Source organism: Triticum aestivum, chromosome 1A (assembly GCF_018294505.1).
Source record: "Triticum aestivum cultivar Chinese Spring chromosome 1A, IWGSC CS RefSeq v2.1, whole genome shotgun sequence".
NCBI classification, from domain to species: domain Eukaryota; kingdom Viridiplantae; phylum Streptophyta; class Magnoliopsida; order Poales; family Poaceae; genus Triticum; species Triticum aestivum.
The window spans coordinates 187,752,794-187,824,882 of NC_057794.1; positions in this window are offsets into that span (position 1 = coordinate 187,752,794).

Sequence of the window (72,089 nt, forward strand, 5' to 3'; positions counted from 1 at the left end):
AGACGGGTGTGGGGGACGTCGTAGTCAACGAGCTCAGTGTGGTAGTTGTCATGCTGACCGAAGGTGATAGGGAGACGAACTTTCCCTATCGAGGTGGTGGAGCCGTCAGTTACTCCTAAGGAAGGCTTGGTGGGCTGAAGCTGATCGTATGGCACTTGAAGGCTATCGAACATCTCGACGGACATGACACTGAGCCCTGTGCCACCATCGATGAGGGTCTTGATGACTTGGACATTGCTGATGACGGGTGAATAGAGCATGGGGAGGACACCGGCGGTCGCCGCACATTTGAGCTGGTCTGCCGAGCTGAAAGTGATTGCGTACTTGGACCATGTGAGCGGGCGCGTGGACTCGAGACTGGGGAGGGCTGCACTCACCTCGCAAGAGAACTGCTTGAAGATGCGCTGGGAAGCCGGGGCCTGAGCACCACCCAAGATGCAAGTGATGGCGCGCAGCTCCTAGAGGCCCCCAGCCCCTTCGTCCTATTGGTGGTCATCGTTACTCCTTGGTGGTGGCGGAAGTGGAGGGAGACCAGGATTGCCCTGAGGACGGTCCTCGCGAGGCTGGTCCCTCCAAGCGCCCTCATGAGGCTGGTTGCACCAACGGTCCTCGCGAGGCTGGTCGCGCCACTCCTGGCGGGGGCCGTGGTCGTCCCAGCGTCCTCCGCCTCGTCCTCCTCCTTGGTCGTAGCCCCGGTCGTTGCCCTCGGGGCGTTGACCGAAGCATCCATCTCGAATGGCCGTGAGCTCTTAACAATCGCTGGTGTTGTTCCTGCGCACGTTGTGGAAGGCACAGAGTGTACGGCTGCCCTTGGACGACTTGGGGAGCTCCCGGCCGCACTTTGTGTCTGGCTCTGCCGCGAGTACGTCCACTCCCTTGCGCTTCATGTCCTTGACCTTGGCCTTCTTCTCCTCTGGGTCTGCAACAAGGAGCTCGAGGTGGGAGAGACACCCCTCATCAGCTCTTGCACACTTGGTTGCTATGTTGGACAGCTCCAGAGTCATGCATAGCTCTTCATGGATGACGAGCTCCTCCATCATCTTGATGTCACAGACGCCATCGGAAAACGCTGAGATGATGGCCTCGTTCGTCACCTTCGAGATCTTGAGATGCACGTTGTTGAAGCACTGGATGTACTTCTGCAGGGTATCTCCCGGCTGTTGCTTGATGCCGCATAGGTCACCCGCGGCCGGAGGGTGGTCGCGAGTGCCCTGGAAGTTGGCGACGAAACGGTCGCACATCTCACCCTAGGAGGAGATCGAGCCTGGGGGCAGGTTTAGGAGCCACGAGCGAGCTCCATCCTTGAGAGCCATGGGAAACCAGTTCGCCATGACTTTCTCGTCGCCGTTGGCCGCGATACATGTCCATCGTATCTACTTTTCCAAAAACTTTTGCCCTTGTTTTGGACTCTAACTTGTATGATTTGAATGGAACTAACCCGGACTGACGTTGTTTTCAGCAGAATTGCCATGATGTTGTTTTATGTGCAGAAAACAAAAGTTCTCGGAATGACCTGAAACTCCACGGAATATCTTACAATAAATAATAAAAATTCCTCGCCAAAGATGAAGACCAGGGGCCCCACACCCTTGCACTACAAAAAAAAGACACATCCGTGACATTTTGGGTGGAAAGAATTTTTTTTCTATCATACATATGACACTTCTATGACGATAATTGTGACAAAACCCGGTATCATCATAGATGTGGTGGGCTCCTACTTCTATGACAAAAAATCATGATAGAAAATGGGCTTTTCGTCCTGGGCGGGCCGGAGATGCAGCTGCATGACATTCGTTGGGCCGTCCATGACGAAAAAACTGTGGTAGAAGAGAGGGGGAGGAAAATTTCGGGGAGTTCCCGGTTACGGTGGGAGGTCGGGAGCCGAGCGATGTGCGTTTCTCTCGTACACGTACGCGCGTGTGTGCGAGGCATTGGCTCTAACTGAACCCGAGCGAGGCGTTAGTATCTAACTGAACCCAACCGATTGCACTGCAGGCTATGCGTTACTGAACCCGAGCGATCGATCGATGGCTGTTAACTGAACCCGATCGAGCGATTCCTTCGCTACTGCTGCTAACTGAAGCCGATCAATGGGATGAACAGTGAGCGTTGCGGGGGGGCGGGGGTTTGGATGAACAGTGAGCGGTGGTGTTGCCTCTGGATGAACAGGACCCCGTGATGTGGTGGAGGGTTGGATGAACAATAGATGGTGGAGGGGTGCCCGTGGAGGGGTGGATGAACAGGACCCCGTGGTGTGGAGGGCTGGATGAACAGTAGACGGTGGAGGGGTGGTTGAACAGGACCCCGTGGTGTGGAGGGCTGGATGAACAGTAGACGGTGGAGGGGTGCCCGTGGAGGGGTGGTTGAACAGGACCCCATGGTGTGGAGGGCTGGATGAACAGTAGACGGTGGAGGGGTGGTTGAACAGTAGCCGGTGGAGTAGCGCGCGGTGGAGGCTGGATGAACAGGAGCCCGTGGATGAACAATCGCAGGTGGAGGCTGGGGGAGGTCGACGGTGGATGAACAGTAGCTCGTGGAGGCTGGAGGGGGTCGATGGTGGAGATGAACAATATCCCGTGGAGTCCCGTTTTGTCGTACGCCACACCCCTCCCGATGAACAGGACCCCCGTTTCGACCGTAGCGCTCCAACACAAGTTCATTTCCTCCGTTTTGCGGTACGCCACACCCCTCCCGATCAACAGGACCCCCGTTTCGACTGTAGGAGGTCCGTTTCCTCCGTTTTGCGGTATGCCAGACCCCTCCCGATGAACAGGATCCCGTTTCGAATGTGGCCGGTCGAACACAAGGCCATTTCCTCCGTTCTGCGGTACGCCAGGCCTTGTTTCCATCGCATGTTCTGTCCAAGCCCTCCCGATGAACACAACGCATTATGTTGCCTCCCCATGAACACGACGCATTCCGTTGCCTCCCCCATGAACACGACGATGACGCTGTTTCTCCGTTCCGACCCAGCCATGTACATGAGCCCTGGCCGTACGTATGCGTGAGTAGGCATTCGAGACCCCGCCCGTATGTACACATATGTGGCCGTATTTTCTTTCTTGCACCCTGGCCAATGTACGTACGTGTAAATGCTACGTGCGCGCCTCTACTACGACACGTGCGCGCCTCTACTACGACACATGCGCGCCTCTACATCGACTAGTATGTACTACACATTCACGACCAGAATGACAACGCTACGTACGCTTCGACCAGGTGGGTCCCGACTGTCAGGCACTTCCTTGCCTGCGAAGATGTAGCTGGTGGGTCCCAACAGTCAGGGGGCGAATCATTTTTTTGCCCGGACGCACTTCCTTGCGTGCGAAGATGTAGCTGGTGGGTCCCAACAGTCAGGGGGGAAACGTTTTTTTGCGAAATATAGTGGCCCATCCGGTGGGTCCTAGCTGTCAGGTGGAGGAATCATTATTTTCCGCGTAATAAGGAGGCACTTCCTTGCTGCGGCCGTGGACCCAGCTGTCAGCCTCTCCACGTACAGTCCACGTCTGATGGAAGTCGTTTCTTGACCATGTTGACCACGCCGCACCGAGAGCACCAGGGTGGTGGACGACGGCGAGGCCTAGGAAGGGGACGACGCGGAGGCAGGGAAAACTCGATAGTTGTTTCCCATGCGGAGGGGAGTACGACTGTACGAGGGTTTACTGGTTCGTCTGCCGTCGCCGGAGAATAACAGCAGGTGTGGGTGAGTAGAGGGATGGCTAGGCCAGCGATGGGAGTACAGTCGGGCGGTGAGGCCTGCGCGGCAACACAGCCGGCCGCGAGGAGGAGGGAGCAGGCAGTCCCACCGGCGCTTGTTTGAGCGGCTGGAGCAGGAAGAGCAGAGATTGAAGAAGCACGACGCCGTTGGATGGACATCCAAAAGTCAGTGCTTGTGCGTCAACCTTTTTTTAGGAAAGCCTCAAATATGTGGAAAACAGCATACAACCCATCTGCCATTATTTCTAACAATTTACATCCCATTTGCTAATTCTTAAGGTTTTTTTTTGGAGTCCATATTCTTTTTGTTAGCATTACAACCCATATTGTGGCAATGGTTAAAAAATTATACAAAATTTTGCATATTTCGGTGCGGTCCGAACTGTTTTTAATCCCAAAATTTTGACTCACATTCAAACAGATTTTAAAAATAAATGTATATCAATATAAAATCAAACAAATTCTCCACGCATAAAAATTAATGTAATTTAAAATCTTGAAATGAAAAAAAAAGATATTTGAAACTAATTGCCGGTTTGATGTGTTTTAAAAATGTACAACCCATTGCTCACTACTGATGGGCCATTTTCTTGGCCAGCCGAATGAAAGCTCTCCTCGTCTTGAAAGATTTGCAGCCCAACAGGCCTGACAAAGCGACTTACTTGGCAAATCACAAAAAAACTGGGCTGTGGCCGTGGACCCAGCTGTCAGCCTCTCCATGTACAGTACTCTTCCGATGGAAGTCATTCCTTGACCACATTGACCATGCCGCACGGAGAGCACCATGGCGGTGGACGATGGCGAGGCCTAGGAAGGGGATGATGCGGCAGTGGAAGCCAGCGCGGAGAGGACTACGAGGGTTCACTGGTTCGGCTGCGGTGTGAGGCTACCGTCACCGCAGGGCCTGGCCAGCGGTGGGAATAGAGGGGGCGGTGAGGCCTCTGCGGCAGCACAGCCGGCCACGGGAGGCAGGAGCATGCGGCACGATCGGTGCTGCTTTGGGCGACTGGAGCAAGAAGATCAGAGGTTGAAGAAGCACTACGGCCGTTGGATGGACATCATACGGTCACTAGAGCTAGAATCGTTCATATTGACTAAGTTGACAAAGCCCTTCATCCCCGTCAACTTAGTAAGCCCACAAGTCAGTCTCCCAGCAAGGTGGGTCCCAGCTAGCCGGGGGAGTATTCATTTTTTTATGCGTAATAAGGAGGCACTTCCGGTGGGTCCGAGCTGACAGCGGGGGGAACATTTTTTTCGGGAAATACGGTGGCCCGTCCGGTGGATCCCAACAGTCAGGGGGAAACGATTTTTTTGCAAAATACTGGTGGCCCGTCCGGTGGGTCCCCGCTATCAGGTGGAGGAATAATTATTTTCCACGTAATAAGGAGGCACTTCCTTGCAGCTGCCGTGGACGCAGCTGTCAGCCTCTCCACGTACAGTACTCTTCCGATGGAAGTCGGTCGTTGACCACGTTGACCACGTCGCGCCGAGAGCACCAGGGCGGTGGACGACGGTGAGGACTAGGAAGGGGACGACTCGGAGCCGGGGAAGACGCAACAGTGGATGCCCACGCGAAGAGGAGTACGAGGGTTCACTGGTTCGGCTACGGTGTGAGGCTGCTGTCGCTGCAGAATAACAAGGGGTGTGGGTGACTAGAGGGATGGCCTGGCCAGCGGTGGGAGTAGTAGGGGGCGGTGAGGCCTCCGTGGCATCACAGCCGGCCACGGGAGGCAGGAGCACGCGGCACAACCGGCGCTGGTTTGGGCGGCTGGAGCAAGAAGACCAGAGGTTGCAGAAGCACTACGGCCATTGGATGAATATCGTACGGTAACAGGAGCTAGAATCGTTCATATTGACTAAGTTGACAAAGCCCTCCGTCCCCGTCAACTTGGTAGGCCCACAAGTCAGCCTCCCACTATGCTGGGTTCCAGCTGGCAGGGGGAATATTCATTTTTTTGTGTGTAATAAGGAGGCACTTCCTTGCGTGCGAAGATAGCTGGTGGGTCCGACATGTCAGCGGGGGGCACTTTATTTCGCGAAATACAGAGCCCCTTCCGGTGGGTCCCAGATGTCAGGTGGAGGAATCATTATTTTGCGCGCAATAAGGAGGCATTTCCTTGTGTGCGACCGTGGACCAAGATGTCAGCCTCTCCACGCACAGTCTACTTCCGATGGTGTCGTTCGTTGACCACGTTGACCACGCCGCGCCGAGCACATCCAAGGTGGTGGACAACGGCGAGGCCCCGGACAGCTGGGAAGACGCGGGAGTAGAGTCGCAGACAGAGAGGTGTACGAGGGTTAACTGGTTCTAGTGCAGTGTGGTTCGGCAGTCGGTGGAGAAGAACAGGAGGTGTGGAGGGGTGGAGGGATGGCCTGTCCAATGGTGGAGTAGCGCTTCATAGCGAAGTGTGCTAAGCAGAGCTGCTAGCAGCAGGAGGCGGGAGGTGGTCCCGGCGGCGCTGGAGGAAGAAGACGAGAGATTGAAGATGGATGCCGGTAGTTGGATGTAAATCCAACGGCTAACATGTCAGAATCATTTTTTGACTAAATTGACAACGACTTGCATTGGCTTCGACCTATTGGCCCACATTTCAGCCTCCAAAAATTTGGCACGTATTCAACCCATTTGTTCAAAATTTATAGTCTTTTTTTGCGCGGTAGAATTTACAGTCAATTTGATTGTTTTTTTGAATTACAGCCATTAGCTAGGCTGGATGAACAAATAATGTAGCGTCCATGCGGCCCATTTATTTTATTTCCTAAATATTACAGCCCATTTGCACTTTCTCGAAATACACGATTTTGCTGGGCTGATTCTAATTATAATGTTGGGTTGGGCCAGCAATGTTATCAAAAAATAAAAAGGGGCTGAGCATTTTGTTATAAATATATTTAAATATTAAGTGATATTATTACATTCGTCCTTAAATTTACAGTCTTACCAAGCTAATAGAAAAACAGGGAGCATCTCCCCGGTTCCATTGCTGAGAACGAAACCACAACATATTCTGATACAGCAGCTCAAAGAGCAGTTCGAAAGCAAAGGTAGAAAAGCTACAAACTAGGGGGGTGGATGAACAAGTTCTCTGAATAACACAAATCACCTAAGCGGTGCCAAAGGCAAAGCGGATAGAGCACTCAAATGACACAAGGAGGGTCCTACGAAGCCTTCATGGTCTTCAGCCGAGGGGCCGTGTCAGCCTGCGGCGATCGGTAAGCAAGCGGAGACACCGGGCTGGAAGGCGTAGCATGGTGGATGTCCCTCTTTTTCGGCGCCAGGTGCCCATCATCTTCATCAGAGATCTTGAGACGAGCCCACGGGTCCAGCCCCAAAGCAGGTCGAGCCTTGTTCAGCCACAAGTGATCGCCAATGGTTTCTACAGGGATCTTGTTAGGGTTTCCACAAAGCTCATCAACTTGTCCTTGTCCGATCCGGAGGAGAGAATCGCCCAGTTCCTCACCATGTTCCTGATCAACCTCAAGACCCGCGGAATGGAAATCTAGGAGGTGTTACTGAAAATCATAGCATTTCTATATCTCCAGAGGCACCAAATGACTGCTAAGCTAACAGTGTTTAAAACTGAGCAATTTTTGGTAGCAATCTAGAATCTGGCGACAGATTCGAAGGTTGAGCCAATCTGACTAGAGAAATATTCCTCAATGTGGGCCCGGAGATGTTTAGCAACTATACATTCAAAAATTAGGTGAGAACAAGACTCTTGTTCCAAGCAGTAAACACAATCAAGGGGTTTGATGATGTGTCTCTTCCTAAGGTTATCCCTAGTCATCAATTTGTTTTTGGAGAGAAGCCAGAGAAATACATGAATTTTAGGGGGGAACTCTCAATTTCCAGACAGCAGGGATAAACACGGGTTGAACCCCTCTAAAGTTGATAACATGATAGAGGGAGCTGGAGGAATACTTCCCCTTATTGTCCAGCTGCGAAATCAGGGCATTCGGCTCGGCAGTAAAGGTAATGCTTTTGGCAATTTCCTCCAACTGGAACCATTGTTCCATGAGACTATCACTAAAGTTCCTTCTAAAAGAGAGTTTTAGGCATTGACCGTCCCAAACTTCATTGACACTTTTGTTAAGCTCATTGCGGACAGAGTAAATAGGCCAAAATTGGACTGCTAGGGGGGATGTGCCAAACCAAGTATCTTCCCAGAACCTGGTTCTGCTCCCATCCCCTATGTTCCATCTGTAGCCAAATTTCACAGCATGCATAATAGATTTTAATCCTTTCCAGAATCTAGAGGTCTTAGGGTTGGAGGAAGGGACAAAAATATTAGGTTTATTTCCTAGGTATTTATGGGCAATAAGAAGCTTCCAGGGTTTCAGGTCTTCCTCATAGAATCTTTTAATCCAAGACCCTAGAAGACAGATGTTAATTTCTTGGAGGTTAGGTATGCCTAGGCCTCCAAAATCTTTTTTCATAGAGACTAGGGCCCAATTAGCAAGGTGTAGCTTCCTATTTCCCTCAAAATCATTCCACAAGCAATGAGACATCTGAGAATTGATGAGGTTCACTGCCCATTTAGGGAACTTGAAGAAGGAGAGGAGATACACTGGAATGCTAGCCAAACAAGCTTGTATGAGGATCAATCTACCTCTGTAAGAGAGAAGTTTGCCCCTCCACCCAGCAATCCTTTTAATGATTTTATCCAGAAGGGGTTGGATATCCTCTCTCCTCAGTTTATCATAGTGGAGAGGGATACCTAGGTACTTAATGGGGAAGTTACCTTTATTACAGACTAGAATAGAGAGGAAGTCAGCTAACTCCTGATCATCCATGTTGATAGGGATGAGTTCACTTTTAGAGTAGTTGATTCTCATGCCTGAGACTTGTTCAAACCAGGTTAGAACAGTTTTCAGATTGCTAGCATGTGTGGAGTCATTGTCTAAGAAAAGGATGGTATCATCTGCATATTGAAGGCAGATGATGCCACCAGGGCAGACCTCAGGACAGAGCCCTGCAATCAGACTATGATCAGCAGCTTTGCTCAGCATTTTAGTAAGAACGTCCACTACTAAATTAAACAAAAGCGGGGAGATGGGGTCACCTTGCCTAAGGCCTTTACCAGCAAGGAAAAAATCACTTTCACAGTTATTTAACTTGACCCCAACAGACCCCCCATGAGTAAGTTGCTGGATCCAACTCTCCTCTATGAAAGGCTTGGAAAAGATCTAAGAGATCATTTTTCACCAAGTCCCAAAAATGCTGGTAAAACAAGAAGGGAATCCCATCAGGACCAGGAGCCCCATCAGGATAAGAGCTAAAAATGGCTTCCTTCACCTCTGTCTCTGAAAAAGGGGCTTCTAGCAGCTCATTTTCAGCAGGAGAGACTTTTTCAGAAGCAGAGAAAAAATTGTTTTGTAGAGAGAACCCAGAAGGGTTTTCTTTCTTAAACAGGTCTTTGTAGAAGTCACTAGCCACTTTCAGCATCTCATCTACCTCAGTAACAGGGCCATTAGGGCCATCAAGGGAGTGAATGAGGGTTTTCCTCCTCCTCTGGTTAGCTACTGCATGGAAGTAAGCAGTATTTCTATCACCCTCCTTAATGTTCCTATCTCTAGACCTTTGTTTGGCTTTGATTTCTTCTTGAAGCCAAATTTTCTTGAGCTCTCCATGGACAAAGTTTAATCTATTAGTCTCAGCCTCAGAGAGGTCAGTGGTTTCTGCCTTAATATCTAGAGAATCAAACTCAAGGAGGAGAAGCCTTTTGTATCTTCTAAGATTAGCTTCCTCATTGGAGTTCCACCCTTTGGTAGTTCTTCTAAATCTCCTGATTTTGATCTGCCAATTTTCTAGGGGGCAGCTGCTCCCAGTAGGCTCATTCCAGATTTTCCTGACTAGCTCAGTAAAATCTTCTCTAAGCAACCACCACTTTTCAAATTTAAAACTATTGCTCTTTGGAGTTTGGTTAAGACCAGAGTCCCAGAGCAAAGGAGTGTGGTCACTACCACATCTGGGCAGAGCTCTACAACTAGAAAGGGGAAAAACTATCTAATTCTGTGTCACAGAAAATTCTGTCAATGGTGGACATAATCCTGGAGCAGCACTTCCAACATATCTAGCAGAACTGTGGGTTTTCCTTCTGACAGGGCAATTCTCAACTTTATGGGTAACCATTTTGCAGATAAAACAACTCTTGGGCTTGACACATTTATCCAAATGATGCCCTGGTTCCCCACAGTTGTAGCAGATCACCTCAGAGTATGCCATAAGGCCCGAAGCAGGGGCAGGAGCAGTTTTCTGGATGTCCTGTCTCTTCTTTTGCTGATTCTTGCCTTGAGATTTCCCACTGATCTGAGAGTCAGAACCACCAGCAGATTGATCTTGGGCAATTACAGGAGCCTGCCCAGATTGTGCCCCCATTTGGGGCGGAGGTGGGCCGTACCACTGCCCAACCGGCGCTCCCCCCCATTGTGATAGGGGAAATTCATCGGAGTTCCTGGTTCCTTCTCATCCTCCAGCCAGATGTTGTCTCTCAGGAAGCAGAAATAACCACCAGACAGCTCAATTGAAGCAGATTGCAAGCCTAATTTCAATCTTCTGCAGGTTTGGGGGAGAGGTAAGGTAGGGGATCCACCTGCTCCGGCTCCGGTGGCGTGCTGGTGGGCAGGAGTCCAGTCAAGCATTCCCATCTCGCAGCACGGCGTGGATCTCCTGAATTCACTTCTCCTTTCGCCCATCGAACGAACGCAATCGGCGGCTCACTGGGGTGGGGCATCCTGTGCTTCTCCGAGAAATCTCCTTCGAAGTAGATCCGCAGGGCTAGATTCAGCAGCTCCCAATCCACATGATCCTTGCACATCCGAGCATACCTGCGCGAGTGAGAGAACGGATTCGGTCCCTCCTTGGCTTCCTCCCTCGCAGCTTCCTCCTCTGCTTCCCTCCATTCGCGCGTGCACTGGGTCCAGGAGAGAGCGTCGTCGCGGATCCGCATCGCCCGCTCCCTCCATCTCCTCCCTCGAGTCTCCCGCAGCACCGCCGGCGCGACGGAGTCGAGCGGCTGGAGCATCCGCGGGAAGGCTTTGTAGACATGTGGGAGATGCATCTTGTACATCTGCCTGTCTTCCAGCCATTCCCCCGTGGATATGGCCGGCGACTCCATGGGGCGCGCGAGCGGACTTGCTGAGGGGGGCAGGCGCGCCCGGAGTCAGGAGGCGGGGGGTGGCGGCGAGATCTATGGCGGCGGCGAGGGTGGAGGTAGTGGCGGGGGCGGCGGCGAGGGTGGAGGTGGTGGCGGGGGCGAAGGGGATCGCGAGAGCGGTCATCTATTTGCCAATTATGTGAACTAAACAGTCAACATATAAAATAATTTAAATATATACAATATAGTTAGAAGGGAAACATAAGTTGGACCTGGCGTTCCTATTCTTATATAAAAATAGAACAGACCTCTGCGTTTTCTTCAAAAAAATACATAAATTGGGCTGCCAAAAATAAAACCTCGGATGGGAGGTCCATAGGCCGGTCGATACATGACGGCCCTAAGAAAATACAAACAGGCCTATGGACCTCCCATCCGAGGACGTGGGCTGCGCATGTTAAAAATGAAAGCCTAGACGGGGCAGCCCAAAACCACGTCCAACACTTGCCAAAACTTCGTCCCTCGTTTTCTCTGTGTTTCGCACACTCGACATTGTGTGGGCATTTTGACTGTGCATCATATGAAGATGTGCTATGCATGAATGTTGATCAGCATGATGTTAACTGGCTGGTAGTTCCATTTTCGACCATGAATAAAACTTCCAACATGATGTTAACCCTGTTTGAAAAGGCCGTGTTAATATAAATGCTCTGCCTCTGAAAGTTGCAGTTTCTTATCTGAAACTGAACTTGCAGTTTCTTATCTGAAACTGAAACTTGCAGTTTCTTCTCTGAGAATCACATTGTCTGCACTTTTATACTCCTATGAAACTACATTTTTTAAGTGCTAAAAATAGATATCTAGAATTCATAAAATACTTCATATGCTCAATACTGCAAATCTGAAATTCAAAAGACATTCATATCTGAAAGTACTCTCAAAATACACAACACAAAACACAATTCACAACCTGCAAATACTGACAACCCTAAGCTCCTCCTGACAATTCACAACCTGCCCGACTATTGGGCTGGGGGGCAGCCCCCTCCTATTCCTCGGCGGCAGACAGCCGCCCCGTGAGACGATGTGAACGGCGAGGGAGACGATGGCGGGGAAGCGTCGTCGGGCCAACTGCTTTTCTCCTCTTGCAGTTGGGTTCGGTCGACGAAGACTCCACCGGCTCGCTCTGGCAGGACACCCTCACAAACGGCACCCTGTAGATGCTCGATCCTTCAATCTCTGGTGGATGCTCCATCTGGGATCGATACTCCCACCACCGCTCCCTCACGATCGGATTCGGTGAATCTGTTTGCTCCATGGCCCAGAGGAGCAGCTCTATGTACTCCGGCGCGACTCCCTCCGGGAGTATCGCCGCCTTTTCGCTCTGTTGCAGATATTTGGCCATGGATGTCGCCGTCGCCGCTAGTTGGTCCTTGTTGTCAAACCAAGACTGTATCTCCAACATCCTAGCTAGCTTCACAGGGTCGCCGTCTGCGATCCTCACGTATCGGTTGTACTCCTCCATCGATCTACTTCTCCACAGCACCTTCACTCGCCGGCGGTGGTTTTTGAATGGAAGAGGAGAGGAGCAGCGCTGGTTTTGGATTAGAACGGGAGAGGAGCGACGCTGGTTTTGGACTGGAACAGGAGAGGAGGGGCGGTGGTTTTGAAATGGAAGAGGAGAGGAGCGGCGCTGCATTTAGATTGGAACAGGAGAGGAGCGGCGGTGGTTTAAGAGGAGAAGAGCGGAAGAGCGGCGCTGGTCTTGGAAGTATTTTTTTGTTGTTTCGCGTATTTTGGGTCAAAGTTTGACCACGTACTGTATTTGACAAGCAAAATGTGAATGCATGTCACCAAATTGATTTTGATTTTGATCCAGTCAGAGCGCGCCGGCCCTCTCGTCCAATCCTAAATCGCTGCCGCACGCTCCTCTCCCTCTTCTCCATTGCAAAACCACCTCCTCTCCTCTCCATCATCTCCATTCCAAAACCACCGTCTCGCCTCTCCCTCTTCTCTATTGCAAGACCACCGTCTCTCCTCCGTTTTCTAGACGCTTTGCTCCATGGCGCGGGCGCAATCCATGGATACAAAATTAGTATACTGTATACTATTTAAAAGTCGAGGGCGGGGCTTTTCCTGCGCGGTAGGCGGCGGGGCAGTTCCGCCTAGTCGGTTCGACAGAGACGCGAGAAGACGAGGGAGTAGGCTGCTGCAAACGTAGGGCTGTGTGATTTGACAGCGAGTTACTGCTGGACAGGTGGGGCCCCGTGATTTGACTTGCCATTATCATTTTAACTGCGGCGCTACGACCGGCGTGAGTCTCCCAGATTCCTGACCACCTCCATACAGGTGCCTCTCCCAATGCTCCACCATGTAGTAGAGGCTGGCTCTTGCATGAGAGCCCACTTCTCCACTTTTTCCTTGCCTCTCTTTCCTCCACATATGCAAAAATGCCATGTAAAGCGCACTATTGTACTTACTTTTACTTGCTCCTACAGGTGCTTAAGCTTGCCACATAAGCATAAAGTCTGATGTGGCAAGTTAATCAAGAAGAGAGAGACTAGTTTGGTGACCCAAGGAAGAAACGGTGCTAAGCGCGTGTACCTAGGTGAAAAGACAATTTTGAGTCTATAGCTAATTAAATGAAGCAAACTTAGCAACACCATTTCATTGGAAGAGGTCACTCCTTGGCAAATGCAATAAATACACGCGCTTAGCACCGTTTCTTCCTTGAGTACGAAGAAAGAGATAGAGAGGAGTAAAAAAATACACTTATAGCCAACCTTGTTGTAGTATGAGTGACTAAGTGATGACTATGTATGACATGCCAACATCAGATAGCCTAACGCACCGTGTTAAATCTCCAAGGGCGCGACCGCGCGAGCGACGCGACGGTCGTGGTAGGCGCGACCATGATACGGGCTGCTGGCAGCCCTTGGATCTGAGATCAAACGGTCGCATGCTAAGTTGCTGAAAATTTGCAGAATAACCCTCCAGGATAGGATATTCACCCATAGGTCTAGAATCACGCCATGCAACCGTTCGATCTCAGATCCAAGGGCTCTCGGAAGCCCGTATCATGGGAGAATGGAAAGCCACTACCCTGCCGTTCGCACGCTGGCAGTTCGCTCCTACTCGTCCCCGCACGTCCTTCAATACTATGGCGGTTCGCTCCTAGTCGTCCCGTCCATTCACATTACGGCAGTTCCACTAATCCTAACCCTCCTCCCAAATCCATGGCGTCCCAAATCTCCACGATCGGCGGTGAGTACAAGGTTAGAACCATCACCGGCGATGAGTTCGACGTCATCTACACCCGTTCTTCCGCGACGGTGAAAGGATGCCTTTCTCGCTTCAGACGCATGTTCGAAGACTCAGATGATGAGTGGGTCGCTGGGCTAGATGTTGAGTACACCACAGTCCTGGGACGAGAGAAGGATCTAAAGGACGAAGAGAGGAAGAAGCCCGCCGTGATCCAGGTTTGCGTGCATGACTTATGCTTGGTCTACCACATATGCCATGCCGACGTTGAGTGCCAGGATTTTAAGGACTTCCTCGAGAGCAACCTAGTCAAATTCGTTACTGTAGACTTTGGTAACGACAAAGAAGTCCTGCATCGGATAGGCCTCGTTGTAGGCAACACCTTCGACCTCCAGAAGAATCGGCTGGTGTCCTCTCGTCAGCCTTCAATGCTGACCCTGGCAGGAGCCATGGTTCATCCTTCGTACGGTAAACTGGAGAAACCTCCATACACGTTTCATCGTCATGCATGGCAGCGGAATGTACTAGATATAGACCACATCCACTACGCTGCAATGGATGGCTACCTTTGCTTCAATATCTACAAGGGTTGGATGAAGAGCAACAGCCAAGTGTGCGGTTCAAGCAAAGAAGTATCGGCCAAGAGGAAGAGGGACAAGGACGAAGTCGAGGACGTGGACGAGGACTCCGAGTAAGGTGGCAGTGTCGTTGCTCATGGTGGTTCTAATGCAGTGTCTACCGGAATAGTTGCAAAGTTTAATTTCAGGTGTGCTTAATTTAATTTGAGGGGTGTGTTGTGCTGAGCCCCCAGCAGAACTATGTTATGTTTCTTCTCGTTACTTTAACTCTTCAGTACGTACATACTAGTATTTCTTACATTTCATCTTTTAGTTGGTATAGTACTACCACTCGTTTCTTCACATTATATACGTACAATATATATGGCCAACATCATATAGCCAGCAGTTTAGTTGTCAAAGAATTTCAGGGTGCTTAGTTTTGTCAAAGAATTCCAGGATGCTTAGAGGGTGCTTGGATCCAAGGGACTTATTTTAGTCTGACTAAAAATAGTCTCTTTAAGAGGCTAAAGTTCCAAGCACCCCTGACTAAAGAGGGGCTAAAACTAGTCTTGAGACTAAAAATTTTTAGTCAGGGGTACCCCTACTAAAATGTGGATTAGTCCTCTCTCTACTCATTTAACTCCTCTCCTTTAACACAGGCGAGTTCTGGATTGGAGGGTTTGGAGGATAATAAATGCTCATTAACTTGATTTTAGCCTTTTTAGTATTTGGATCCAAGCATGGGTGAGGCTAGCATGTTTTAGTCCCACTACTTTTAGTCATGGGACTAAAACGTATCCAAGCACCCTCTTAGTTTTATTTGAGGGGTGGGTTGTGCTGGACACCATTATTGTGACTAGCCTTTTTAATAGTACTATATGCATAATTTGGCGACGAGCGCTCTCTATATGTACCACCTTTTTTTAATTTCAAGTTTTGCTCCATGGCGCAATCCATCGATACTACTGCTGTACAAAAGTATACATTTTTTAAAAGGCTAGAGGGCGGGGCAGTCTAGCTTGGTCGGTTTCACGAGAGGCGAGGGCCTTTGTGATTTGACGGCTCATTACTGCTGGAAGGCGGGGCCTTGTGATTTGACTGCTCGTATAAATGCGCGGACGACCTGATCGAGGAGGAGCAAAGAACCGTGCGGTATACTCAAGTTTTCCACTGGAGTAGTACTGCGACGGAGGAGCACGAAACACGGCAGCCCAGTGCCATATGGCGATAAAAATGATCTAATTTGCTAGTCATCTCATTGTTAGCATTGTTCTATTCATTCCCTCAAAAAAACATTGTTCTATTCATGCCTCGCAGAGAACGTGACACGTGCGGCGAAACACCCGAAGCAAAAGATGAAACACAGGAGCAAAAGAAGAAGGAAGATTATCACCCCAAATGATCTAATTCGCCGCGGAGTCGTAACTGCTTCTTCATCGCCTCCACGACCTCCATCTCCTTGCGCGTCTCCTCCGCCATCTTCATCATTGTGTCCATGACGCGGCATTTCTCGACGCGAGCCTTCATCATCTGTTCCACGGCCATATTACGTACCTTGACAGCAGCCGGGTGCTCGATGCGGAGCTTCGCCAACTCTTCCTTCTGTTCCATGGCGAGGGCCTGCAGCATCTTCATCGAGGAACTACTATTCTCATGCAGCTTCTTCCAGCCGGCGTTCTTCTCCTTCAACAGGTCGATCTCGTGGCAGAGCTTCGCATTGTCCTCCCGAAGTCGCAGGATTTCGCCGGTCGCCTTCTTCTCCGAGGCAATGCTCTTCTTCAGCAGCATCACCAAGCCGGCGGTCAACTCCCCCTGCTGATTGAGCTCAGCGGGCATGTCGTCGAGGCTCTCCTTCAGCAACTCCATCAAGCCTTGGATGAACTCCTTCTGCTTATTGAGCTGATCGGGCATGCCGTCGAGGGATAACGACTCCAGCTCCGCCGGCTCGGCATGTTCGCCTCCGCGGCTAGGGCGCTCCTGGGAGCCATCGCCTGCCCGTGAGAGATCTTTCGAGGTCTCTGCGTGGCGGCGAGCCCTCTCTTTTTTTCCGCAGCCTTGGTTGCCGCTCCCTTGTTACGAGTAGTTCTCGACCTAGAGCTCTGCTCACCGGCCATGGCAACGACGGACGAAGAAGAAGCACTTATGAGGAGGAAAGGTAGAGTGATTTTCGGTTAGGTAGTTCCCCTTTTTATAACCTAAGTACTAGCACTAGTACTAATACCTGCATAGTGGGAACACGTTCAGGTTTGGTACGTACTACTAGTAGGTGTGAGCAGGCTTTCGAATGTGATGGGAACAAGGTAAAGATTAATTGATGGCTTTGGTTTCGAGGCCCGAAACGGCTCCCGATGAGTTTAGCGGAACATAAATTTCAAGTACTACTACACTGCTCAAATGCGTAAATATTATGTTACTGTCAAAAATTGGCACAAAATACGAAGGAGACCAATGGAAGTACTACTAGCAACCCACGATTTAACTACTCGCATGCGCGCAGTGGAGTAATAATGTCTTTCTTCCGCCCTCACGTCCACTCAATTTGCATGCGCTGTATTAATTGACCATCAATGAAGTGAACGACTTTACACGCGTCAAATTATCACATGGGGTGGATCTTGGTACAAAATTGCGTCCGCCCGTGTACCCGCGTGTGCGTGCGAGGAATGAGTGCGTGCATGGCGTGCGTGCACATCTTCGCTTCGTGCATGTACCGCCAGTATGGCTCAGGGAGGACGAGTACATTCTTCTGGAACCAGCAGCACGTCACTGTGATCAATCCACGCAAGGAGGTCGCGACAACGCCTACACATGTGCCACGTGGCTTCATGAACTGTAAGAGAGACACTGTGTAGCGTGCCATTGGTATTCTAATTTACGTGTTTTGCACATACTCGAAGTACTAGTAAGGTACACGTGCATTGCACGCATCAGATTTTGCAACCAAATTATGAATAAATACCACACTATAGCATGTAAGCTCTGAGTCATATATGCCTGATGTAGCCCTTCGTTTAATTCTTATAGTTCATCTCATTCAAAATCAATTAGTTTTTATAAAAAAGCTAAGAACACGGGAACAGGAAAAACATGGGATTATAGTGGAATATCATCTTGAATCCTACAGGATTGTACGAGTGTTTGATTGTGCATAGAAAAAACGCAGAATTCTTTCAAAGAGGTTTGAGTGGATGGGATGTTTCCTATGAAATCTAGTGCAAATGAATCATATGGAAAAATTCCTATGGTTTACAATCCTACGAATCAAACAACCAAGATAGGAAAAATTCCTAATGATTAGAATCCTCCAAAATTCCTTTGAGAATCCTTTGAATCAAAGAAGCCCTTATTCTATTTTATGATTCATGGAATTGTGCATTGTAAAGCATAAAAGTAAAAACAAATAATGGCAATTCAACTAGAAAAAGTTTGGGCAATTATGATACGGAAGATTCTAGAACAAAAGAGATCCACTGTTGTTTTGAGGTTTGTGCATTATGCTTAATTTCAACCATGGAGTCTGCTAGATTGTACATGTGGCAAAATCCGGTGGGGGCTAGAAGATGGTGCGAGGGGCCGAGTGGAGGAGACTATGAAGGAATGCACACGTGCGAGATTGATATTTAGAGAGAGAGGGCGAACACGTGCGCTGATGCGCGCAGTGGCGGAGCCATGAAAAATAAATGAGCTAGGGGGCCAAGCATTGCTAATCCTTTATGAGGAGGGTCAATTCATGAACTTAAACCATTTTTAGCAGGAATTGTCTAATGATCACATTCATATTAGCCTTGATATATAGTGATGTTAGGGGGAGGGGGCAGGGCCCTTACTGCCCCCTGTCTTCGCCATTGTGCACGCGTCTGAGAGATGAAGCGGAAGGCATGGATGATGAGAGGGGGACGTTGGATACATAATTAATGTGGGTGTATTAGCTATATATGTTAATCCTATATAGAGAGGTATAGATTGATCGATGTGGATGTGGGAAAGAGGGTGAGACCTCACTGGATATATCGATTGATCAGTTTGTGTGCAAAACTATGAAAGACCTAGCTATATACACACATACATAGAAGAACATCGATCGTTGAACATGCACACGTGAGAGATAAAGAATGCCCGATATGATGGAGAGGGGGATGTGTGTTGGTGTGTGCCTTCATGGGAGACCGACCTAAAGAAAAAGATTGCATGCGTGCGATGGATAATGCCAACTGGTAGTGTGTGTGCATGCATGCACGAGAGAAGGTTAGTGGTACAATTATAAAGAGAAGACTACTATGTGGGTGTAAAAGAATTGCTGAACAAGTGAGGTCACAATCAATGTAAAGTTGAATTCAAATATTTGAATAAGAGATCCTGATGTTTGAAACCCATGCATGCATGAACATAACGGAGATCTGCGCGGTGTGGTTTGGAAACGAGCATGTTGTAATGTATACACATTGAACAAGGTCAGACTGATTTGAATTTGAGGTACCGATGGCAGACATCATTTGGCCACGTCGCATCCGTGCATGGACACACTATTCTAATTGGAGATGATGGGCGGCTTTTGCATCACATATCTATATCTATACCCCTATATATATAGTATTTTATAAATTTTTTATATTGTGTGCGGGTAACTTTAACTTTGAAAGACGGTCGTTGGATGAGGCGAATCCGATGGTCCAAAGATGGAAAATTTGAGCACTACTGGCCGTTGGATATCATCTTGTCGGTGGGGACGACACCTATGGGATCACAAGAATCCCTACTGTGGTTGGCAGGGCGCGGGGTCGTGAGAAGAGCGGATCTAACAAGTAGCACACGGTTCGTTTATCCAGGTTCGGGCCGCGAGGATGCGTAAAACCCTACTCCTTCTTTGGTGGATTGTATATCTGTGTTCTTGAGCTAGCTATGGGGCGTGAGGAGCCCCAAAAAGCCGAATCCTTCTCCTGGTCGCCTCGGGCCTCCTTTTATAGAAAAAGGGGTGGCCACAGTGGCATACAGGAGGTGGAAAGGGTACAATGATGTGAGGTTATCCCTCGCATTACATGACAAGGCGCATTTAATGCGTCTTGCTTAGGTGTCCTTGCTTTATCGGGGACGGGGGAGAGATCTGTCTCGTCCGTCGCCGCTCCTTCTTGTGTCGACACGCGCCCTCGCCAGCGACGCCTACGATGCCACATAGGTAGGCAGGCAGCTGAGGTGGCGCAGTGGTGGGTCTTCACGAAGATCTGCATGCCGCCACGTAGGTGCTTGCCCAGCTGGTTGGGTCGGTAGCTGCATGCATGCGGTGGTGGATGTTTAGTCGGCGTGGGCCTGATGGTGGCCCCGCGGGTGTCCTCGGTAAGGGCCTTGCCGGGGCCCCGACAAGGGTCTTGCCGGGGCACCTGCTGTCATCCCCGGCAAGGCGCTTGCCGGGGGCCTTGTGGTCTTCCTCGGCTGGTATCCCGCCAAGGGTTGTCGTCTCCTTAGTGCGTACCTGATATTGAATGTCTTCACAAAGATCTGCATGTCGCCACGGGGATGTCTTCCGAATCCTTGCCCTTTGGGGGCAGTGGACTCAAGGGTGATTTGCTCCGTAGGCGCGAGACGAGTCGCCGCGGTAAGGGTCTTGCCGGGGCTGCTAGAACTGTCTCCAAGCAAGGATCTTGCCGGGGGAGTCCGCTTCGTCCCCTTTGCTCTTCGTGGTCTTGGCCTTGGCATCATAGTTCCCTTGAGCTTCGTTCTTACCCTGGCTCACCTCCCTTGCCTTGCTTCGTGTGGTGGTGTCCGTGGCTCAGACTGCCCGTGCACAGTTATAGGGGTACAAAAAGTGTACCCCTCTTTTTGTACACCGACATGAGCCCCCGGGCCTGGGCCACACATAAGCGTAACGAGTTGTTGGGCTAGGCCCAAAAATGGTGCGCGGGCAGGCGGGGCGGTTTTTACCGGGGTAAGGTTCTTCGCGCGCTGCGCTTCCCACGACTCCCGCGTGTGGCGCGTCGTGGGGAGGCGCGTGTGACGTGGGCAGCATGCGTGGGTTGGTTCCCGCGGGCATGCGTCACACCACAGTTAATGTGAAAGGAGGCGGCCCGTGTTTTCCCCCATAAGAAAGGAATAACCGCGGGCGCGCTGCTCACTTTCTTCTCTTTCCTCGTGCCTTTTCCAATCTCAGAGCCGCTGTTTCCTCTCTTCCTTCCTTCCTAAGCTTCCGCCATCGCCCGCCGTCGTTGCTTCGCCATCCCCCTTCCTCAGCCCTCTAAACTTCTTGGTTGCCATGGCATCCAAATCCGTCAAGGGCAAGGGGGTAGCTAAGGGCGCTGGGACTGTGGAGCCGCCAGAGAGCGCGCTGTCGGGGGACCGGACGAAGTCCGCCTTTTTATTCCCCTCGAAGGTTGATGTTCAAGAGCTCCGGGCCTCCTTCAGGCCCCTATGGGGAGCGAAGACGGGGTGAGAGAATTCGGGACAACCGGCGACACCCGTCATTCCTGCCGCTTGCGCCGATCCTGCTCCAAATCGGTATCCCTTTTTCGTCGATTATCTTTCTTGCAGGTTATGCCCCCCTTTCTCCGATTTCTTATGCGACATTATGCACACCTTCGGCTTTCGCCTCTTGGATTTTACTCCGAATGCGGTGGCGTGCATGGCTTTCTTCGCGCATCTTTGCGAAGGCTTTGCCGGGGTGCAGCCCAACACGGCGCTCTTCCGCCATTACTTCTTCCATCGGATCCAGCTGGGAGGTGCCATCTCTGGTTGCGTCACCTGGATCCCAAGATCCAAGGGGGCGTACCCGGACGGTGCCGTGAAGGAGAGGTGGGAGGAATGGCGTGGCCGGTGGTGCTAGATTGAGGATGAAAACCCGCCGGAATTCTGCAAGGTCCGCCGAGTGCCGCCGGTCCATGGCAGCGATTGGAGCGATGTCGGCGCTGCCAACGGGAGGCTCACTGTTGCCACTACTAGGATTCTCCGGCTCACCCGAGCCGGACTCACCCTTGAGATGATCGGGGCGTACTTCATTCGCCGCCGGATCGCCCCGTTGCACAACAAGGGGAGGCCAGCTTGGCTCTTTACGAATCCGGCTAACATTATGCGACTCTGCCCCGGCCTTGATCACAACTTCACAGTGCTAGCGCATGCCCACTTTTGCCAGCGGCTTTTCCAGCTTGATGTGGGTCGCGATGGCGAGGTCGAACGGACCGGCAAGGCCGCGAGGGCTGCCGCAAAGGTTGGCAAGGCCCTCAAGGGGGCGTTTTTCAAGCTGCCAGCGGGGGTGGTCCCGTTGTGCAACAATTCACGTCGGTCCGAGGTCATCGCCATGATGCTGGACTGTAATGCGCACGGCCCTGTCCCGAGCTGGAAGGAGCCGAGGGACGCGGATGTGCAGCAATTCTTTGACACCCTGATCGAGGTGTATGTCAATGCTGACGCCGAGCGGTGGCTTGTCATGGACACCACCCAGGCAGAGCTGGACTACATCGCCACTAGGGAGAGGGAGGCACAGCTTGCCATGGAGGCCGGCAGCGTCGGGGGTGTGGAGGACAAGGCCGCAACGGCTGCGGAGGAAGAGGAGCTCACCCGGTGGGCGGCGGCCTCCGGGAAGGTCAGCAGCGCCGACACTGGAGCTCCGCTCATTGAAGACGCGGCCGACGAGTCGTCGTCGTTGTCGGAGGTGGCGGCAGGCTCGACGCCAACCAGGGGAAGAGGGCGAATCCTGCGGCGGGTTGGCTCCGGCGAGCCGGTCCGGCCCGGCAGGGCTACGCGGCCTCAACTGACCCTGGAGTGGTCTGGGCGTCACACGAGGGCCATGGCAGCCAAGAGGCTGATGAAGGCCATTGAGAAGAAGAAGACAATAGCCCCTTCCTCATCTGGGCGCGCACAAACCCCGCCGTCTTCGCCTCCTCCGGCAGATGTCGACTCGGATGTTGACGCGGAGGTCACTTTTGATCTCGAGCCTCTCAGCCCGAAGAGGAAAAGGAAAGTGGTGGAAGAGGAGGAGGTGGATGACTAGTAAGTACTCCGTTCCTTACTGCCATTTCCATTCCTCTGAATTAAGTCACTCATCTTGATCCGTTTTTTCTTTCGCAGGGATGCAGAGACGTTGGCCCATAGGGTGAAGAGGGCGAATGCCTCGGCGAGCAGTCAGCCCCCAGCTGGGGCTTCAAAGACGCCACTGGTGGTGTTGAGCAGCCCGGACAGCAGCCCCCGGCACAGCCCCCAGCGTAAGTTCGTCACCCTCCTCTTATTCGACATGTGGTAGGCGTTCGATGCTATGGTTTTGACCTTGTCGGGTTTGCAGGAGGGGAGCGGCAGCAGGAGGAGCCGCAGAGGGCTACCCCCAACACACCACCCCCATCGACTACGCCGCCGCGAGGGGCGTCCCCGGCAAGGGCATCGAGCACGGAGCCCACACCCATGGAGGAAGAGGGGAACTTGGGCGCTGGTGACTCTGCCATGGCGCCGGATGCTGGCGGGGAGGGGACTTCTGCTTCACAGCCTGGCACTGGTGAGTCGCCTGTCCTCCGTCTCTATTTTTCCCTTATTCTTTTTCTTGGCTTCAATGCTCCCATTACTACCCAGGCCCTCCTTCAATAGGTATGGAGGACGTGGATACTGTTGTTGGGAACATTGCTGAGGAGGCCGCCAGGGATGCTGACGAGGTCGCCGCTGATGAGGCCGCTAAGGATGCTGCCGAGGACACCGCCGCGGGGCCGCCAAGGCGACCGGCGAGGCTTCTGCCGAGGGCGCCAACGGTGGGCCTGCCGGGGAAGCCGGCAAGGCCACTGCCGAGGAAGAGGTGGCTGATGATCAGCCTCCCGCCTCCTCAACCTCGGGCCCCCGCAGATATCTGAAGGTGGGCGACGATCTTTTCGTCCATCTCCCAGGGGCGTCAAGTTCCCGGGCGCCCGCTGAAGGGGAAGTCTTTGACGGCGAGGTGCTTGCCGCCACTGGGCTCGAGGTTTTCGGTGAGCCGGGCGTTGGTGGTGATGGTTCTCCAGAAGAGCAGCTTTTCCGTGCTATGGGGGCCAACTTCCGAAAACTCTAGGCGCTCTACCGTGTCCGTCTGGACAAGGTTAAGTCCAGGACGGCAACGGTGGACCAGGCGGAGGTGGATTTCAAGGTGCGCATTGCTGAGACGCAGACCTGGTTCCACCAGACTCGCAAGGAGTAGACGGCCTTTCAGGAGGAATTGGCCAAGTGCAATGTCGAGCTCACCATGAAGATGGCTGACATCGAGAGGGCCCAGGAAAAGGCGGCGAACTTGGCTGCCGCGGCCGAGGCCGTCCGGAACCAGCATCAAGCTGCACTGGATTCCCAGGAAGAGGACCTCACCGTGCATGAGGCGAAGCTTGCCGCAGCGTTCCGTGGCAAGGATGAGGAGCTCGAGGCCCTTGTCGCGTGGCGGACTCGCGAGCTGGAGCAGAGGCACAAGGAGGCACTCGATGCCCAGGCTCTGGCCCATGCTGGCAAAGTAAGGGAGTTGGAGGTGGCGTAGGACGAGCTGAAGGAGCAGGCCCTCAAGCTGTCCAACGAGAAGAGCACGCTCAACAGCGCCTTGGTGGAGGCGCAAGGAGCGGTCATCAGTAGGACTGTGGAGCTCTCCGAAGCACAAAACGCCGTCAGAGATCTCAAGCTGAAGCTGGTGGATCTCGAGAAGATGTTGTCGGAGAGCAGGGCTCGGGAGGAGACCTTGACCAGGAGTCTGGAGGAGGAGAAGCAGCTGTGGGCGAACGAGGCCGCCTCCCACCAGGATTATGTGGCGGGTGAGAATAGATGGATCAGCCGTCTGGAGGACGTCGCCGGCAGGGACACCTCGCAGTTGGCCACCATGGGGATGCCAAACGTGAGGTGCGCCCCTAAGCGCAGCGGGACCGTCAACACCAAGCTGACTCTGTTCTTCGAGGGCGTCCTTGGAGCCTTGGCTTATCTTCACTCCAGTAGAGCGGCCACATTGGCCGGGAAGCCCGGTGACTTTGCCGGGGGGTCATGACCAAGGTCCTCACCAAGATGGCGTACTGGAACCCCGACCTCGACTTCGGAGCCGCGATGGATAGCTTGCCAGATGGTATCAGCAGCATCGACGAAATCAAGAGGGTGGAAGGCCAGCGCCGGGATTAGGCATCGTGTTCTTCACCTCCGCTGCAAGTTCATGACCAAGAAAAATTTCATCTTTAGTTAGAACCACAGCAATGATGTGATGTAATATAACTCTGCAGTACTTTTAATTTCATGCACGTTATTTCCCCGTTCAATTCCTCTTTGTATACGCGCCCTATGTCGATTGGGTAGGCTCGCCGGCGCGGAAGCCCCTAGCGGCATTTTGGGGACGGATCCCCATGGGCCTGCTGGGTACGCGTGCTACCAGATGAGCCACCTTTCCATTCTGAACGCGGCCGCTCGAACTTTCGAGCTTGACTCGAGTCAGAATCGAGAGCGTTGTTGATCATGGAAGGCTACTCTGCCATTCCCGACGCAACCGCTTGAGCTGTTGAGCGGACTTGAAATAGGGAAAGGGCGTTGCCGATCGTGGGAGAGCCCCCTAGCGTGGAGGTTTCTCATACAAAGGCGTGACATCTCCGGGGGGGAATAACCTCATATAAAAAGGATAGACCAAATAAGGGTTCAGTGCAACTTAGCTTCTGTTTGTAGTCGCTCGAGCATTGATCTTCCGGCCTCCTTCCCTCTCCAAGAGCCATGAAGACGAAGGAGTGCTGGGCTGATTGCTAGAGCCGATTCTCACAACTGCGGACCCTACCTGGCGCGCCAGAGATGTCGGTGGGGACGACACCTATGGGATCACAAGAATCCCTACTCTGGTTGGCGGGGCGTGGGGTCGTGAGAAGAGCGGATCTAACAGGTAGCACACGGTTCGTTTATCCAGGTTCGGGCTGCGAGGATGCGTAAAACCCTACTCCTGCTTTGGTGGATTGTATATCTGTGTTCTTGAGCTAGCTATGGGGCGTGAGGAGCCCCAAAAAGACGAATCCTTCTCCTGGTCGCCTCGGGCCTCCTTTTATAGAAAAAGGGGTGGCCATAGTGGCATACAGGAGGTGGAAAGGGTACAGTGATGCGAGGTTATCCCTCGCATTACATGACAAGGCGCATTTAATGCGTCTTGCTTAGGTGTCCTTGCTTTATCGGGGACGGGGGAGAGATCTGTCTCGTCCGTCGCTGCTCCTTCTTGTGTCGACACGCGCCCTGGCCAGCGACGCCTGCGATGCCACGTAGGTAGGCAGGCAGCTGAGGTGGCACAGTGGTGGGTCTTCACGAAGATCTGCATGCCGCCACGCAGGTGCTTGCCCAGCTGGTTGGGTCGGCAGTTGCATGCATGCGGTGGTGGAGGTTTAGTCGGCGTGGGCCTGATGGTGGCCCCGCGGGTGTCCTCGATAAGGGCCTTGCCGGGGCCCCAACAAGGGTCTTGCCGGGGCGCCTACTGTCATCCCCAGCAAGGAGCTTGCCAGGGGCCTTGTGGTCTTCCTCGGCTGGGATCCTGCCAAGGGTTGTCGTCTCCTTAGTGCGTACCTGATCTTGAATGTCTTCACAAAGATCTGCATGTCACCACGGGGATGTCTCCCGAATCCTTGCCCTTTGGGGGCAGTGGACTCAAGGGTGATTTGCTCCGTAGGTGCGGGACGAGTCGCAGCGGCAAGGGTCTTGCCGGGGCTGCTAGAACTGTCTCCCGGCAAGGATCTTGCTGGGGGAGTCCGCTTCGTCCCCTTTGCTCTTCGTGGTCTTGGCCTTGGCATCGTAGTTCTCTTGAGCTTCGGTCTTACCCTGGCTCACCTCCCTTGCCTTGCTTGGTGTGGTGGTGCCCGTGGCTCAGACTGCCCATGCACAGTTATAGGGGTACAAAAAGTGTACCCCTCTTTTTGTACACCGACACATCTAGATTCCACCAGATTTCGCCACATGTATAATCTAGAAGACTCCATGGTTGAACTTAAGCATAATGCACAAACATCAAAACACAAGCACTTCTTATTTGTTCTAGAATCTTCCGTATCAGAATTGCCCAAATGTTTTTCTACATAATTTGCCATTATTTGTTTTTACTTTATGTCTTACGACGCACAATTCCATGAATCTTAAAATAGATTAGCTTTCTTATAAAAACTAAATGATTTTGAATGAAATGAACTCTAAGAATTAAACGAACATCTACATCATGCATATATGACTCAAATCTTTCATGCTATAATGTGGTATTTATTCATAATTTGGTTGCCAAATCTCATGCGTGCAATGCACGTGTACCTTACTCTAGTCTAAATGGTGTTTGTGTGTGTGTTGTGCATGTTGAGGTGCAAATTGTCTTTTTTTGGGAACACGTTATGCTTGTTCTTCCGAAATTTCAAGCCGTGCCTTGTTATGCCGAAAATTCAAGCAAGCGTCTTTGTCTATCGTGCTGGTAAACTCCCGCCTCTTCAACCCGCGCCTTGTTAGCCCGAAATATTTAAGATATATCTTTGTCTCGTTGTGCTCCGACAACTCCCTCCATCTCAACCCGCGCCTTGCTATTCCGAAATTACAACGCGCGCGAAAACTCCCACCTCCTGTGAAATCCCGACATGCGAAATGCCCGTGGTACCCCTGAACCAAAAGAACCGCCTCAAATTGGTGGGGGTACTTTTGTAACATACCCCACATTTCGGACAAGCGCGTCTCTAAGCCATGGTTCCCCACTGCCATCCCATCCGCCCACCCATTCATACATCGAGGCCGCGAAAACCCACGACGAAACCCTACACCCTACTCCGTCCGCCACCCAGCCGGAGCCTCTTCCCCGATGACGTAGTCCACAACAACACCTTGACGTCCCTCATCCACGGTACCGGATGAGGATCCGTCGTCGATCTCATCGTCCTGCCGGTTCAGCCACACCGTCCTCCACCTCCAAGGAGCTGCCCCGACGTTCCCCTCGTCTTTCGTGCCACCTCCATTCCCACACCGCCGTCTTCACCTGCACCACCGGAAGAGCATCATCATCACCGTTTCCTCGGATGAAGTTGCGGCCTAATCGGCGCCACCAAAGAGGTTGTACAGTAATCGCCGCATTTTCTTCTTGATTCGATCTCACGGTGCTGGCGGCGCTCGGTCCTGAGCCGACACGGTGCGGCTCCATCCACGGCGGCGTCGCCGGCCACTTCCTCCACGGTGTCGCTCCCTCGGCGGTGACGTCCACATCAGTAGGACCTGCTGCTGCTTTAGCTCTCGCTCGCGCTGCCGCTCTGCTCTTGCTCTCGGTCCCCTGCCGGGTCTACTCTTGCTATTGCTCTTGCTCGCGCTGCTGCTCTCGCTCTTGCTCTTGCTTGCGATGCTGCTCCGATTTAGCTACACTTCACTCCGATGCCGCCGGGGTGAAGGAAGAACAAGCCGCAGCAGGGAAGGGGGCTCGCCGGAGAGGTACCCCACTATCCATTACATTGTTCGTTGTCTCTCTTGTCCATTTAGGTTATCGTTGTTCGTAGTCTCTCTTGTGCTGCTTCAGCCTTGGCGTCATACAACTCACCGGAGCTGCTCCAACGACGAAACCCTCCATCACAGCAGAGCAGTACCTCGGGCTCCATCTCCAGACGCCTAAGATCTTCTTCCCCTCCTCCGACAGCCAAGTCAGCCGGAGCATCCTCACCGGCCAACCCAATCACGCTGAGATGGACATGGCTTCGCCAAAGAGGTTGTACACTTGTTGCATCTCTTTTTTACTCTACATGTTATATACATATTGTCCACTAAGCACTCGTAGTAACGGGAAATATGATTATTTTATCCTACTATATGACAAGCAGTGAGGTACCAGGCAACTTAGCTATCAGTGATGGACTCTCTTGAACGCCATCATTATTTATCTCTGCGCGTTTGAGCTGTGCATTTGTCGATGGGCCCGGGAGTTGAGCTAGTATGTCAGTGGCCTGGGTCCAAAGTAATAGAAGTAGCACAAAAACATTGTTTTAGTGTAGGATTTTCCTTGATCAAGCCTGCCTGCTAGAATCGCCAGTGCTTGAAAGGAAAAGTGAATGAAAAACATCGGAATTGGAAAGTTTCCTATGGTACTACTTTTCATGAATTTGGTGCAAAGGAATGGAGCAAAGGAAAACTGTAGGATTTGTTCCTTTAGTGTCTCCTTGAGAGAAAAAACGTAGAAATTCTAATTTCCACTTCTCCTCCTTTTGATATTCCTATTCATCAAGCACAAGACTAAGAGATAGTAGCATAATAGCATGATAACCGTACATTTTCTTGTGGTTTGACTTAATCTCACCATGCTTTTTGCATCCTGTGATCTTCCAATTGTTGTGAATCAAACACCCAGATTGGCAGAAATCCAGTGTTTTTAAATTCTCTGTTTTGCATGTGCATTCCTATCCTATTCCTGTCTATTTCCTATCCCTGCATTGTTAGAATCCTCAAATTCAAACAAGCCCTTACTCAATTACTTCTGTTATAGATATGTGTCAAAGAAAACCTGTGTGGTTTGTCCTGCTCCTGCGGCGCTGTGTTCCACCCCAGCTCAGCTGCTCCAACGACGGAAGGGTTCACCACAGCAGGGATCCACTCTCCAGACTATCTTTCGCCGCCTTAGATCTTCTTCCCCGCCGCTGACAGCCACGGCAACTGCATTACCATCATCAACTGAGCAGATGACCTTGAGGACTACACGGGTCCGCAAGAGAGGTCACACTCTTCCGTGTCTGCTTACGTTATGCGTCGCTTAATATGATGACATGCTACATTATCGTCGTGTTCACCTATTAGACTCCGAGTCAGGTCCAAACTAATGCTAAAACTTGAGTTTTTAAATGGTTGTGGGGTACATATTGGGGAAGCAATTAGTACTATCTATCTACTATCTGGTTAATCTCTGGTGTCTACTATGAGTTTCATGTTGGGTGCAAACAAACATTAAAGGAGCCATTATTTGTATTTTTTAACTAAAGCTATTATCTGCCTGCTATCATTGGTTTTGGGTCTATCTATAGTTTGCTACCATCACTCTGGATTTGTGCATGCACTCCTTACATAATCTCACTATGTTTTATTCCTATGCATGCCAGTTATTGTACACAATGGAACCGATCATGTAGAGTAAAAGAGACGAGCCTTGCGTGGCAATAAAATTTCATGCAGACGTCGTTCCATGGTGGGCGCAAAGGCAGCCCCCCTCCACCCATTTCGGATCGTAATCAAGAGGAAGATAACTATTATGAGGGGGATTCAGAAGGAGAAGACCACTCCTATTTACCCCATGAGGTCTTCGCTCTAACTTGGCATGCTGATGTTGGTAATATCATCCATATGGTGCCTTGCATTGCTTACTATATACATTAAAGATGTCATCTGCTTAGTTTAGACATGCTTTGTGTCAATGCCATCTGTTTAGTTTCTTTATCGTATATGTGAATCATGCAATGCCATCTTGTCTAGCCAGGCATCATATATGTGAATTTTGCAATGCCACCCTGGTTAGCCAGTCATCTTATATGTGAATTATATCATGCCATCATTTTTTATTACGTGTTAAATTTGTCAACAATTTTAGTACATTCAATTACTCTTCCTGTGCATCAGCCATTTGGCATGGTCATGGAAAAATCTGGAGTGGAAACAAGGTCTTCAGACCAGACAATGCTATCTGGCGAAGCACATGTCTTGCTGGTTACTGATAGCTCCTCAGAGGAGGATTCAGAGACACATGACCAGTCATATTTCCCCCCCGAGGTGCATGCCCTAACTTGGCAGGGTTATGTTGCTCATATCATCCGTATGGTATCTTGCATTGCTATGTCATTTGCTTAGTTTAGACATGCTTTGTGTGAATGCCACCTGTTTAGTGTCTAATTACCATATATGTGAATTATGCAATGCCATCTTGTTGCAAGACATTATATATGTGAATTATGCGATGTTATCTTGTTGCAAGGCATTATGTATGTGAATTATGCAATGCCATGCTATTTAGGCAAGCGTCATATATGTGAATTATATCATGCCATCCTTTTTTTGTATTTCTCATTGCTTTTTTTGACAATGTTTGTATATTCAACTGCTCTTCCTGTGCATCAGCCATTTGAATTGGTGATGGAGAAATCTGGAGTGAAAACAAGGTCTTCAGAGCAGACAATGCTACCTGCTGAAGCAGATATCTTGCTGGTTACAGATAGCTCTTCAGAGGAGGATTCAGAGGCAGATGACCAGTCCTATTATCCCCCTGAGTTGTATGCTCAAACTTGGCAGGGTTATATTACTCATATAATGCATATGTTGTATTGCAATGCTTAGTTTTTACATCATATACACAATATTGAATGCCATCTCCTTAGTTGACACATCATATATGCAATTGCCCTCTACTCACTTCCTTAGTATATAAATCATATATTTGAATTATGTCATACCATGATGTTTACATAGACAACATGTATCTGAATTATGGCATGCCAACCCATTTTCTAAAGACATAATATAGTTATATCATCTCATCCTGTTTACATAGTCATCATATTTAAATTATGTCATTCTATCCGTGAATTATATCATGCCATCATGTTTCCATCGACGGCATGTTTGTGATTTATGGCATGCCAACCACTTTAATAGACACATCGTATAGTTATATCATGCCATCCTGTTTACATAGTCATCATATTTTGAAGTATGCCATTCTATCCTGTTTAGTTAGCCATCATACATGTGAAATTGTGTCATGCTATCCTGTTTAATTAGCCATCATATGTGTGAAATTATGTCCTGCTATTCTGTTTGCTTAGACAACATAAATGTGAATTATTTCATGCCCTGTTTTCTTCCCTACTATCCATTGCACCTGTCTATCTTACAATGTCTGTACATTCAATTACTTTTCTTGTTTATCAGCCATTTCAATTGGAGGGAGTGATGGCAGTATCTGTGGGAGTAAAAACACGGTCTTTAGAAAAGATCGTGCTACCTGTTGATGCAGATAGAACCACGGTTGTACTTGCCCAAGAACCAGCCCCACCACACATAACCCACACTCATGCAGATTGTACCCCTACCCAGTTGGACAGAGAACCAGCTACACCCCTTCTAACCCCAACCCCAGCAGATAGACACCCAGTTCCCGTTGACAAAACACCCTCTCCACCACAGAGCACCCAAACACGAGCAGTTAGTAAGGCAACTGCAGTGCCCAAATCACGAGGACCACCACTCCAAACCCGAAGTCAACGCTTAAAGCAGAAGAAGAATTGTTCTCAGGTCAGGTTCCATAGCTATGGTTCATACTACTTTGCTCTTGCATCACTGTATTTACTGATACCAACTAATTTCAAATTTGAAGGATGCAATTGAAACTCCAATGGTGCAACAGGTATGTTTTAAACCTGTTTCTTCAACGTGTTTGGCTGTTTGCTGTTGTAACTTGCTCTATGTTGATTTTAGTTTCAATTGAATAAACAGTTATGTTCTCATGCCATGCACATTACAAGTGTTGTTATTGCTGTGTAGTTTCCCACACTTATATTCTGTCTATGCTGCTTTGTCTTAAATAGATATGATTCGAACTGTATCTATCTTGATTTGGCAACATAAACTAGAATGATATAGACCATACAGTGACCATACTACATAGATATATGTTTGTTTCATGCTGTTATCCTGTCCACCTTACTACTGAACTTGTTTACCAAAATGAGTTTCATATACTACATTGTAAACCTGAGAAGTGTTTGTTTGTTTCTCTTTTAGAACACGGATAAAATATTGGAGAAGAGTACCCTGTTATGCAATGGTAAAGGAAGTAATGCAGATAAGGTTCAAGATAGTGAGACATCCCTGTTGGTCTCCAAGAAAGCTGATAAAAACTATATTGAAGACACTGAGACAACCCCAAAGTCCTGTCTTGATGTAGTGTTCGAGTTACTGGCTACCACTGTTGGCACCAGCTCTTCGAACTCATTGCCTGAATCAGTTTGGCTTCTTGAGTCTCAACTTCAAGTTGAAAGACATCGATCAGATGTTATGCGACAGGAAGCCGAAGGACTGAGGAAGTCCCTGCAGAATTCAGATGCATACTTTCTGGTGCAACAGCAAGCGCTGGAGGACTTAAGAGCCAAACAAGAGAAACTTAATAAGCTTGCTAAGCATCTTGCCAGCATTATGGGTAGCCAGGATATTGTTTCTTGAGCTCTTCTGAAGTGGTTTCAGTTCTGGACTTGTTTTGCTGTGGCGTTTATATGCTGCTATGTTCCCTATATTTGCACTAGTGGCGAACTTCGATGCCCAGTGGATGTAATATGTGTAATAGCCGTGATAGCCTAGTGTAAGTTGCTTGCTTATTTATTTCCTTGTTGTCTTGTTTATTTGTTTGCTTGTAGTCAGTGCAGTTCTTTTTCTGCGCTTTGCTAGTGGCTGCAATAACCTATTTTTTAAAACTAGGCCACAATAACCATGGGCTAATATTTACTGTAGTGACACTGGGCCTCCTACGGGCCGTAGAAACAGTGGGCCTTCTACGGGCCATAGAAACAGTGGGCCTTCTATGGGCCGTAGAAACAATGGGCCTTCTACGGGCCGTATCATCAATGGGCCTTCTACGGGCCATATCATCAATGGGCCTTATACGGGCCGTATGATCGATTGGCTAAACATGGGCCAAACAGACCGCATTCTGGCCGTAAATGGGCTCGAGTTGGAATCGTCCATTCATGGGCCGACCATAACGGGCCATCGTTAATAGGCCGTATTTGATGACGCTATGAAAACGGCCCAACGTATTAATGGACCACAAATGGGCCGACCGTAACCACGGGCCGAATTTGGCCCACAAGCAGAAAATGACAGTAACGGGCCGTAAGTAAAGGAATGCTAGAAATGAGCCCAAGAATAAATGGGCTTTGAGAAGGCCGAAAGATAACATGGGCTGGAGACGGCCCAACGTTATAACGGGCCGTTAATGGGTATAAAGTGATACACTATTCATTACGGGCCAGTTTCACCACAAGCCGTTAATGGGTGTGAAGTGATACACTGTTCATTACGGGCCAGTTTCAGCACGGGCCGCTAATGGGCCAAGAGTTACAAAGGGCCTCATATGGGCCAAAAGATGTCATGGGCTATACATGGGCCAGAAGTGAAAACGGGCTGGAATCTATTGGACGGCCCAGATGACGCTACTAGGCCTAATTCGAATAGGGCGTAACAGGCCTTGGGTTAGCGGGCTGTAAATGGGCTATATGCGAACATGCCGTTAACGGGCTTTCCATGGGCCGGCCCGCTAGCTTTTGACCAAGTCAAATAGGCCGGCCTTTTCCCAGGAATGGGCCACTGTTGGGCTATGCCACGTGTCGACGTATCATAGGCGCCTTCTGTCAAGTGAGTGGATGACATCTGTCCCAACGATGAGCTGACACGTGTTTCTCTAGCCAATGATGATTTTACATGTGGAAAATCCCCATTGGTCGGGGCTATTAACGGGTTATCGGATCCAAAACCCGACCCGGTAGCATAACGGCATTCCGTTATGGTGGATGCCACGTGTCGGTCACCCTTGCCGAAAGCACTTCTGTGACGCGCGATTTATTGTCATTGAAGTGGACACTTCCGTGATGATAATTTTGGTAATGTCATGGAACACTTCTATGACAGCACAGGTATGACTATCTTGATTCTGTCATAAATTTGTCATGGATGTACATGCATGACCAAAAAAGCGACCTACTGTGACAAACACGTATCATCACGGAAGTGTATTTTTTTGTAGTGTTGCCACGAGGGTGGGGGGCGCCCCCCTAGGGCGTGCCCCCTACCTCATGGCCCCCCTGGAGACCTCCCGACTCCAACTCCAACTCTATGAAACTGCTTTTGGGGAGAAAAAATAGGAGAGAAGAAATCATCGTGTTTTACGATACGGAGCCGCCGCCAAGCCCTAAAACCTCTCGGGAGGGCTGATCTAGAGTCTGTTCGGGGCTCTAGAGAGGGGGATTCGTCGCCGTCATCATCATCAACCATCCTCCATCACCAATTTCTTGATGCTCACCACCGTGTGTGAGTAATTGCATCGTAGGCTTGCTGGAAGGTGATGGGTTGGATGTGATTTATCATGTAATCGAGTTAGTTTTGTTAGGGTTTGATCCCTAGTATCCACTATGTTCTGAGATTGATGTTGCTATGACTTTGCTATGCTTAATGCTTGTCACTAGGGCCCGAGTGCCATGATTTCAGATCTGAACCTATTATGTTTTCATCAATATATGAGAGTTCTTGATCCTATCTTGCAAGTCTATAGTCACCTATTATGTGTTATGATCCGTTAACCCCAAAGTGACAATAATCGGGATACTTACCGGTGATGACCGTAGTTTGAGGAGTTCATGTATTCACTATGTGCTAATGCTTTGTTCCGGTTCTCTATTAAAAGGAGGCCTTAATATCCCTTAGTTTCCATTAGGACCCCGCTGCCACGGGAGGGTAGGACAAAAGATGTCATGCAAGTTCTTTTCCATAAGCACGTATGACTATATTCGGAATACATGCCTACATTACATTGACGAATTGGATCTAGTTCTGTGTCACCCTATGTTATGACTGTTACATGATGAACCGCATCCGGCATAATTATCCATCATTGATCCGATGCCTATGAGCTTTCCATATACTGGTTTCATTACTCTTTTGTTACCGTTACCATCACGAAATAATACCAAAAATATTACATTGCTTTCATTACTCTTTTGTTACCGTTACCATCACTATCATATTACTTTGCTACTAAACACTTTGCTGCAGATACTAAGTTTCCAGGTGTGGTTGAATTGACAACTCAGCTGCTAATACTTGAGAATATTCTTTGTCTCTCCTTGTGTCGAATCAATAAATTTGGGTTGAATACTCTACCCTCGAAAGCTGTTGTGATCCCCTATACTTGTGGGTTATCAAGACTAATTTCTGGTGCCGTTTCCGGGGAGCATAGCTCTACTCTTTGAGTCACTTGGGATTTATATGTGCTGGACACTATGAAGAATTTGAAAGACGCTAAGACAACAATTTATCACACAACTACGAGGGGAGGTAAGGAACTGCCATCTAGCTCTGCATTTGATTCACCTTCTGTTATGAGTAAGCTTGCGACACCTAAACTTGTTTCTGCTATACGTTCTGATATGTCGCATGTTATTGATGATGCTACTTCTGCTATACATGATACTTATGATGAAACTACCTCTATGCTTGATACTGCTATGCCACTTAGTGATTTTCTCGAGGAACGACTTGCTAGGGCTAGAGAGATTGAAAATATTGAATCTGATTATGATGATGAAAGTGATGATGAAGAATCACTTGTTATTCCTGAGGGTTATTTATTTGATTAAGAATCTTCTTTAGCTATTTTAGGTTGCAAAGATAGATATGAACTCAAAAGGTTATTAGCTAAATGGAATAAGCAATCTCTAAATGCTAGGATGAGACCTGATCCTGCTTTTGCTACTTCACCTATCTGTGTTACTGATAAGGATTATGAATTCTCTGTTGATCCTGATATAATTACTTTGGTTGAATCTGATCCTTTCCATGGCTATGAATCTGAAACTGTTGTGGCACATCTTACTAAATTAAATGTTATAGCCACCCTGTTCAGTAATGATGAGAGATCTCGCTACTTTTATATCCTTAAAATATTTTTGTTGTCATTAAAGGGTGATGCTAAGATATGGTTTAATTCTCTTGATTTTGGTTGTGCGCGTAGTCCCCAGGATATGATTTACTACTTCTCTGCTAAATATTTCCCTACTCATAAGAAACAAGCTGCTTTAAAGGAAATATACAACTTTGTGCAAATTAAAGAAGAGAGTCTCCCACAATCTTGGGGGAGGCTTCTCAAGTTACTTAATGCTTTGCCTGATCATCCTCTTAAGAAAAATGAAATACTTGATATCTTTTACAATGGACTAACCGATGCTTCCAGAGATTACCTGGATAGTTGTGCTGGTTCTCTTTTCAGGGAAAGAACACCGGATGAAACTGAAATCTTATTGAATAATATGTTGACAAATGAAAATAATTGGGCACCTCCTAAGCCAGCTCCTGCTCCAATTAATGATCCTATTCCTAAACCAACTCCGAAGAAGAGAGGTGTTCTATTTCTCAGTCCCGAAGATATGTAAGAGGCAATGAAATCTATGAAAGAAAAGGTATTAAAGCTGAAGATGTTAAGAATTTACCTCATATTGAAGAAATACATGGTCTTAATTTACCGCCTATTGAAGAAACATGTGATCTTAATCCTTTATTTATTGATGAACCTCCAGACCCCAATAACCCGACACAGGTAGTAAAGGTAAATTCTCTCTATAGATATGATAAAGCTGAAATCCCTCCTTCTAAAATTTCTAGTCAATGCTTGGATGAGTTTGATAATTTTATGTTTAAGCAAGAAGACTTGAATGCTTATTTTGGTAGACAATTAAAACAAGATGTTGATATGATTAAATACTTGGGTGATTATATGGCTAATATTAGAGGTGAACATAAACTTGTTAGCAAACATGCTTCTATAGTTACCACTCAAGTAGAACAAGTACTTAAAGCTCAAATGGAATTGCTCAATGAGATGAATAGTAAGAAAAATGATTATCTTGTTAAAGTGGCTACTAGAACTGGTAGAATGACTCAGGAACCTTTGTATCCTGAAGGCCACCCTAAGAGAATTGAACAAGATTCTCAGAGAAATAATATTGATGCACCTAGTTCTTCTAAAAGAAAGAAAAAGAAAAATGATAGAACTGTGCAAACTTCTAGTGAACCTATTGCTGAACCACCTGATAATCCAAATGGTATATCTATGTCTGATGCTGAAACACAATCTGGCAATGAACATGAACCTAATGAAAATGTTAATGATGATGTTCATAATGATGCTCATCCTAGTAATGATAATGATGTAGAAATTGAACCTGTTGTTGACCTTGATAACCCACAATCAAAGAATCAACGTTATGATAAGAAAGACTTTGTTGCTAGGAAACATGGTAAAGAAAGAGAGCCTTGGGTTCAGAAACCCATGCCTTTTTCTCCCAAACCATCCAAGAAAAAGGATGATGAGGATTTTGAGCGCTTTGCTGAAATGATTAGACCTATATTTTTGCGTATGCGATTGTCTGATATGCTCAAAATGAATCCTTATGATAAGTACATGAAAGATATTATTACAAATTAAAGAAAGATACCGGAAGCTGAAATTTCCACCATGCTTGCTAATTATACTTTGAAGGGTGGAATACCAAAGAAACTTGGAGATCCTGGAGTACCTACTATACCATGCTCCATTAAAAGAAACTATGTTAAAACTGCTTTATGTGATCTTAGACCCGGTGTTAGTGTCATGCCTCTCTCTTTATATCATAGACTTGACTTGAATAAGTTGACACCTAGTGAAATATCTTTGCATTTTGGCTGATAAATCAACTGCTATACCTGTCGGTATTTGTGAGGATGTGTCTGTTATGGTTGCAAACTTTACTATTTTAACGGACTTTGTTATTCTTGATATTCCCGAGGATGATAGTATGTCTATTATTCTTGGAAGACCTTTTCTTAATACTACAGGGGCTGTTATGATTGCAACAAAGGCAATGTCACTTTTCATGTTAATGGTAATGAGCATACGGTACACTTTCCGAGGAAACAACCTCAAGTTCATAGTATCAATTCTATCGGAAAAATTCCATCGATTATATTTGGAGGTTTTGAATTTCCTCTTCCTACTGTCAAGAAGAAATATGATATACTTATTATTGGGGATGTGATATCCCCGTTGAGGTAACCTAGTGTTATTCAAAATTTCTCTAGTTTCATGTTAATCGGAATGAGTTTGTTAACAAGACTTGATGAACCTTGTTAGTGGATTCCTTTTGACGAGCATGAGATGGATGAAACTAGAAGCACAACCTTCTGTACCCCACTTTTACTATCTGTTATTTATATTAAATAAAGTAAAAATAAATAATTTTATGTCTATTATCTGATTATCTGTGCGATATAAAAATACCTCAAAAATAAAAGTTCTCCAAATGCCTTGAAAATTAAATATGATTTTTTATAGAATATTTGAGGATTTATGGAACAAAGAACACACCAGGGGGGCCAATCACCTTGCCACGAGGGTGGAGGGCGCACCCCCTGCCTCATGGGCCCACGGTGGCCCTCCTCCACTTATTCCTGCACCCATCCTCTTCTTCTTCCTCCCAAAAACACAAAAAACCAACTCAAGCACAAGTTCCAGCCCACTTTGCTGCCATTTTCGATCTCCTTGCTCAAAGCACCTCTTACAAAACTGCTTGGGGAGATTGTTCCTTGGTATGTGAGTCCTCCATTGGTCCAATTAGTTTTTGTTCTAGTGCTTCATTCATTGCAAATTTTTGCTGCTTAGGTGACCCTATTCTTGAGCTTGCATGTCAAATTTATATGGTCGAAAGTAGTCTTGATGCATGATATAGGCTCTATGCACTTGTAGGAGTAGTTGCTATCAATATTATTGAGTTTGGTTTACTTTTATTTTGAAGTTACTAAAAATTTCAGAATTTTTCAGAAAATGATGAGGAGATTATTGAGGGGCTCATCGAGCCAAAGCTCGAAGGAAAAGGCACCGAAGCCTAAGTAGAATTTGCCGCGCACCGCGGAGGTTCGGGCGTGTGAATGGCCTTCCGAGGATTTGTTAAGAGCAGTCGGGATTTATGAAGATCTTCATGAGTTGGCACATAATGCCGGCCTCACCGCTTTCCTCCATGACCAATGCGATCAGTATCTCTTACTCACAAATACCTTTGTGCAAAACTTTCATTTTCATTCTAGGAACTCACCACCTACGGTGGAGTTTCATTTATATGATGAGCATAAGGAGATGTCACTTTATGATTTTTGTCGGATTTGTTTAGTCCCTTTTGAGGGCAAGCCAGAAGAACCACATCGTGATGATGTGGAGGGATTTATTAATACTATCACTGTAGGGGAAACTAGAAAGGTTTCTGATGCACGAATCACTAGCATACATTTTCCTGTCTTACGTTACTTTGCATTATTTGCTAGTCGTTGCTTAATTGGTCACGGAAATTGTGGAAACCTTAGTATCCCTGATATTATTATTTTGCTCCAAGGTTTATACAATGATAACACTTTTAGTATGGGTGGCATTATTGCTAGACGGTTAAGTATGAACTGTACTAAGGGTCCCATCTTTGGAGGCATCTGTGCTACACGCCTAGCTGCACATTTTAACATACCTACTAGGCATGCTGAGAAGGAAGAAAAAGTGCTGCCTCGTGTTTATTTAGATTATAAAAGTATGGTGGCACATGATTTTATTGTTAAGAATAGGGCTGCAGAGCTTAAATATCAATTGTTCTTTAATAAACATCATCCTGAGACTATTACCTTGCCTGCTCCTTCTTTGTTTGATTTGACTGTAGGCACGTACCTTGTTCCGTTGACAGCTATCCACGGCTACTAGAACCCTGCACCAACCGAGGAGCCAAAATCGGAACCACAATTTGATCCTTCACGTCAGTCTAACTATCAGTGGGATCCGGAGATGATTGCCAGCCAGTGGCAATCGGAGCCTTCTTCTTCCTCATCGCAGTACGACCCCAACTATTATTATGGATATCAGCCAGGCCAGCCGTGGCCATAGACCAACTTAGGCCAAAAGCCTAAGCTTGGGGGAGTACATATTTCTCACCGACGTTACATTTATGTTCACACACACTCATTGCTAGATGTCGGTGTTCATACTTTTTCATTGTATCATCCATGCTAGTTTATTTCCTTTTATGCTTTCTTCTTGTGTGTTTAATAAACCTTAAGAAAAAACCAAAAAATTATTGTAGCTATTAACTAATTTACTTTCCATGCTTATAGTAGTAATTAAAAAGAAAGCCCAAACAGATTTCCCGTTCTTCTTTTGCTTGTTGGGAGCTTTTCCGTGTAAATAGTTTTATTTCTTTTCTTTGGGGGTCAGTAGGAGAAGACCATGATTAAATTGTTGAAATGGATCTTATATGCTTTATTGTTGATTTAACCAAGAGCCCATATTGCTTTGTCTTCTCCATTTTATTGAATGCTCGCAGATTCCAGCTTAGTCCAATGCATGTGCACTCTTATTATTATTCACATCGTTCGCTCGTGCAAGTGAAAGGCAATTATGATGATATATGATGGACTGGCTGAGATGAGAAAAGCTGGTACGAACTCGACCTCTTTTGTTTTTGTAAATATGATGAGTTCATCGTTCTTGATTCAGCTTGTTATGAATAAACATGTTTGCAATGACAATTAGAGATCATAGTTGCTTGTGCCATGCTTGATTAGCTATGAGTTATAATGGTTTACCTTGGGTGCCAACATGTTATTTAATGGTTATGATGTGGTATGATAGGGTGGTATCCTCCTATGAATGATTTAAGTGACTTGACTTGGCACATGTTCAGGCATGTAGTTGAAACAAATCAACATAGCCTTCACGATATTTATGTTCATGGTGGATTATATCCTACTCATGCTTGCATCCAATGTTTACTAATTTTAATGCATGTACATGGCTGTTGTCGCTCTCTAGTTGGTCGCTTCCTAGTCTTTTGCCAGCCTTCACTTGTACTAAGCGGGAATACTACTTGTGAGTCCAATCCCTTAAACCCCAAAGTTATTCCAGATGAGTCCACTATACCTTCCTATATGTGGTATCTACCTGCCTTTCCAAGTAAATTTGTATGTGCCAAACTCTAAACCTTCAAATAATCATCATGGTTTGTATGCTCGAATATCTCATGTATCAACTAGAGCTGTCTGTATCTTCCATGATAGGCCGGTTATTCTCAAGAGGAGTGGACTCCGCTCCTCACTCACGAGAAAATGGCTGGTCACCGGGATGCCCAGTCCCATGCTTTATGAAAACTAAATCAAAATAATTGCAAAACAAAACTCCCCCTGGGACCTGATGTATGTTGGAGGCACTCGTTGTTTCGAGCAAGCCATGGATTGATGTTTGTTGGTGGAGGGGGAGTATAAACTTTACCATTCTGTTTGGGAACCGCCTATAATGTGTGTAGCATGGAAGATATCGCTATCTCTTGGTTGTTATGTTGACAATGAAAGTATACCGCTCAAAATGTTATTCACCTCTATTTCAAAACCGAGCTCTGACACCTCTAAAATCCCTGCTTCCCTCTGCGAAGGGCCTATCTATTTACTTTTATGTTGAGTCATCACCCTGTTATTAAACAGCACCAGTTGGAGAGCACCACTGTCATTTGCATTCATTATTGTTAGTTTACATTGGGTGTGACTATGATTGGATCTCTTTTACCATGAATTACATTGTCTAGTCAGTCCTTGATCTTTAAAGATGCTCTACTTTTATGTTTTGCGGCCTCAGAAAGGGCTAGCGAGATACCATCTTGTTATATCATATTATGATTGTTTTGACAAAGTGTTGTCATCCGAGATTTATTATTATGGCTTGCTAGTTGATTATGCTATTGATATAGGTAATCATGAGACCTGAGGATTATTGCAAATGTGGTTAGTTATAATCTTTGCTGAAAATTTGAATGCTTGCTTGACATATTTATAACAACAAGAGCAAACAGAGTTTGTAAAAGTTTTTCTTTATTTCTTTCAGTTTGTCAACTGAATTGCTTGAGGACAAGCAAGGGTTTAAGCTTGGGGGAGTTGATACGTCTCCGTCGTATCTAGTTTTCCAAACACTTTTTCCCTTGTTTTGGACTCTAACTTGTATGATTTGAAAGGAACTAACCCGGACTGGCGCTGTTTTCAGCAGAATTGCCATGATGTTGTTTTATGTGCAGGGGGCCCACACCCTTGCCACAGAATGACCTAAAACTCCACGGAATATCTTACAATAAATAATAAAAAATCCTCGCCAAAGATGAAGACCAGGGGGCCCACACCCTTGCCACGAGGATGGGGGGCGCCCCCCATAGGGCGCGCCCCCCTACCTCGTGGGCCCCCTGGAGACCTCCCGACTCCAACTCCAACTCTATATAACTGCTTTCGGGGAGAAAAAAATAGGATAGAAGAAATCATCGCATTTTACGACACGGAGCCGCCGCCAAGCCCTAAGACCTCTCGGGAGGGCTGATATGGAGTCCGTTCGGGGCTTCGGAGAAGGGGATTCGTCGCCGTCGTCATCATCAACCATCCTCCATCACCAATTTCATGATGCTCACCGCCGTGCGTGAGTATTCCATCGTAGGCTTGCTGGACGGTGATGGGTTGGATGAGATTTATCATGTAATCGAGTTAGTTTTGTTAGGGTTTGATCCCTAGTATCCACTATGTTCTGAGATTGATGTTGCTATGACTTTGCTATGCTTAATGCTTGTCACTAGGGCCCGAGTGCCATGATTTCAGATCTGAACCTATTATGTTTTCATCAATATATGAGAGTTCTTGATCCTATCTTGCAAGTCTATAGTCACCTACTATGTGTTATGATCCGGTAACCCCGAAGTGACAATAATCGGGATACTTACCGGTGATGACCGTAGTTTGAGGAGTTCATGTATTCACTATGTGCTAATGCTTTGGTTCCGGTTCTCTATTAAAAGGAGGCCTTAATATCCCTTAGTTTCCATTAGGACCCCGCTGCCACGGGAGGGTAGGACAAAAGATGTCATGCAAGTTCTTTTCCATAAGCACGTATGACTATATTCGGAATACATGCCTACATTACATTGACGAACTGGATCTAGTTCTGTGTCACCCTATGTTGTAACTGTTACATGATGAACCGCATCCGGCATAATTATCCATCATTGATCCGATGCCTATGAGCTTTCCATATACTGGTTTACGCTTATTTACTTTCCCGTTGCTATTGTTACAATCACTACATAATACCAAAAATATTACTTTGCTTTCATTACTCTTTTGTTACCGTTACCATCACTATCATATTACTTTGCTACTAAACACTTTGCCGCAGATACTAAGTTTCTAGGTGTGGTTGAAATGACAACTCAGCTGCTAATACTTGAGAATATTCTTTGGCTCCCCTTGTGTCGAATCAATAAATTTGGGTTGAATACTCTACCCTCGAAAGCTTTTGTGGTCCCCTATACTTGTGGTTTATCAAGCCGCCTCGATGCTCAGCTCATAGAGCTGCAGGAACTACGTGGGATCGGGGGTGCCGTCGTAGCGAGGAGGCAGGTCTGGCTTGAACTTGCCTAGCCAGACGACGCTACGCAGCTCGGGAACAAGGGCGCGGCAGCCTGCGGTGGACATCGGGGCCCTCTACAGGGGCGGAGCCTTCCCTTGATGTCCGCACACCGCCGCCACAGGCGGCATGTGGTCTTGTCGTGGCACTAGGAGCGCTGGAGCGTTCTGTTGCGGCCGGGGAACCTCTTGGCAGCTTCCTTCTTCATGCGCGGGCACAAGGCATGGTAGATCACGCTGCGGGACCGCGTCGTCACATCCCTAGCTTCTGGTAATGCACTAGGCTAGACCTCTTGCTGCATCATGTTTAAATTCAAATGAAATTTGGATTGAGGAATTTTCAAAGCCTCAGAAACCTCTAAAAATAACCAACAGTTAAATCTTCTCAAATGTGTCCAAGAAAATGTTCCTGTTATCCTCTGGAAATATTGGCAAGAGGTAAAATCCAAACCAATATTTTTGGTGTCTCAGAAACATTTAATTTGGGCATTTGAATTAAATCAATAATTATTTGAATTGGATTTATATCTACTATTAAATAAATATAGGTCCAATAATTCTGAAATATTTTGTGGAGCATTGTTTTAATTCTTTTAGCTCCTAAAAATATTGTCAGAAGCAAAATAAATTGAATTGGTTTCAAAACCAAATTCAAAACAAACCTGCAAAATAGAAAACTGAAATAATTAGAAAAAGACAGAGAGAGAAGGGAATTACCTGGCGCCACTTACCTGGCCCAGCTGGCCAGCCCATCTGGCCGGCCCAGCCCACCTCCTCCTCCCCCTTGTCCTCTTCCTCCTCTGCCAGGAGGACGGACACCGCACGCACGCGCGCACGCGGAGGCCTCCACCTCCTGCTTCGCCGTGGCAGCCTCCACCTCCCTCGACCCCCTCGACCGCCTCTCTCTCTCTGGACCCCCTCTCTCCCTCCCCTGACTCTCTTCCCCGAGCCACCCGAGAGTCGCCGTCGCCGCCGCTCGCCATAGCCACGGCCACCGACCACCACTCGCCTCGCCGACCAATCCAGAAGGACCGCATCGTCGTCCTCCTCGTCCACCCCGAGCCAAGCAACCAGGGGAGCGCTGCATCGCCGCCCCGGACGTCTTCTCCAACCTCGGTGCCGGCGATCTCCGTCGCTTGATTCGCCGCGTCCAGAGCCTCCCCGGCCCCGCCGTCTGCACCGTTTGACTCGTCGTGAGCCACTTACCTTATCCCCTAACTCCTTGTGCTCGCCCCCGTGCTGTAGCACCGTTCCCCACGAGCCCGAAAGCTCACCGCCGCCGGCCATGCCGCCGTCGTGGCTACAGACGCCGTAGCTCGTGCCTGGGCGCGTCATAGCACTCGGTTTGCTCCCAGGAGCCCGTAGCGCCCACCAGCCCCTCCTCCCATGCACCATAGCGTCAACCCCGCACTCACCCGAACTCCGGCGCCGCCGCGAGCGCACTTCCGGCGAGCTCCGGCGCCCCCGCCACCACCCTCCTGCTCCTTTGGATACGGGAGAGCACGGGCTACGCCCCGGTGGTCTCCGCGAGTCCAGCCGCCGCCTGTAGCTCAAGTCCGGCGAGCCTCCGTCGTTGTTTAGGTCGCCGGCGGGTTAACTCCGGCCGTGCCGACGTGGCACCGTAATTAGTGGCTAATGATGCCACTAACTAACCCCCCCCTCTCACTGACTACTGGGCCCACGCCCCTAACTAACACTAGTTTAATTTCGGTTTAATTTTATCTAATCACTGTGGACCCACACGTCAGAGTTGACCATGATGACGTGGATGTTGACATGACCCCACCTGTCAGTGAGCTAACAGCCCTGTGTCACTGACGTGTGGCCCCCACATGTTAGGTTTGACCTGGAGGCACCCAGTTGACCTGCTGACGTCATGATGACGTCAGGCTGGCGCATTAATTCAATTACTGGATTTATTAATATTCAGGAAATTTCAGAAATGCCCTAAACTTCAATAAATCATAGAAAATTAACCGTAACTCCAAATTAAATAATTTATATATGAAAAATTATCAGAAAAATTCAAGGAATCCATCTGTACCATTTTCATGCATGTTAGAACAACTTATCACTACTGTTTAGGGCAAATGAAGTGAATGGCATTTGAATAATCACATATGGAGTTTGAATTTGAATCTTGTATTCAAACGAACTTCATTTAATCCGTTGCTAGTTGCATTAGCCCAAAACACATTCATTTTGCCATGTCATGATCATGCATCATATTGTGCATTGCATTGATTGTGTTCCCTTCTGTGTTGCCGGTATTTGTCCCCTCTCGATAGACGTGATACCGATGATGTGATCGTTGACACTGATGAAGACTCAATGTTATCTTCAGAAGTGCCAGGCAAGCAAAACCCCCTTGTTCATTCCGATACAATCCTACTCTCTCGCTCCTGCTCTCTTTTACTGCATTAGGACAACACCGATTCATCTGTTACTTGCTGCGGTAGCTGAACCCCTTTATCCTTTGCATGACCTGTCATTGCCACAGTAAATAGATGAAACCCACTAGCATGAGTAGGAGTTGTTTGAGCCCTGTTGTGCCTACTCATTCATGCTTGTTTGTCATGCCTGCTACTGCTTAGAGTTGAGTCAGGTCTGATTCATCGGGGATGAATCAGAGGCGTGTGAACATGTCCTACTGTGTGTGAGCTAAGTGTGTGAACACGATTTGGTAAAGGTAGCGGTGAGAGGCCATGTAGGAGTACATGGTGGGTTGTCTCATTGAAGCCGTCCTTAGGAACTGAGTTCTGTGTTTGTGATCCATGATTCAGCTACTACCATACATTGGGCCCTGAAATATGACCCCGCTCGACTTCTTATTCACCCTAGTCCTCTGTCCAGGAGTTGCAAGTAGTTTCTGGTGTTTGTAGCTTACTGGAGGCCGTGGACAGCGCTGACCGTAGGGGTGGGCTGTGATGCGGTAGGTACGTGGCACGGTGTACCGGATGCCCGTTTGGTATCTCGGGAACCCTGTTCACATCGTTTGGGGCTGTGAGCGAAACTCCGGCCGGATCTCCTCATGGATGGAACCCGAATAGGCGATAAACCTGGACTAGAGACTTGAGTGTTTAGGTAGGTCGTGGTCTACACCCACGTCGGCTTTCGCTTGAAGTCTGCCGAGCACATGTCGTGTGCAGACGCTAAGTGGTGGAAACATGTATGAAGAAGTACACCCCTGCAGGGTTAACATCATCTATTCGAATAGCCGTGTCCGCGGAAAAGGACTTCTGGGTTGCTTATATCAGTTCATAGACAAGTGAAAGTGGATACTCTAAAATACGCAAGATAAGCGTGAGTGCTATGGATGGCGTTCTCGTAGGGAGACGGGAGCGGATCCATAGTGGTGTATTGATATGGTGAATATGTGGACTCGTGTGCGCCACCTCAAAAGAGTTACTTGCAGTCGTAGTTTAGGATAGCCACCGAGTCAAAGCTGGCTTGCTGCAGTTAAACCCCACCACCCCTTTGTTGATAATGATGCATATGTAGTTAGTTCTGATGTAAGTCTTGCTGGGTACATTTGTACTCACGTTTGCCTATTTTATGTTTTTGCAGAGAGACTTCGGTCTCGCTAGTAGTTCCGCGTGGACTTCGACGTTTAGCTTGTTACCTCAGCTACGATCTTGTGCCCTCGGCAGGATCTGGTAGATAGTCAGGCTTCTCAGCCTTTTTCATTTATAGATGTCTGTACTCAGACATGATAGCTTCCGCTTGTGCTTTGACTTGTATGCTCTGATTGTTGGGTCATGAGACCCATGTTTGTAATATCTCGCTCCTCGGAGCCTATTGATTAAAATACTTGAGTCATAGAGTCATGTTGTGATGCCATGTTGTATTTGCACATATCGAGCATATTGTGTGTATGTTATTGAAATGCTTGGTATGTGTGGGATCTGACCATCTAGTTGTTTATCTTTAGTAGCCTCTCTTACGGGGAAATGTCTCCTAGTGTTTCCACCGAGCCATGGTAGCTTGCTACTGCTCCGGAACACTTAGGCTGGCCGGCATGTGTCCTTCTTCGTTCCTGTGTCTGTCCCTTCGGGGAAATGTCACGCGATGAATACCGGAGTCCTGTTAGCCCGCTACAGCCCGGTTCACCGGAGTCCTGCTAGCCCAGTGCTACAGCCTGGATTCACTCGCTGATGACCGACACGTTCGATGCTGGGTCATGGATGCCTGTCCCTGTAAGTCTGTGCCACTTTGGGTTTACGACTAGCCATGTCAGCCCGGGCTCCTTATCATATGGATGCTAGCGACACTGTCATATACGTGTGCCAAAAGGCGCAAACGGTCCCGGGCAAAGGTAAGGCGACACCCGTGGGAATACCGTGCGTGAGGCCGCAAAGTGATGTGAGGTGTTACATGCTAGATCGATGTGGCATTGAGTCGGGGTCCTGACAGCGTTGGTATCAGAGCTTGACTGCCTGTAGGATTACCAAGCCAAACTGGTCGAAGTTGAGTCTAGAAATTCTTTAGTTATATAAGGGAATTGATTGTGGGATGGAACGTAAGGCTCTTTTTACTCCTTATACTTTATGCCTTCTGATCTGAGTCATCTTATCTTTCCTGCGGGGATTAAGAACTAGGCTATCTCTTCTTTCTATCAGGATCACGTGTTACTAATCCGTAGACTTATAAGATTGTTGGATTTAAGCCTCGTTTCAGTTCCTATCACTTCTGTATGTTAATTATTGATCTCGAGACCTTGATATTGTGTTTCTGAGTGGTTATGTCACCATTTTTGTGAATGTCTCAAATCTTTTCTGAGCATTTACAGCCGTTATGCTGTCCGAGTCATCCCAGGTTTCCAAAGAGTTTGATGCATTTGCAAATCCCTTCCTCCTGTTTCCGATGTGCCTTTGGTCAGATTAATCACACAAATCAGTGAGTTGAGGTACTTTATTGCCTTGACATATATGTTGGAGTTGGTATTATGACCCTAGGTGTCTTAGGGGATCATCTAGTAATTTAGCCATGATTGTGTCCCAGTGTGATGATTCTGGCCATCATTCTCGTAAGCATCCCTTGATGCTACTTAGTAATAGGTATTCTGTTTCTGGGTTTTGAACCCGAGATTCACTCTACTTACTTCATGTTGATAGTGTTTGCTAGTTCCTTCAGGATATTAGTAACCTTTACGATAGTCCTTGAAGTCCGTGGTATCTTTTTCTTCCAAATACCATGAACTACTTATGCTAGAAGTTCCTCGTTGAACTGAACGATCACAGCCAGAGTGCTCTTGATGAGTTCTCCATTATATGTTATGGCTCTGCCAGTTCTACCTTTCTGCATGGGTTATCCGGAAGAATTATGTTGAACTTGGATCGACATACTAATCTATGCATCCACAACTCAGAAAGTTATATGTTCCTTTGAGTTGTCCCTCTTTAGTTGTCTACTGACCCTCGTCTATCAATTGATAGTCAAGAGTATGCGTGCAATCGTTCATCGATACCTATTACTCTTGTGGTCCGTCAAGCCATTCTATCGCGGAATGACTAGGAGAAACAAACTCCAGTACCTCTTCCATATCCAGGATTGGGTCAAAAAAAATTGTGCTCTGCAGATCAAATTGCTAATCCAGCTTTTGTTCTGTTCTACCTTGGAGTATTACCATCCTTATACCAGGATTGTTATAGGAATTGCACACCATCCTATGAACTCTTGGTACAGTGATACTTCTTGCCATCATTAGTCATTCCTCGGTCTCGTGTTGATGCAACCAGAATACCGACAAATGAATGGTGATGTGTGAAATCAATACGCCTAGCAACCTCGTTGCTGGTAGTTAAAGGACAATAATTTCATTCTTAGTGTGTTGGTTATTGAATCATCATTCTAAGATTGATCGTGCTACCTAGTCCTTATTTCTGGTGCACTCCTTCGATCGATGAGTTAGGATCTTGTCAAGTCCTTGCTCTATTGATCATATCGTCTTGCCCTGAAAAGCGAGATTGTTCTCGAGCTTAGTAACATACCGGTGGTTCATGATTTCTGAATATCTTCTCAGAAGTATTACCAGGTTGTCACCTGACCGCTATGTTGAGCTCGTGATCAAGTTGGTTTATCCTGTAAACCACCCTTTCTCCAAGAATCCGTGTTGGATACCCCTGAGCTAGTTGGTTAAGCTAGACAACAACTTGGAGAGTTGGAAGATAAAAGCTTGCCTGACTTAGTTCGTTCCAAAGGGATATTCTTGTGTAGTGTGTGTTGAAGAAAGATGATATCTTCATCGATTGGTCCCTGTGATCAGTTGCTGGACCTATTGTCTTATCAATCCTTTGATTTGAGTGTGGGCTATCGTCAAATCAAATCAGTACCAACGATGCTCGTAATGTTGTCTTATTCGTGGTTGATCCCTCGAGCATACACCATTACATCTTTGGGTCTGACCAATGCTATCACCGTGTTCACTTAACTATGGAATTCCTTTTAAAAGGAAACCCAGATGAATTGTTGTTGAGCCCATTGACAACATCCTTATCTCCTCCATGATTTTGTTGAACATTAAGCTAGTGTTGGAAACTTTTGAAAGCATTTGTTCATGCTAGCTCATGAAGCATATGTTTAGATGAAGGTAGTGACTTCCTTAATTCATGTGCATCTGATGCAAGTTGCCGCCGTGGATTCGAGAAAGTCAATGTTGCTTTCTTTGGAATCATTCCAAATCAGTCATGCACACGTGCGAAGAATGCTGTGGTTTGAAGACTTGCAACCTTCAATCTATATGTATCCCTAGCACACCAAGCCACTGATTGATTTGTTCAAGGAGAAGGAGTTCCTTCATAAGAGCTAATCCGGACTTATGCAAGGACTTCGATATCCTCGTGATGGTTCCCAACCAGAACTCGGTAGTGTTTTATTATAAGACTACTTGTGGTCATGCTTGTCTGGGACAACGTGTTCACATGTTTGTAGCAGAACCAGCTCATGTTTTGGAGCTTGCTATCGTAGTTCATTCCCGAGAATCTCGCAACGTCATCTCGTCGATTTGTGTTGCAAACTTTCATTTTTCTTCCTAGACTCGATGAGTCTGGAATATCCTGACACCAACCAGATCTGAATCTCAGGCAGATATGATGGTTGGAATATTTCCCAAGAACTATAATATTGGTCCCTCGATAACCGGTAAAGTGGATGTCGTGGCCAGCACACCCAGCCGAAGACCTATTATTGTAGTATCTTGATTGAAGAAGTTGGCCACCTCCCCATAGGGATTTCGTAGGATTTACTCCCTAGTTGCCCCTATGGATTTCTGTGTTCCGAAGTCCGACCTTTTACTTGATGTTCTAGATATCAAACCATATCTATGAATGGGTTACACTAGCACATCAAGGAGAACATTAGAAGCGGAGTGCTAAATGTCTCTCGGTCGATCGTCCAGATTTTGTTCCTTGGCTCGCTAAGGTGAAATCTGAGAAAGTGTTATCTTCCTTTGCATCTGCATCATCCATCGTCATTCATCATGTTAGTAAGTTGTGTTGCCAGAATCCTTGACACGGATATTGGTAAAATCTTGATGAATGTGGAAATGCTCAAGTTCTTGAGAGCACGCACAAGCGCTACGTGTTATCATCGGCACTAACCGGGATTGCTCCTAGTCTCTTCGGTTATGCTATAACCACTCCAACAGTGAATTCACTCTCTATTGTTGGGTTCTTCCCCAGTTACCAGAATCATTCCCATCATTTGCATTTTGTTCCCAGCTTGCACCGCCAATGTGCCATTCTACCATGGGTCTCTTCCATTTCCGGTGATAAGCAAATTCATCCATTGCGTTGTCTTCAACAAGGTAATCCACATCATCCAAGTCTGAGTATGCCATTCTACCGCCCCCTCCAAACGATCGCTCGAGAATTGCCTTAGGCTGGTTTAAAGAGTTTCAATGATCTCTGAATCAAAAGTAATTCTTTTTGCCACTTAAGGGGATATCTCTACGAGTCACCTTCCTTAAGGTGTATCGTTATGGTATCATGGCAATTCAACTCCTCGCTATGTTGACAACCGTTTACCACCTTCTTAAGTGTGGAATTGTTGTCCACCTAGTGAACCTTCGTCATCCGTCTCTTTCCACCCCTCTTGATGTGTAACTCGTGTCTCAACCCGAGAGATGGTCCTATGTCTCATTCTGTGAGTTGTTCGATCTTCGAGAAGATTGACCTTTCTAGAGTCCCTTCTTCCCTCCGTGTCATGTTGACAGAATTTCTCAGAGCAAGACGACAAGACAAAGATGGTGTTCAAATCAACGTTCATTTGAAGTACAACCTGGATCGTGAAGATTGTGCTAGTTTGCATTCCCCTTTCACCTTACCCTACGCTTGAATCTCGAGACGAGATTCTTGTTTAGTGGGGGTGAGTTGTCACATCCCTAGCTTCTGGTAATGCACTAGGCTAGACCTCTTGCTGCATCATGTTTAAATTCAAACGAAATTTGAATTGAGGAATTTTCAAAGCCTCAGAAACCTCTAAAAATAACCAACAGTTAAATCTTCTCAAATGTGTCCAAGAAAATGTTCCTGTTATCCTCTGGAAATATTGGCAAGAGGTAAAATCCAAACCAATATTTTTGGTGTCTCAGAAACATTTAATTTGGGCATTTGAATTAAAGCAATAATTATTTGAATTGGATTTATATCTACTATTAAATAAATATAGGTCCAATAATTCTGAAATATTTTGTGGAGCATTGTTTTAATTCTTTTAGCTCCTAAAAATATTGTCAGAAGCAAAATAAATTGAATTGGTTTCAAAACCAAATTCAAAACAAACCTGCAAAATAGAAAACTGAAATAATTAGAAAAAGACAGAGAGAGAAGGGAATTACCTGGCGCCACTTACCTGGCCCAGCTGGCCAGCCCATCTGGCCGGCCCAGCCCACCTCCTCCTCCCCCTTGTCCTCTTCCTCCTCTGCCAGGAGGACGGACACCGCACGCACGCGCGCACGCGGAGGCCTCCACCTCCTGCTTCGCCGTGGCAGCCTCCCCGACTCCCTCGCGACGCCACGGAGACGCCCTCGACCCCCTCGACCGCCTCTCTCTCTCTGGACCCCCTCTCTCCCTCCCCTGACTCTCTTCCCCGAGCCACCCGAGAGTCGCCGTCGCCGCCGCTCGCCATAGCCACGGCCACCGACCACCACTCGCCTCGCCGACCAATCCAGAAGGACCGCATCGTCGTCCTCCTCGTCCACCCCGAGCCAAGCAACCAGGGGAGCGCTGCATCGCCGCCCCGGACGTCTTCTCCAACCTCGGTGCCGGCGATCTCCGTCGCTTGATTCGCCGCGTCCAGAGCCTCCCCGGCCCCGCCGTCTGCACCGTCTGACTCGCCGTGAGCCACTTACCTTATCCCCTAACTCCTTGTGCTCGCCCCCGTGCTGTAGCGCCGTTCCCCACGAGCCCGAAAGCTCACCGCCGCCGGCCATGCCGCCGTCGTGGCTACAGACGCCGTAGCTCGTGCCTGGGCGCGTCATAGCACTCGGTTTGCTCCCAGGAGCCCGTAGCGCCCACCAGCCCCTCCTCCCATGCACCATAGCGTCAACCCCGCACTCACCCGAACTCCGGCGCCGCCGCGAGCGCACTTCCGGCGAGCTCCGGCGCCCCCGCCACCACCCTCCTGCTCCTTTGGATACGGGAGAGCACGGGCTACGCCCCGGTGGTCTCCGCGAGTCCAGCCGCCGCCTGTAGCTCAAGTCCGGCGAGCCTCCGTCGTTGTTTAGGTCGCCGGCGGGTTAACTCCGGCCGTGCCGACGTGGCACCGTAATTAGTGGCTAATGATGCCACTAACTAACCCCCCCCTCTCACTGACTACTGGGCCCACGCCCCTAACTAACACTAGTTTAATTTCGGTTTAATTTTATCTAATCACTGTGGACCCACACGTCAGAGTTGACCATGATGACGTGGATGTTGACCTGACCCCACCTGTCAGTGAGCTAACAGCCCTGTGTCACTGACGTGTGGCCCCCACACGTCAGGTTTGACCTGGAGGCGCCCAGTTGACCTGCTGACGTCATGATGACGTCAGGCTGGCGCATTAATTCAATTACTGGATTTATTAATATTCAGGAAATTTCAGAAAATGCCCTAAACTTCAATAAATCATAGAAAATTAACCGTAACTCCAAATTAAATAATTTATATATGAAAAATTATCAGAAAAATTCAAGGAATCCATCTGTACCATTTTCATGCATGTTAGAACAACTTATCACTACTGTTTAGGGCAAATGAAGTGAATGGCATTTAATAATCACATATGGAGTTTGAATTTGAATCTTGTATTCAAACCAACTTCATTTAATCTGTTGCTAGTTGCATTAGCCCAAAACACATTCATTTTGCCATGTCATGATCATGCATCATATTGTGCATTGCATTGATTGTGTTCCTTCTGTGTTGCCGGTATTTGTCCCCTCTCGATAGACGTGATACCGATGATGTGATCGTTGACACTGATGAAGACTCAATGTTATCTTCAGAAGTGCCAGGCAAGCAAAACCCCCTTGTTCATTCCGATACAATCCTACTCTCTCGCTCCTGCTCTCTTTTACTGCATTAGGACAACACCGATTCATCTGTTACTTGCTGCGGTAGCTGAACCCCTTTATCCTTTGCATGACCTGTCATTGCCACAGTAAATAGATGAAACCCACTAGCATGAGTAGGAGTTGTTTGAGCCCTGTTGTGCCTACTCATTCATGCTTGTTTGTCATGCCTGCTACTGCTTAGAGTTGAGTCAGGTCTGATTCATCGGGGATGAATCAGAGGCGTGTGAACATGTCCTACTGTGTGTGAGCTAAGTGTGTGAACACGATTTGGTAAAGGTAGCGGTGAGAGGCCATGTAGGAGTACATGGTGGGTTGTCTCATTGAAGCCGTCCTCAGGAACTGAGTTCTGTGTTTGTGATCCATGATTCAGCTACTACCATACATTGGGCCCTGAAATATGACCCCGCTCGACTTCTTATTCACCCTAGTCCTCTGTCCAGGAGTTGCAAGTAGTTTCTGGTGTTTGTAGCTTACTGGAGGCCGTGGACAGCGCTGACCGTAGGGGTGGGCTGTGATGCGGTAGGTACGTGGCACGGTGTACCGGATGCCCGTTTGGTATCTCGGGAACCCTGTTCACATCGTTTGGGGCTGTGAGCGAAACTCCGGCCGGATCTCCTCATGGATGGAACCCGAATAGGCGATAAACCTGGACTAGAGACTTGAGTGTTTAGGTAGGTCGTGGTCTACACCCACGTCGGCTTTCGCTTGAAGTCTGCCGAGCACATGTCGTGTGCAGACGCTAAGTGGTGGAAACATGTATGAAGAAGTACACCCCTGCAGGGTTAACATCATCTATTCGAATAGCCGTGTCCGCGGAAAAGGACTTCTGGGTTGCTTATATCAGTTCATAGACAAGTGAAAGTGGATACTCTAAAATACGCAAGATAAGCGTGAGTGCTATGGATGGCGTTCTCGTAGGGAGACGGGAGCGGATCCATAGTGGTGTATTGATATGGTGAATATGTGGACTCGTGTGCGCCACCTCAAAAGAGTTACTTGCAGTCGTAGTTTAGGATAGCCACCGAGTCAAAGCTGGCTTGCTGCAGTTAAACCCCACCATCCCCTTGTTGATAATGATGCATATGTAGTTAGTTCTGATGTAAGTCTTGCTGGGTACATTTGTACTCACGTTTGCCTATTTTATGTTTTTGCAGAGAGACTTCGGTCTCGCTAGTAGTTCCGCGTGGACTTCGACGTTTAGCTTGTTACCTCAGCTACGATCTTGTGCCCTCGGCAGGATCTGGTAGATAGTCAGGCTTCTCAGCCTTTTTCATTTATAGATGTCTGTACTCAGACATGATAGCTTCCGCTTGTGCTTTGACTTGTATGCTCTGATTGTTGGGTCATGAGACCCATGTTTGTAATATCTCGCTCCTCGGAGCCTATTGAATAAATACTTGAGTCATAGAGTCATGTTGTGATGCCATGTTGTATTTGCACATATCGAGCATATTGTGTGTATGTTATTGAAATGCTTGGTATGTGTGGGATCTGACCATCTAGTTGTTTATCTTTAGTAGCCTCTCTTACGGGGAAATGTCTCCTAGTGTTTCCACCGAGCCATGGTAGCTTGCTACTGCTCCGGAACACTTAGGCTGGCCGGCATGTGTCCTTCTTCGTTCCTGTGTCTGTCCCTTCGGGGAAATGTCACGCGATGAATACCGGAGTCCTGTTAGCCCGCTACAGCCCGGTTCACCGGAGTCCTGCTAGCCCAGTGCTACAGCCTGGATTCACTCGCTGATGACCGACACGTTCGATGCTGGGTCATGGATGCCTGTCCCTGTAAGTCTGTGCCACTTTGGGTTTATGACTAGCCATGTCAGCCCGGGCTCCTTATCATATGGATGCTAGCGACACTATCATATACGTGTGCCAAAAGGCGCAAACGGTCCCGGGCAAAGGTAAGGCGACACCCGTGGGAATACCGTGCGTGAGGCCGCAAGGTGATATGAGGTGTTACATGCTAGATCGATGTGGCATTGAGTCGGGGTCCTGACACGCTTGTCTTGGGGCAAGGACACCGTCTTGACACGAAGGAGGCGGAGGTGCTCCGTGAGCTGCGCGTCTCGGCATGAGGGCTCTGTCTTGATGTGGAGGAGGCGGAGGCGCTCCATGAGCTACATCACCCGCAGCTGGAGGTGGGCGACGCAGCGAGAGGGATGGTGCAGGAGAGCCTCCAGTGGCCCTAACAAGCTTGGTGATGCGGTCCAACAAGTTCTCATAGAGGTCGTCGACCGGGCAGTAATGCAAGAGCTCACGTGCCATGAGCTGCGCAGCCTGCGCGTCTGTGGGTGCACGGCGTGCGTGAGATGATGAGCCGGCCGGAGTCAGCGACGGTGTGGCGGTGGGGCCGTCCCGCCGCATGGAGGGGTGCAGTGAGGACGCTTGCTACTCGTTTGCTGCTAGGCCGGTAGAGGCGTTGGCAACAGGAGACGGAGAACAACGAGGAGGCCCGCCGACAGGGGCTATCTGAGCGACACGGGCGGTGAGGGCGGCCCGGTGCTTGGCGCGGGGTCGACGTGCGTCCGACATGGATGCGGTGGAGCGATGGGACGCAAATCAGCTGAAGGAAAGCTTCAGCGCACCCCTACCTGGCGCACCAAATGTCGGATTTCGGGTTCTGGCAAAACCCTTAAGGTTCGAACACTGGGGTGCGCACGAAGATCTCTCCCCCTCTAGCTCTCGCCCTCACCACAATCTCAAGGCTTAGCGCGTCGAACCCGCAGAACAAAGGGACACAAGATTTATACTGGTTCAGGCCACCGATGTGGTGTAATACCCTACTCCAGTGTGGTGTGGTGGATTGCCTCTTGGGCTGAGGATGAACAGTTAAAAGGGAAGAACAACCTCCTGAGGAGAGGTGCTCTTGTGCTAGGTGAGCTTGTCTGGTGGCCTTGGTGGAATGGATTGATACGTCTCCAACGTATCTATAATTTTTTATTGTTCCATGCTATTATATATTCTGTTTTGGATGGTTAATGGGCTTTATTATACACTTTTATATTATTTTCGGGACTAACCTATTAACCCAGCGCCCAGTGCAAATTGCTGTTTTTTTGCCTATTTCAGTGTTGCACAGAAAAGGAATATCAAACGGAGTCCAAACGGAATGAAACCTTCGGGAGAATGATTGTTGGAACAAACGTGATCCAGAGGACTTGGAGTGGACGTCAAGAGACAACCGAGGAGGCCACCAGGCAAGGAGGCGCGCCTGCCCCCCTGGGCGTGCCCCCCACCCTCGTGGGCCCCTCGTGGCTCTCCTGACCGACTTCCTTCGCCCATATATACTCATATACTCTGAATACATCCAGGAGCACCATGAAACCCTATTTCCACCGCCGCAACTTTCTATACCTGTGAGCTCCCATCTTGGGGCCTTTTTCAGCGCTCCGCCGGAGGGGGCATCGATCACGGAGGGCCTCTACATCAACTCCATGGCCCCTCCAATGATGTGTGAGTAGTTTACCTTAGACCTTCGGGTCCATAGTTATTAGCTAGATGGCTTCTTCTCTCTCTTCGGATCTTAATATAATGTTCTCCTCGATCTTCTTTGAGATGTATTTGATGTAACTCTTTTTGCGGTGTGTTTGTCGAGATCCGATGAATTGTGGGTTGATCAAGATTATCTATGAACAATATTTGAATCTCCTCTGAATTCTTTTATGCATGATTTGTTATCTTTGCAAGTCTCTTCGAATTATCAGTTTGGTTTGGCCTGCTAGATTGATCTTTCTTGCAATGGGAGAAGTGCTTAGCTTTGGGTTCAATCCTGCGGTGCTCGATCCCAGTGACTGAAAGGGAAACGACACGTATTGTATTGTTGCCATCAAGGATAAAAAGAGGGGGTTTATATCATATTGCTTGAGTTTATCCCTCTAGATCATGTCATCTTACCTAATGTGTTACTCTGTTCTTATGAACTTAATACTCTAGATGCATGCTGGATAGCGGTCGATGTTTGGAGTAATTGTAGTAGATGCAGGCAGGAGTCGGTCTACTTGTCACGGACGTGATGCCTATATACATGATCATGCCTGGCCTTCTTATGCGAAGGACCCTAAAGAAAGACGATCGGTGCGTGGCTCCCTAGATGGGCGATAGTCAAGCAGGTAGTGACCATAAGTAACTCATGCATGGAGAGCAAACTAGCTTTGGTAAATGCAAGAATGATACATGCCACTGGGTCGGACCCGAGCGGCCTGGGGAAGATGTAGCCTGAGGGGCGCCCCCAGCAGGGTAAACTAAAGATGCAAGAGGATACTGTCGGATCACGGGTTCCGACAAAACCCATATGGTTCGAACTCTAGGGTGCGCACAAAGATTTCCCCCTACCGATCCACGTCCTAACTCAGCTAAGGTCTTACAGACTAACTCGACGAACTCACAACACAATGGACACAAGATTTATACTGGTTCAGGCCACCGTTGTGGTGTAATACCCTACTACAGTGTGGTGGTGGTGGATTGCCTCTCGGGCTGAGGATGAACAGTACAGGGGGAGAATAGCCTCCTGAGGAGAGGTGTTCTTGTGCTTGGTGGATGTGATTGTGGGGATGAACTTGTTCTAGTCTAAGATGAGGCCGCCCCTAATCTCAGATGAGGTCCCCCTATCTACGGTGGTTGCTAGTTCTATTTATAGAGACCCTGGTCCTCTCCCCAAATATTGAGCGGGAAGGGAGACAACAACGGCCAATTTGAAAGGGGACAACTAGTACAGCTTATCCTGACAAAAGTGGTCTTCGCCTGCAAAAGGCTCTGGTGGTGACGCCGCCTTGGGCTCCATGGTGACCTCCGCCTTGCCGTCTTACTGGTCTTGGTCTTGTTGCACCAATATGGAAACCTTTTCTTGATGCTTCGGTACTCCGCGCCTGCGCTTGCACGGTTAGCACCAAAGAGGAAACAAGGATGCTGCATGCGCTGGCGGCCGCCTGGCGCCCGCCTGGTCTTGGTTGTCATGGCTCACGTCATGAGAACCTCGCGAGGTTTGCCTTGCCTTGATCTCTCCACCCCTCGCGAGCTTGCCTGGCGAGGCTGCTCCTGAGGAGGTCTTGCATCGTCCGCCTCACGAGGCTTGCCCATCCCGAAGGTCTTAAATGCCTTGGTGATGAAGATGGGCCATGCAGGCCTGCTAGCAAAGCCATGCCATGGGCCGTAGGCAGGCAAGTCTGGGGACCCCCGTTCCTAGAACATCGACAATAGCCCCCAGGCCCAAGGCACGCTCGGGCTTGGCTTCGAGGCGAAGTCGAAGGTCAAGTGTGGAGCGCCGTCGGCCCCAATAGCCTGTGGCCTTGGTCGACGCATGGCGGTTGATTGGACATGGGCGTCTCTGCTTACCCATGCTGCCTCGACAACTGCCTGACTTGACAAGTAGTCCTGTATGGGCGGCGCTTGCCTTCACTGCTTTCCTTCGCCTTGCTCAGATCCCCTTTCTTGCGCCATGCCACCGAAATTCTCAAATCTGCTTCCATCTTCTCCTGCATCAGCGACTAATGGTGCCGCGCAAGGTCAAGCCCTCTGCGTCGCCAGCTTGGTACGAACCTGCTCTAGACTCGCCCAGCGTTTCGGAGAAGAGCCTCGCCGCCACACGCTTGCTGACGGCGGGGGAAAGCAACAAGAAGGGGAAGACTGGACTCCGGGGCAGCTCCGACGTGCCTGAGCACGAGGGAAGCACCTTCTACCCCTTCTTCACGAGCAGCATCGCCGCCGGGCTGGTTCCCCCCTTCTCTGACTTCTTTTGCGAGGTCCTTGATCACTTTGGATTGCAAGAGCTGCATCTTCATCCCAACTCTATCCTTCTCTTGTCGATCTTCGCCTACTACTGCGAGGCATACCTTGGCGTGATGTCGTCCGTGGCCCTTCTGTGCCACATCTTCTTCCTCCGCGCCAAGGAGGGTCACACCTTCGGGTGTGTCAATTTCATCCCGACCGGCAAGGCCAACTCGATCTCAAAGATGGGGAAGAAAGCCAATGGCTTTCGGAGCAAGTGGGCCATGATGGATGCTAAATGCGTCCACCCACGCTTGACACTGCCGACGGAGAGGCCCCAGTCCGACAAGGGGTGGTCCTACGCGAAGATCACCAACGAGCGGGCGACGTTGGTGCTGGAGCAGATGAAGTCTGACCTGAAGCCTGGCAACGCGAAGGCGGCGAAGATTACAGGGGCCATGCTCTTGAGAGAATTCCTGGCCCTACGCGTGGCCCTACTTCAAGCATGCACACACCCCTTGTGGGAAGTTGGGGATGAAGAGGACAAGGTTCGCTTGATCTCGGAGGCCTTGTCCGACGTGGAGCTGACCGCAGCTCTCCGCCTTCTGGTTGGGGATGATCAGGAGTATCCGCCGAATGTCTTTACTCCTTTGCTCCGCCACAAGGACGGGGCGCTGATCGTGGCCTCCAAGCCGACATTTGACGGGCGTGGACTGATGCCGCCGGTTCTCACCGGGGCCCCTGCGGCGCCGACGCCGGTGGAGCTGTCTCCTGGTGAGTCCCGCGGGGAGGAAGGAGAGGAGGAAGACTCGGAGGTGACCCCTGAAGGGACGGGGAAGACCTCCCCCTGAGTAAGGCTGACATCCTCCACGCCTTTCCCGATGATGATGACGCCGACGCTCCTTAGGAGAAGGAGGAACTGGCCGTGATCCCGACGAGGAGCTGGTCGGCGCTGATCTCCCGAGATTCTCCTGCTGCGCTAGTGCTGGCTGGAGCCGCTTCTGGCTCAACTGCTGCTCCTGCTTCAGCTTCTGGGGCTGGTGCCCCCGCGCCTCGAGTCGCGAAGCTCTCAGGCTTCAAGCTCACCAAGCAGAAGGTGGACTACGCTGCTGTGGACCAGTGAGTGCCCCGCCTCGCCTTGTTCCTGCTGTTGATGCTTGTTTCCGACTCTCTTTCCTTGTTGTGTAACCAGGCTGCCATCTACGGCGAAGAGGAGAAGGGAGAGCGAGGTGGTGCCGCTTGAGTCCGTGTCGCCTCCTATGCCCGCGCCCCTCTCCATGAGCAAAGGTGAGGATGGTGCTCGTGCTACTCCAGCCCGGTCATCCTCGCGAGGCTCGGTGGAGCATCCTCGGGAGGAGTCAGCCCCCGAAGCACCGCTGGCTCAGGAGGTGCCGATGTCCGGCTCGGGTGCTGAGGTCCAAGAGGCTCAGGAGCCTCCTGCCTCTCAGGCCATGGTGACGAAGCCTCTTCCTCCTTCTGCACCATTATTCCCAGGTTCTTCTTCCTCCTCTGCTGTCTTGGAGTGTGCCCTTTCAGAGATGGCTCAGCTATGGGAAGATCTCCTAAGTGCGGATCTACGCCTGGCAGTCGAGCGCCTGGAGCTCACCTCCGGCTGGCTTCAGGCTGACGCAGCAGTCCGAGCGGTGCTAAGCCAGGCCGCGACGACCTCCGAGAAGGAGAAGCAGGCCGTCGCCCATGCTGCGGCCGATCGCGAGGCGGCGATGAAGGACGCCGAAGCCGCCCACGACCACTGCCGGGCGCTGGAAAACGAGCTGAAGAGTGTGCGTGATGAGCGCACAGAGGAAGCTCGCGGCCGTCAGGCGAAGGAGGAGGAGATGAAAGCTCGGGATTATGCCGTCAAGGACTGCGATGCTGAGCTGGGGGAGTTGGCGAAGGCGCAGGCCACTGAATGCAGACAGCTGGAGGAGTTGGAGCGGAAGGTGGAGGCGAAGGGGGTCGATCTTGACGCCAAGGCGAAGGTTTTAGCCGAGGACCGCGCGACCTTCGCGCTCCTGGAGAAAAGGTCTCGCGAGGCGCTGAAGTCGCTCTATGAGAAGGGCTTGGAGAAGCTGTTGGCCACCAGTGAGGACGGCCCCGCCCGGTTGCTCCCCTAATTGGTCGATGCGCTTGAGAAAGTTGTGCGCAGCATCGGCCCCATGGAAAAGGCCGAGGCTCGAGTCCTTTCTTCAGCCGCGCTGACGCGTGTCTTCAGCCACCTCCATCTTCGCGATACTGCCGCTCGCCTTGACGAGCTGCTGGAGCCTGTGGCTGATGAACAGTGCTCAGCCGCCACCGCAGTCGTAAAATGTCAGGTGGAAGCCCTGCTAGAGAAGTTCGACGCCTTCGCCCCTGCGCCCTCGACCGGTGATGCAGGTGAAGGAGACGCTACCCAGGAGGGGGCACCTCTTGCAGGTGTCGGCGGTGTCGAGGGATGACAGGCTTGCAGCTACTTTCCTGTTGAGATTCCTACAACATGTTGATGTCTACTACACAACCTTCTTCTTGTAGACGTTGTTGGGCCTCCAAGTGCAGAGGTTTGTAGGACAGTAGCAAATTTCCCTCAAGTGGATGACCTAAAGTTTATCAATCCGTAGGAGGCATAGGATGAAGATGGTCTCTCTCAAGCAACCCTGCAACCAAATAACAAAGAGTCTTTTGTGTCCCCAACACACCCAATACATTGGTAAATTGTATAGGTGCACTAGTTCAGCGAAGAGATGGTGATACAAGTGGTATATGGATGGTAGATAAAGGTTTTTGTAATCTTAAATTATAAAAACAGCAAGGTAACTAATGATAAAACAGAGCGTAAATGGTATTGCAATGATAGGAAACAAGGCCTAGGGTTCATACTTTCACTAGTGCAAGTCCTCTCAACAATAATAACATAGTTTGATCATATAACAATCCCTCAACATGCAACAAAGAGTCACTCCAAAGTCACTAATAGAGGAGAACAAACGAAGAGATTATGGTAGGGTACGAAACCACCTCTAAGTTATTCTTTCCAATCAATCCATTGGGCTATTCCTATAAGTGTCACAAACATCCCTAGAGTTCATACTAGAATAACACCTTAAGACACAAATCAACCAAAACCCTAATGTCACCTAGATACTCCAATGTCACCTCAAGTATGTGTGGGTATGATTATACGATATGCATCACACAATCTCGGATTCATCTATTCAACCAACACATAGAACCTCAAAGAGTGCCCCAAAGTTTCTACCGGAGAATCACGGCGAAAACGTGTGCCAACCCCTATGCATAGGTTCATGGGCGGAACCCGCAAGTTGATCACCAAAACATACATCAAGTGAATCAATAGAATAACCCATTGTCACCACGGTTATCCCACGCAAGACATACATCAAGTGTTCTCAAATCCTTAAAGACTCAATCCGACAAGATAACTTCAAAGGGAAAAATAAATCCATTACAAGAGAGTAGAGGGGGAGAAACATCATAAGATCCAACTATAATAGCAAAGCTCGTGATACATCAAGATCGTATCACCTCAAGAACAAGAGAGAGAGAGAGAGATCAAACACATAGCTACTGGTACGTACCCTCAGCCCCGAGGGAGAACTACTCACTCCTCGTCATACAGAGCACCGGGATGATGAAGATGGCCACCGGAGAAGGATTCCCCCTCCGACAGGGTGCCGGAACGCGTCTAGATTGGTTTTCGGTGGCTACAGAGGCTTCTGGCGGCGGAACTCTCGATCTATTGTGCTCCCCAATCGTTTTAGGGTATATGGGTATATATAGGAGGAAGAAGTACGTCAGGGGAGCCACGAGGAGCCCACGAGGGTGGAGGGCGCGCCCTAGGGGGGTGGGCGCGCCCCCCTGCCTCGTGCCTTCCTCGTTGCTTCCCTTACGTACAACCCAAGTCTTCTGGATTGCTTCCGTTCCAAAAATAAGTTCTGTGAAGTTTCAGATCAATTGGACTCCGTTTGATTTTCCTTTTCTGCGATACTCAAAAACAAGGAAAAAACAGAAACTGGCATTGGGCTCTAGGTTAATAGGTTAGTCCCAAAAATCATTTAAAATAGCATATAAATGCATATAAAACATCCAAGGTTGATAATATAATAGCATGGAACAATCAAAAATTATAGATACGTTGGAGACGTATCAACATCCCCTAGCTTAATTCCTGCTCGTCCTCGAGTAGGTAAATGATAAAAACAGAATTTTTGATGTGGAAAGCTACCTAACATATTCATCATGTATTTCTCTTTATTGTGGCAAGAACAGAAGTTTAATATTGACATAGAAATAATAATACTTCAAGCATACCAACAAAGCAATTATGTCTTCTCAAAATAACATGACCAATTTTTATGGCTCAGAAAAATCTGAGATAATTCACAGATATTCTGTGAACCCTAGTGCACCTTCCTGAGAAAAAAATATTTCTTCACTTTTTAGAATATTTTTGCTACAGAAAATCTTTTTTGTTCTAGACAGAAATGGTGGTTTCTACAACAACTACCATTTTACTTGCTCCACTTGACCTGAACTTTCTTGTGCATCTTTACCTTAGTAAATTATCACTAGCCTCCAAAGCACAGCTTCAAACTCCAAGCCATTTGACCATAGCAACATCACAAAGTTACTGACCAGAAACTTACTTGGTGTGTGAAAACTTCTCTACTGCACCTGGATCCAAACCAAATTGTGGTAACACTCAAAACTACCACGAACAACATGCCAGACATTGAGTTTATACTTAGATCGACCTGATGTCATAGTTCACGCGGTGACCGCGTTCGTCCAGGCGTGCTGGCATGCAGCCGATGCGCTCTGCAACGCGCCGGAGCCTCTGTTGCTCGCATGCTCGCTTCCCCACCTGCCCAACCATGCCAAACCTCGCCACCATCATCGTCTCAATGTTCTTAACTCCTCCCTAGTGCTCGCCGACGCCGGAGATCACTGCAGCGAGCACGGGCAAGGTCCGGCCAGCCCAACAGTGCAGAGCACACTGTGCTCGTCGCCATCCTCTTGATCATGTGATCGTCTCCGCCCGCCCACAGTGGCCGCGTGACCTTCGTCGCCTTCTACCCCTCTCACTGACACCGCTCATCACCGAGCGCCATGGACTGGTGTCCACCAGCGAAGCCCGAAGCACCCTCGCTGCTCGCCTATATATAGAGCCCTCCCCAGCCTCCTCGAGCACCATCCAGCACTCACACACACCCCACGATCGAGTACGAAGCTGGAGCCTAGCCGGGCAGGCTTCGGGCCGCCGTCCCCAAGCTCAAGCTCGCCAGCGATCCCCTCTGGTCATCGTAGTAGCTCCAGCCCCTCCCAGGCCTGGGCGACCCCTCCAAGGCCTCCGCCTCTCTCCGGTGAGGTCGTCTCGCCCGCTTGGAACCCCTGGAGTGGCCTCTTGTTAGGACCCCGATTATAAGTCACACCGATCTAGCATGTAACACCTCATATCACTTAGTGGCCTCACGCACGGTATTCCCATGGGAGTCGCCTTACCATGGCCCGGGACTGTTTGCGCCTTTTGGCTCACGTATATGATAGTGTCTCTAGCATCCATATGACAAAGAACCCGGGCCGACATGACTAGTCGTGAACCCAAAGTGGCACTAACTTACGGGGACAGGCATACATGAATCAACATCGAGCATGTCGGTCAGCAGTGTGCGAATCCGGGCTACAACACTGGGCTAACAGAACTCCGGTGAACCGGGCTGTAGCAGGCTAGGGAGGACTCCGCATGTCACCGCGTGACATTTCCCCGAAGGGACATACATAGGAATGAAGTGAATCACATGCCGGCCAGTCAAGTGTTCTGGAGCAGTAGTCCTAGGCTAGCAGGACTCCAGTGAACCGGGCTGTAGCGGACTACTATGGCTTATGGAAGCACAAGACTACATGTCCCCATAAGAGAGGCTACCAAGGATAAACAACTAGGTTGTCGGATCCCACACATACCAAGCATTTCAATCATACACACAATATGCTCAATATGTGCAATACAACATGGCATCACAACAAGACTCTACGATTCAGAGTATTTACTCATTAGGCTCCGAGGAGCGAGATATTACAAGCATGGGTCTCATGACCCAACATTCAGAGCATACAAGTCAAGGCACATGCGGAAGCTTAACATGTCTGAGTACAAACATCTACAAATGGAAAAGGCTGAGAAGCCTGACTACCAAATCCTGCTGAGGGCACAAGATCGTAGCTGAGGTATCAAGCTAAACGTCGAAGTCCACATGGAAATACTAGCGAGACTAACGTCTCTCTGCAAAAACATAAATTAAGCAAACGTGAGTACAAATGTACCAAGCAAGACTTACATCAAAACTAACTACATATGCATCGGTATCAACAAAGGGGTAGTGGAGTTTAACTACAGCAAGCCAGCTTTGACTCAGTGGCTAACCTAAACTACGACTGCAATCAACTCTTTTGAGGTGGTGCACACGAGTCCACAAATTCACCATACCAATACTCCACTATGGATCCGCTCCCATCTCCCTGCGAGAACGCCATCCATAGCACTCACGCTTATCTTGTGAGTTTTAGAGTATCCACTTTCACTTGTCTATGAACTATGCAAGGGGTCCAAGTTTCCATATCCGAGGAATCCGGCTATTCAAATAGATAATGATAACTCTGCAGGGTGTACTTCTTCACACACGCTCTTGCCACTTACCACCATGTACACATCGTGTATATCGGCAACCTTCAAGCGGAAGCTTGGTGAGGGAGTCGGCCATGACCTGACTAACCGACAAGTCTCTAGTCTAGGTTTATCGCCTATTCGGGTTCATCTGCAAGGAGATCCGGCTGGGGTGTCGCTCACGGCCCCAAACGATGTGAGCAGGGTTCCCAAGCCCACCATCCGGGTGCCACTTGGTACACCGTGCCACTTTGCCTAGTCTGTCCCAAGCCCACCTGTACCGGGTGCCACTTGGTAGACTACTAACACTATCTACAAACACCAGAAACTAGTTGCAACTCCTGGACAGAGATCGAGTTGATTAATAAGTCGAGAGAGCTTGGAGCGCCCGGAGCCCAATGTGTGGTAGTAACTGTTCATGGATCACAAACACAGAACTCAGTTCCTGAGGACGGCTGCAATCAGACAACCCACCATGTACTCCTACATGGCCTCTCACCGCTACCTTTACCAAATCGTGTTCACACACTTAGCTCTCAACACTAGGACATGTTCACAACTTTCCAATTCACCCCCGATGAATCAGACCTGACACAACTCTAAGCAATAGCAGGCATGACAAACAAGCATGAATGGGTAGGCACATCAGGGCTCAAACAAATCCTACTCACGCTAGTGAGTTTCATCTATTTACTGTGCAATGACAGGTCATGCAGAGGAAAGGGGTTCAACTACCGCAGCAGGTAACAATTGAATCGCTGTTGTCCTAATTCAGTAAAAGAGAGCAGGAGCGAGAGAGTGGGATTGTATCGGAATGAACAAGGGGGTTTTGCTTGCCTGGCACTTCTGAAGATAGTATATCTCTTCATCGGTGTCATCGATCACGTCGTCGGAAACATCGTCTACTAAGAAGGAACAACCACCAACAAACACAAAAGGAACCACAATCAATGCAATGCACATTCATATGAATGATATGTCATATTAAAGTACTGAATTGACCTAGTGCAACAGTTAGTCATATTCATTGAAGTGGAATTCAAACCTATAGCAAATGCCAACTCCAAAACTAATTACCATTTATTCCATAATTATGAATTGTCCTATTCAGTGAGGTTAACTTGTTCAAACATGCATGAAAATGCCGTAAACAGATTCTTTTGATTTTTCTGATAATTTTTCATATATAAATTATTTCATTTGGAGTTACAATTTAATTTCTATGAATTTTAGAAGTTTAGGAATTTTTTTGAATTTAATAAATCATTTCTGATTTATTTAAAATCCAGAAAATAGTTACTGTGTCAGCATTGCGTCTGGGTGACATCAGCAGTGTCAACAGGCCGGTCCAGGTCAAACCTGACCAGTGGGGCCAACTGGTCGGTCTCAGAGTGTAGTCTAGGGTCACAGACATGTGGGTCCGGTCAACGGCCGCGTCAGCGCGGTCAACTCTGGTGCGTGGGTCCACTGTAATTAAATTACACTAAACAAGAATTAATAGTGGTTAATTAAGGGCATGGGGCCCATGTGACAGTTGCTCATGGAATTGATTAGTGTGGTCATTAGCAGCTAATGATGGGGCCATGTCGACTTCGCCGGAGTTCGGCCGGCGGTGACCAAAACCGACGACGGAAACACCACGGGAATGCGCTACAGGGGATGGTTTCGGGTGTGGTTGGCGGCTACGGGTTGCTGGGCTTCGCGCACATCTAGTGGAGCAACCGGGAGGAGCTAGGGTGGCCCAAAACGTCGACTGCAGCAACGGCAGGCGGTGGCCGGAGTTCGGCTTAGCACGGGAGAGGCGCTATGCTTGGCTAACGAGCGAGCTAAGCGGCGGGTCAGACTCCTGGGAGCTCCAGGAGCACGTTGGTGCTACTGGAATGAGCAGAGGTGCTCAAGGCGAGGACATCATCGGCCATGGCGGACGGCGGCCTCGGGTGATCTCGGGGCGGCGGCTAGAGGACGGGAGCAAGCAGGGGGGCAGAGGGGAAAGACGGGCGAGCTCACTAGGAGTCGAACGTAGACGAAGGATAGGCCGGGGCGCGCTGTATCCCGTGAATCGACGATGAAGTTGCCGGTGGCCAAAGGTTGAAGATGAGCTCAGGGACGATGCTGCAGGGCTCCCGCGGTCGAATGGGTTGGTGTAGACGATGGAGGAGACGATGGCAGTTCTTTTGGACGCGTTAGCAAGGCGAGGGGTGGACGGTGGCTGCGGTGGCAGTGGACGGCGGCGACGGGCTCCGCTTGGGTGGTCGCTGGAGAGAGAGCAAAGAAGGGGAAGGAGGTCCGGAGAGAGAGGAGAGGATCGAGGGGGCCGCAGGCGTCTCACTGGTGTGACTGGAAGCACCGGGACGTCGAGCTGGAGCAGGAGGTGGCGTCGTTGGCCGCGCGCGTGCAGGCACGCAGCTGCTTCCCCTCCTGGCAGGAGGAAGAAGATGGTGTTGCCCATGTGGGCTGGGCCAGAACATGAGTTGGTCTGGGAAGGTAAGTTAGGTAAGGCCCTTCCTTTGTGTGTTTTATTTCTTCTGTTTTGTTTTCTTTATTTAAACTTGCCACTATTTAAAATTTAGAACAAATCAAAACAGTGCCAAATATCCTCTAAGTATAACTTATGTTGCTCATTGGACATTTCCAAATGCACATAAATTATCACAGAGCATTTAAAAACATATCCATATATATTTGAATATATTTTCAAATTCAAATAGAATATTTTTTTTAATTCAAGGACCAAATAATTCCTTAAAAATGTTCCAAAATTTTAGTTTGGTATACAACCCTTGCCAAAATTCTCAAAACTATTTTTAGGGAATTTTGGATTCAGTCAATGCAATTGAAAGGGTTCTTGCCCTTCCTTTAAAAGATTTTGAGGCTTTCAAATTCCCTCAATTCAAGTTTATTCAATATAAACATGATGCATGCTCACGGATGCAACTATTACACTCATATATTCTAGGGATGTGACACCTCTGCTCGCCGTCTTCCTCAACTCCGGTGACCTCCACGTTCTACCTCCGCTTGCGAGGTTGATTCCGACGCCGTCCGACCGCCCCTAGATACTCTACGGGTACGGGCAGGTGCGCCTCAACCCCCTCTTGCCATCCCTCCCTCTCGTTTGGGCCAAGGAGCCCTCATCGCCGGCGAGAGCTTCGGCGAAGCCGCGGCCCCCTCTGTTTCCTTCTCCCTCTTCCCCCACCTGACTAGCGGGCCCCGCTAGTCAGCCACTCTGTATGCGTGTGAAGCGGTACGAGTGGTGGCGCCCCTGGGCTTTACGCCTTTGAAGTCACCCCCCAATCTAATTCTTTTATTCAAATTCATTTGAATTTACAGAACACTTCAAACAGTTATAACTCTTCAAGCATAAGTCCAAGTGAATTGATTCTTTTTGCATTGTGTTCTTTGATAAGAAATCTAGCAGCTCACCAAAGATGAGATTTTTCCGAGCTATCTAGAATTTTTGGTGATTTTCAGAAGTGTTCTTGATATTTTCTTTTTGTGTTTAAAATTATTTTCAGAAGGTGAGGCTTGTCTTGAGGATCACCAGGAGGCTTGTGAACCTCACCTGCACTAAGGCAAGCCACAACAACATTTTCATGATGCCATTTCAATATTTTTGATTTTCTTACTTGAATGAAATGATTAATCCATGCATTTAAATAATTATTGAGTTATTTATATTTTGTTAAATATTGGTTAGTTGTTATGCTTGATTTACAGAATGGTTGAAACTAGTTTAGTGGATAAAGCAAGTTAAGATTTATTTGAGGTGATGTTAGAAATAATTTTGTTAGGCATGTTAGCAATTATTTAAAGCTATGTTTTGCCCTCTTAGATTGATAAAAAATTATTAGAAAATGTTCTGTTAACTACTTGTTTAATCATATTACTTTTCTTACGGAATGTTTGAACCCAACTTAGTGATAAAGAAAGTAAGAGTTGTTGATAGTGAAATCTTTATGACAAGCATATGAGAAATTTATCGGAGTTACTTTCTTGCGTAAGAAATCAATAAAAGTTGCTGCAAAATATTTTGGCTAAGTTGTGAGTCATTTGAGCAAGTAGAGTAATTTGAGTTGTTGACTTTATGCTTGGTGTGTATAAGGATGGCATCGGTCATTTTTATCATTATATGATGCATGTGTTGTTTTGCATTTCATGGCATGCTATGACACCGGTCATTTTTAGTTTAAAGTTAAACCTGAATATAACTCAACTTGAATATACTATTGACTGGGTCATCGAGGGAGTCCTGGATTAGGGGGTATCCGGACAGCCGGATTATATCCTTTGGCCAGACTATTGGACTATGAAGATACAAGATTGAAGACTTCGTCCCGTGTCCGGATGGGACTCTCCTTGGCGTGGAAGGAAAGCTTGGCAATACGGATATGTAGATCTCCTTCCTTGTAATCGACTCTGTGTAACCCTAGCCTCCTCCGGTGTCTATATAAACCGGAGGGTTTTAGTCCGTAGGACAACATACAATCATACCATAGGTTAGCTTCTAGGGTTTAGCCTCTCTGATCTTGTGGTAGATCAACTCTTGTACTACTCATATTATCAAGAATAATCAAGCAGGGCGTAGGGTTTTACCTCCATCAAGAGGGCCTGAACCTGGGTAGAACATCGTGTCCCCTGCCTCCAGTTACCATCAGCCTTAGACGCACAGTTCGGGACCCCCTACCCGAGATCCCCCGGTTTTGACACCGACATTGGTGCTTTCATTGAGAGTTCCTCTACTACGTCATCATTAGGCTTGATGGCTCCTTCGATCATCGATAGCGATGCAGTCCAGGATGAGACTTTTCTCCCCGGACAGATCTTTGTATTCGGCGGCTCCGCACTGTGGGCTAACTCGCTTGGCCATCTGGAGCAGATCGAGAGCTACGCCCCTGGCTATTAGGTCAGATTTGGAAACTTAAACTACACAGCCGACATACACGGAGACTTGATCTTCGATGGATTCGAGCCCTTGCCGAGTGCGCCGCACGGTCACGATGAGCATGATTTGGCTCTACCATCGGACAGTGTTCAGGAGATCGCACCGGCGACCGCTCCAACCCTCAATTTGGAGCCAATTGCACCATCCAAGGACGGGTGGATAGACCCCACCATGGAGGCCACATTTTCATCGGCGATCGAGCCGAGTATCGACCTTACCCTTCACGAGAGTCGTGACGCCAAACTGCCGGATTCTTCCCCGGCCACGGACTCCGAACCGCCTGTGCCCGTGTCTATCGGATCCGGCTGGGCGCCGATCATGGAGTTCACCTCCGCGGATATCTTTCAGCACTCGCACTTCGACGACATACTGATCTCATTAAGGTCTCTCTCCCTGTCAGGTGAGTCCTGGCCGAACTATGTTCGGC